The sequence below is a fragment of the Solenopsis invicta genome, chromosome 3 (assembly GCF_016802725.1).
Source record: "Solenopsis invicta isolate M01_SB chromosome 3, UNIL_Sinv_3.0, whole genome shotgun sequence".
NCBI lineage: Eukaryota > Metazoa > Arthropoda > Insecta > Hymenoptera > Formicidae > Solenopsis > Solenopsis invicta.
Window position 1 is genome coordinate 1,305,109 of NC_052666.1, and position 60,948 is coordinate 1,366,056.

At 30.8% G+C, this 60,948-nt stretch overlaps 7 protein-coding genes, 2 long non-coding RNA genes and 1 pseudogene across 13 annotated transcripts; 1 reads left to right on the plus strand and 9 right to left on the minus strand.

The window, feature by feature from the left end:
- Positions 1 to 7,012: 7,012 nt before the first annotated feature.
- On the minus strand, positions 7,013 to 9,274 carry LOC105206936 (annotated as a pseudogene).
- A 1,740-nt stretch (positions 9,275 to 11,014) lies between these two features.
- On the minus strand, positions 11,015 to 12,904 carry LOC105207221. The gene is made up of 3 exons (XR_005574357.1): positions 12,685 to 12,904; positions 12,365 to 12,603; positions 11,015 to 12,209 (listed from the first exon to the last, which is right to left on the minus strand). It is a non-coding gene; the product is annotated as an uncharacterized LOC105207221 (long non-coding RNA).
- Positions 12,905 to 16,540: 3,636 nt separating this feature from the next.
- Positions 16,541 to 18,337, minus strand: LOC113005700. 2 transcript variants are annotated; one of them, XM_039447015.1, is made up of 5 exons: positions 18,286 to 18,337; positions 17,885 to 18,231; positions 17,662 to 17,784; positions 17,260 to 17,583; positions 16,541 to 17,110 (listed from the first exon to the last, which is right to left on the minus strand). In XM_039447015.1, exons 2-5 carry the CDS (start codon positions 18,210 to 18,212, stop codon positions 16,923 to 16,925), a joined length of 963 nt encoding a protein of 320 aa, XP_039302949.1. In that variant the 5' UTR covers positions 18,213 to 18,231; positions 18,286 to 18,337; the 3' UTR covers positions 16,541 to 16,922. The 2 variants fall into 2 exon arrangements, with proteins under 2 accessions (XP_039302949.1, XP_039302950.1); XM_039447016.1 differs by lacking the exon at positions 18,286 to 18,337 and having other exon boundaries at positions 17,885 to 18,015; positions 18,095 to 18,222.
- A 289-nt stretch (positions 18,338 to 18,626) lies between these two features.
- LOC120357175 lies at positions 18,627 to 20,205 on the minus strand. Of its 3 annotated transcripts, XM_039447019.1 has the most exons (3): positions 19,745 to 20,067; positions 18,836 to 19,588; positions 18,627 to 18,753 (listed from the first exon to the last, which is right to left on the minus strand). In XM_039447019.1, exons 2-3 carry the CDS (start codon positions 19,580 to 19,582, stop codon positions 18,745 to 18,747), a joined length of 756 nt encoding a protein of 251 aa, XP_039302953.1. In that variant the 5' UTR covers positions 19,583 to 19,588; positions 19,745 to 20,067; the 3' UTR covers positions 18,627 to 18,744. The 3 variants fall into 3 exon arrangements, with proteins under 3 accessions (XP_039302953.1, XP_039302952.1, XP_039302951.1); XM_039447018.1 differs by having other exon boundaries at positions 18,698 to 19,588; positions 19,750 to 20,205; XM_039447017.1 differs by having other exon boundaries at positions 18,698 to 19,588; positions 19,745 to 20,182.
- On the plus strand, positions 19,265 to 19,662 carry LOC120357176. The gene is made up of 2 exons (XR_005574358.1): positions 19,265 to 19,401; positions 19,507 to 19,662. It is a non-coding gene; the product is annotated as an uncharacterized LOC120357176 (long non-coding RNA).
- Positions 20,206 to 29,623: 9,418 nt separating the features above from the next.
- On the minus strand, positions 29,624 to 33,172 carry LOC120357119. The gene is made up of 5 exons (XM_039446852.1): positions 33,019 to 33,172; positions 31,282 to 31,452; positions 30,767 to 30,823; positions 30,352 to 30,680; positions 29,624 to 30,151 (listed from the first exon to the last, which is right to left on the minus strand). The coding sequence occupies exons 1-5, from the start codon at positions 33,170 to 33,172 to the stop codon at positions 29,912 to 29,914; spliced, it is 951 nt and encodes a 316-aa protein (XP_039302786.1). The 3' UTR covers positions 29,624 to 29,911.
- Positions 33,173 to 37,381: 4,209 nt separating this feature from the next.
- On the minus strand, positions 37,382 to 38,137 carry LOC120357120 (secreted RxLR effector protein 161-like). The gene has a single exon (XM_039446853.1). It carries the CDS (start codon positions 38,135 to 38,137, stop codon positions 37,382 to 37,384), a length of 756 nt encoding a protein of 251 aa, XP_039302787.1.
- A 2,918-nt stretch (positions 38,138 to 41,055) lies between these two features.
- Positions 41,056 to 41,877, minus strand: LOC120357177. Its single transcript, XM_039447020.1, has one exon. The coding sequence runs from the start codon at positions 41,402 to 41,404 to the stop codon at positions 41,075 to 41,077; it is 330 nt and encodes a 109-aa protein (XP_039302954.1). The 5' UTR covers positions 41,405 to 41,877; the 3' UTR covers positions 41,056 to 41,074.
- A 6,126-nt stretch (positions 41,878 to 48,003) lies between these two features.
- On the minus strand, positions 48,004 to 49,572 carry LOC105205472. 2 transcript variants are annotated; one of them, XM_011174838.3, is made up of 4 exons: positions 49,362 to 49,572; positions 49,031 to 49,235; positions 48,768 to 48,942; positions 48,004 to 48,358 (listed from the first exon to the last, which is right to left on the minus strand). In XM_011174838.3, the coding sequence occupies exons 1-4, from the start codon at positions 49,377 to 49,379 to the stop codon at positions 48,127 to 48,129; spliced, it is 630 nt and encodes a 209-aa protein (XP_011173140.3). In that variant the 5' UTR covers positions 49,380 to 49,572; the 3' UTR covers positions 48,004 to 48,126. The 2 variants fall into 2 exon arrangements, with proteins under 2 accessions (XP_011173140.3, XP_039302955.1); XM_039447021.1 differs by having other exon boundaries at positions 48,222 to 48,358; positions 48,751 to 48,942.
- A 5,077-nt stretch (positions 49,573 to 54,649) lies between these two features.
- LOC120357179 (zinc finger MYM-type protein 1-like) lies at positions 54,650 to 56,346 on the minus strand. Its single transcript, XM_039447025.1, has 2 exons — positions 56,032 to 56,346; positions 54,650 to 55,679 (listed from the first exon to the last, which is right to left on the minus strand). Exons 1-2 carry the CDS (start codon positions 56,175 to 56,177, stop codon positions 55,289 to 55,291), a joined length of 537 nt encoding a protein of 178 aa, XP_039302959.1. The 5' UTR covers positions 56,178 to 56,346; the 3' UTR covers positions 54,650 to 55,288.
- Positions 56,347 to 60,948: the final 4,602 nt, after the last annotated feature.

Sequence of the window (60,948 nt, forward strand, 5' to 3'; positions counted from 1 at the left end):
TAAATGTTTATAAAAGATTAAAATAAATATTATAAATATTTAGTAAATATTTTATAAATATTTTGTGCTATCTGGGTAGAGAATCCCGCTAGTAGTACCGACGTCATTATCAAAACGACTATATCCGAATCGATATAACTTCGTCATTTTAGTATTTAACTAATCAAATCTCTGCCTTTACGAACATTTTTCAATGAATTTAGGAAAGTTTAGATATTTTCATTAGAGCTATAATAAATGAGGTAATGTTTTACATTAGAATTGATAATAGAGGTACCCTGCTAAAAAAGTCCAGTTAAAATCATTAAAAATTTGATCCTATTTGATTTAATAATATTAAATCATGTTTTTGAACCTGCATTTTCCATTAAAACATAATTAATTTTAAATGTGTTGTATTAGAACTAATTCCGTTGAACTAGAATTTATGTGATATTATAAGCAAATTTCTAACATTTTGAATCAGATTTAAATGAAATATGTAGAATTTATCTTATATATTTTAATAAGTCTGTATAGATTCCAATTATGTTCAAACATAAAATAGTAAATATAATTTAATTAATTTCTATCGTTTTCAATCGCGTTTTTAATTATGTTGAATATAATTTAATGAGAATATTTCTGCTAAAAATTCAATTAAAACCATTAAAAAATCAATCCTATTTGATTTAATAAGATTGAATGACGTTTCTGAATCTGCATTTTCCATTAAAACATTATTACTCTTAAATGTATTGTATTCCGTTGAATTAGAATTCATGCTGATATTATAAGCAAGTTTCTAACGTTTTGAATCAGATTTAATTAAAATATTTATATTTTGTCTTACATGTTTTAATATGTCTGTATTTGGTTTCAATTAAGTTCAATCATAAAATAGTAATTATAATTTAAATAGTTCCTTCCGTTTTTAATCATGTTGAATAGGATTTTAAAATATATAATTGGAAATTGTCACTATCAACAAATGTAAATCTAATAGTTTGAATAGGATTTAATAAGAATAGCTTCATTCAATTTCAATAAAATCTCATAATTTAAGCTAGATTTTTTATCATAAATTTCATTAAAAATGTTTTTATTTTTATGGTTTTAATGTTTTAAATCATGTTCAATCAGTTTTTAAAATTTTTTATTGGATATTATTGCGATGGAACAAATATTATTTTCTAAGTTTAAATCTAGTAAAATTAATTGTCAAATTACAATTATAAGAAAAAAGTAACGCTGTTATCAGTTCATTACCAAAAAAATAATTGCAATGTAAAGTAACTTTATTATAATTAAATAACGCGTTACTTCATAATTTAAACATTATCATAACCATAAATAATTTTAATTTAATATAATATGATTGAATATAGGCACAAACGTATTAAATTAGATTTAAACTCATTGTTAGAAAATAAAATATTCGTTCCTTTCGTGACAATTTTCAATTATATATTTTAAAATCATATTTAACATGATTAAAAACGAAAAGAACTATTTAAATTATAATTACTATTTTATGATTGAACTTAATTGAAACCAATACAGACATTAAAACATATAAAACAAAATATAAATATTTCCATTACATCAGATTCAAAACGTTAGAAGCTTGCTAATAATATCAGCATAAATTCTAACTCAACGGAATAAAAAACGTTTACGAATAATTCTGTTTGAATGGAAAATGCAGATTCAAAAACGTGATTTAGCTTATTAAATCAAATAAAATTGAATTTCTAAGAGTTTTAATTGGACATTTTTAGCAGGGAATTATCTTTTATATTTTAAACCTATTTGTAACATAATTTTCGTATAACTTTGAATTTTTATTTTTAGATTGAAACAAAGATTTATCTCGTTATTCTATTTATATTACTTTAGTATAAAAAAATATAATGAAGTAATATTAACAATAAATAAAAAGTATTAATACAATTTAACGAGTTTATTTTTTTGTAATTCAGTTACTTATAAATAATTTTTGGAACTTTATTATATTTATTCATAAGTTTAAGTTTAAAATTACCGTATTAACATTTTTTAACATAAAAATACAAAAAAGTAATTTTAATTTTATTTATTCATTTTATACAAAATAAAAGTTTATAAAGTATAAAGTATGAAGTATAAAGCCAAGAGATATTGTAATAAATGTTTTACACTTATAAAACATCCTGTAAAAAACAAAGATACTTTTAAGTATTACTATATACTATATTCAATATATAATATATTTAAGAAAATGATGTTCACAAATTTAAATGAACTAATTATAAAATCTATTCAACACTAAGTACTAACAATTAATTACGTTCATTACACCAAAGTTGTCTTAATTTATAAATTTTTGTCTATATTGATCAGCTCCGAAGCCGTTTAAAGAGGTACTTTGCGCATTATGTTAAACTTATGTTATGTTAAACTTCTTGTTATAGAACAAATATGTGAACAATTTTATATTAATACAGTCTGTATTCATAATTGTATGAAAATCATTACGGAAGGTGAAAAATACATAGTATCTTTAAGGAATGTAAAAACCAAATGTATATATGTAGATATGACAGAAAATGCATACATATTTCATTTCCCTAATGATTTTAAAATACAATAAAATACGAATAAAATAAGAAATAAAATATATTACTTAATGAAAAGAGGGAAAGAGAAGAGAAAAAATATGTAATAAATATTTAAATATGCGTTTTAAGTGATTTATCTTATATTCAATGTACATCAATGAGAAAAATTTTAATTGTAATAAAGTATATTAAATATTTGTAAAAAAAGATTGCTAATTTACACTTTATTTAATTTATAACTTTAACACGATACACAATAAAAATAAAATTTTTTTGATTAAATATATATACAATATATATATTTGCTTTAATGTTATATTTTATTAATTTAAATATATTTATTGACTTAAGTTATTAATTTCTTTACAACTTTAAGTAACTACTTCAAGTAACTATTTTTTTAATTACATAGAATTTGTTACATTTAGTGTACACTTTTTTCAATATACATACTTGTAAAAGTTCTAAATAAATGTAAAACAAATATATTTGTAATTAAAATTATAACTTATTCTTATCTCAGTAAATAATGGTTACTTATAAAATATTAAAAAATCTATAAACCAAGTTATTACAAATTCTCAGTATATCTTCTCTAAGTACCCAATACCTATAAAAATATTATGTATTAATATCTACAGGAATTTGTACTACTTATTGTAAATTTTTTATAAATATTAGTTGAGTTTTCAAGTAAATCCCATTAGACACTGTCCATGTACGCACCATTTAAAACATTTAAGATTTTATTTGTAGTAATTCTTAATTATTTCCAATAGACAAATTTCCAATAGAATCTTGAAAAACAACTAGGACTGCCAATCGGAGATTTCCTATAATAATCAATAGAAAATGACTTCTGTTAAAACATTTAAGAATTTATAGATCCGGTTACTATGAATTTCCAATAAATCCCATTAGACACTGTTCCTAATCGCACTATTTAAAACCTATAGGATTTTATTTGTAGTAATTCTTAATTATTTTCAATAGACAAATTTCCAGTGGAATCTTAAAAAACAACTAGGATTGACAATTGGAAATTTCTTATAATAATCAATTAAAAATGATTCTTGTTAAAACCTTTAAGAATTTATAGATCTGGTTACTATGAATTTCTAGTAAATCCCATCAGAAACTGTTTCTGTTCGCACTATTTAAAATCTATAGGATTTTATTTGTAGTAATTCTTAATTATTTCCAATAGACAAATTTCCAATAGAATCTTAAAAAACAACTAGGACTACCAATCGGAGATTTCTTATAATAATCAATCGAAAATGACTCCTGTTAAAACATTTATGAATTTATAGATTCGGTTACTATAAATTTCCAATAAATTCCATTAGACATTGTTTCTGTTCGTACCGTTTGAATAATGTAGGTTTTCCTAGAACAGTTATTTGGAAATCATTATAAATTCTTATTAAATTATATTAACATTATTTTCAATTAAAATTTATTGATTCTTATAGGTTATTATTCGAGAATATATATAAAAACCTAAAGAAATCACATACTATTGAAAACGGTACGAAATGATAAAATCTGATCATAAATTTTGTATTATAATATATTAATCCCAAATGGTTCCTGTTGTTTGATTAAATCTAATAAAATCTAACAGCTTTTTATTTGGTTATTCCAGTTTGATCAAAAATATATCATAAAACCCATAGAATTTTATTGAAACTGGTATGATATTAAATGGATTTAATTGGACTTTTTCAGCAAGGTATACACAACTGTCTGTGATAACAATTCAAGTAACAATTAATCTCATAATAGATATTAATATTACTACGTCAGAGTAAGTACATATGAAGCAATTAATCATTAATAGTAACAAAGTCCAGCTCGCTTTATTTATGAATGTAATCAATGGAAAATTAACAGTCAATAGTGAGTAAATTAAAGTACATTTTTAACGTGTATATATTTCCTTTATTTACAAATATAATTTTTCTGATTATTGTATTAAGTTCGCTAACAATTTCAAACGTTTCGATTTCCATCAAGTCTTCTTCAACTGAAAGACATTGTTATGTCTGATTCTATACAATTTACATAATTATGTCATTTACATAATAATGTTTATCCACTAAAGAAGTTGAAGCTTTCGAAATTGTTAGCGAATTTAATAAAATAATCAGAAGATTTAGTTATATTCATAAATAAAGAAAATATATATATACATTAAAGATATTAATTTGCTCATTATCGACCATTAATTTTTTATTGAAAACAATTCATATATTGCACTTAAATAGTAACTATATATCATAAAAGTGTATATGCATGTAAGTTTTTATAGCTATACAATTAATATTATTTTTAGAAAGCGAGAAAGAAGTCGCCAAGGGAGGGCCACTGCGCAATAAATAGAGGCCCTCATAAGCTACTTAGAAAAGCACCCTGAAGTTGCATCAGGGAAATTCACAACAATGAATGCCCATGACAGCTTAGAAAAACATTGGCAAGACCTGGCAACGCATTTAAATTCATTGGTTCCTCAGGGCAAAGAAAAGAATGTGAAATCTTGGAAGACTGTGACTATATATAAATATTAATATTTTTACATTTTTAATTTAATTTATAATAATATCTAATATTTACATTTGTTGCAGACATGGCGTGATCATAAATCAAAAGTATCAGAAAAAGTACAAAAAATAAGGAAGGGAAGAGTGGCTACTGGAAATAATCCGGTTCAGATTATTCTAACAGAGTTAGATAAAAGAATTTTGGGTATAATCGGCAACGATTATGTCCAAGGCCTGAGAAATGTACCCGATAGTTTTCCGGAAGAGCATAACGTAAATAAGAAGTACAAAAATTTTTTCTTTTATTGTAATGTTTTACTATATATGTCTATCTAAAATGATATATTTTGTCTTAAAATTCCAGAATGCTATTGAGGAATTAACTGCAGGCAATGTAACGTTATTAAATGCTGCTCCAGCTCCTATTGTCATTGCCGAATTGCCACAGGAGACAAATGGTAAATTTCTTTAATATTAGACAAAGGTTATAAATAATGTCATGTAAATAAAGGTAAATAAAAGTTAAAGTTACATAAAAATTTATAAACTTTAGCTTTTACTTTATTTATGTAACTACAATTTATATAATTAAAATGCGCGTACATGGTTGTAAATTTTTCTGAAGCAACTTTTGGATGTCTTTTTATATAATTTAAAGCCTAAAGTTATTAAACTTTTTTGGAGAATTCTTTTTATAAAAAAAAAAACTTATATATATATATATATATATATATATATATATATGTATTGTTATTTTCTAAATTATTCGAGTTTATCTCTTATTTAAATGTTTTAACTTAAATAACTTACCTTGTATATAGATACATGTCATTTATGGCTATGTTTCGACACTACCAGTACTGACAATCTATAATTCATGTTACATATATTATAGATTTTCAGTACTGAAAGTGTATATTGGAACAAGACATATATTTCAACATTTTATCTGTATTCAATGAAATAAGAAAACAATTTTTTTAGCCGAGTTTGATGCAAATGATTTTAATGTAAACATCCCATTTGAGCAAAACTGTCACGAAATACAAGATGCTGCTAATGAAAATGAGATACAAAATGATATTGATGAAAATGAAATTCAATATGAAAATATAACACAAGCTGCCTCAGCCTCAACCTCAACATGTATTCCATTACAAGGTAGCATATTTAGAATTTTTTTATTTAGATTAATTTTAATGATTGTTAGTTTCAACGAAATGATATATGTTACATATTATTAATGTTATTGTATTTTTAGAAAACAGAGGACAAAAAAGAAAACGTACAAGGAGTAAGTATATTGTATTATAATTTTGAATAAAGAATAAGCACTCCTAAGATGAACTGCTACGCGCTTTGTTTACAAGTATTCAGAGATTTGTTGCTAATAGATATGAGCAGCAAAAGGGGGATAATAACCGTCGCCAAATAACAAAAATGATCCGAAATATATAATTAAATCTCTGTTTTAAATTATAGGTGTACGAACAGAACGTTTGAGTGTGCAATTAGCGGATGCAAGAGAAACATTTGAAGATATTGCAAATAAACATGCTAAAGCAATGAAGGTACTTTTTGTAAATTCACATATACGCATTTCAATTTCATTTTATTAGAATAATTTTTTATCTTTACAGACATTGTCAGAAGCAATACAACAAGCAGAAGCTACAAATCAACTTAGTAATGCAATAGATAGGATAGCTAGAAATGAAGAACGACAAACTAAAATACTAGAAATCATTTTTGATTTATTGAATAAAGAGACAACATAAATAATTTTTATCTTTCAACTTCGTTATATATACTTATATATACATATATAGTTTTTAGAAAAATGTAGTTTTTTGTTTTACAATTGCTGTAAAACAAAAAACTACATTTTAATTTTTTTATTCGTAATTCTATTCATTTCTCTCATTATCCCATGCACAATTATAATTAGGAAACCACTCCCGCATAATTTGTTTTTGTATCCGTTGTGCTATTGCTCTAGGTGCTCGACGAGGATTTCCATCTTGTATTTCTGCTTCATCATTGTTTATCTCATCAGGTTCTGCATATTCATTTTGTAAATTTTCTATATCAAATGGTATTCGATAATGTAAACACATGTTATGTAGAACTGCGCATGCATTTACAATCTGCCCTGCTATTTCTGGAGCATACATCAGTACACGTTGGTAAGACAAACATCTCCATGTTTCCTTAAGAACTCCAAAAAATCTCTCCACGATACTTCTTGCTTTGCATAACTTTTCATTATAATGAAATTGTCGACTTTGTTGTGGATAATGTGGCAGTGGTGTTATGAGCCAAGGTTCTAAAGGATATCCTGCATCACCTTCATACATACATACAGAAGACAATATTTAAAAATTATCTTTATACATAAATGCAAAAGACATTTTTTAAAAAAGAACATATATAACGTAAAATTATTAATTAAAATTTTTAATTCTTAAAAAAACCAGTACTCATAACATAGCTCTTAATAAACATTAGTAATTACACAAATTATATAATTATTGCATTAAACGTAATAAGCTAATATAACACGTAAATAATGCGTAGTCTTTATTTTTAATATATCTATATATAAAAATCATTTTACTTTATCAAATGGAAAGATGATTTGCAACTTTAAAATTATAAGTTTAGAAAATTTATTGTCCATAAATATATTATTATATAGTATTATATATTATATATTATGTACGTTATTCATATATATATATATATATATAGTTGTGCACGTGGTTTTGCTGTTTTGTGTGTTTCCGGTAATAATTGAAAAAACGACCCGATGGCAGGAAACGATCTTCTTTTTTAAAATCTCCTTGTGTTGATTTCTTTTATCAGCTGTTCAACATCGGGAGGACACAAAACAGTGAAACTATGGGCACAACAATACACACACGCACACACATTCATGGATATAACATATATAATTTATAATACTATGTAATAAATTATTATATAAATTTTAAAGTTTTTTTATACATTATTAAGATATTTACCAATCAAATAAGTTCTCCTTTCACCATGGTTATAAAAATATTCCATAACATTTCTGATTGGGGAAGAATTCCATATGTAAGCATCATTCCTTGCTCCTGGATATCGTGCGTTAATGTTAAGTATTTTTAAATCTGGATCAACTATCTGTAAAAATTTATATGCAATTATATATATTGATACTATTTGTATTACATAGTGAGAAATAGTTGTTAAGAAAGAACATAACACATTTCGTTTTAAAGAGTTATGAAATAGGCAAAAATCACATATGATTAATCTCATAAGTTCTATTTTTTCTAATATTCATAAAAATAAATATTACAATCTCTTAATAATTTATTATATGTAATATTATATGCTTTTTATTAATGTATTTTACAGTGTATAAAAGTAATTGTAACATAAAATGCAAAAATCTTATTAGTTATAAAACTTACTGCTTGAACATTTAAAGAATGATTTCCGTGATGGTTTACATAAGCTTCCTCATGTATATGTGGTGCAAGTATATTAATGAATGTGCAATCTATTGCACCAATGGCACCAGGAAATGGTTGCGGGGCTAATGCAAACATATTTCTTGGAGTTGTTCTTTCATTTGCCGTCATAGGAAATCTTACCCATTGACGCAACAAATGTACATTTATTAATAATGCAACTTTTCTTATGCAGCGACTGGCACATGGTTGGCTTACAACCAATTCGCATTGATTACCAGCTGGTCTTTGGTAACTACCATTAGCAAAGAAACCAAGTGCTACCAGTACTTAGATCTCTGGAGATAATGCAGTTATTCGCTGTTTTTGTAAGTGTGGTCTCAGAATGTTAACCATATTCATTACCAATTCCTTATTTACTCTAAATTGAGCAATAAACCCATCATTAGGAAGCTCAAATGGGTTTTGAGCATCTCGCAATATTCTTCTGTCTAATCTTCTTTCTATTCTTCTTATTCTTTCTTCAAGAAAAAGTATATTTATTCCTAAATATCCTTCAGCCATTTTACCTTAAAAAAAGAAAAAATCTTTATAATCTTTTACCAAAAACATATGATTTAAGTTAAGCTAATATGATCGGCGGGTCCCGATAGCGCACATCCCGATAGCACACAAATCACTCACAATGGCAGATGCCTAGAGATTTTCCGTAGGTTGGGTTAGATAAGTCAAGATGATTGGTTGGTGGGCTATCGGGATGTGCGCTATCGGAACCCTCCCTAATATGATTAGGTTACATATAAAGCATATAAATAAGAATGTAAACTTATTTATTTGACTATTTTTATAAATATTTAAAATACGTTTTACTTACAATATTTTGCTGTAATGTTATTATATTGTGTTCCTCTTAATGATTACTGCTGAACTTTAATTTACTACACAATACTGTGGTACTCGCAACTGGGGTGCGCACGATTGGACACCGCACGATTGGACACCACCACTCACAGCGGCTGATACCTAGAGTTTTTCCGTTGGTTTGGTTAGATAAGTCAAGATGATTGGTTGGTGTCCAATCGTGCTGTGTCCAAAAGAGTGTCACCCCTCGCAACTCCACTTATTGTTAGAACGTTGCTTATTGGCCGCTACGTCTAGTTGTCGCTATTGCTTATGAGGGGTTCGGTATCCTTCGATATCTTAACGACATAATTCGGCTTTATCGACACTTTTATCAACATTTATCGTTACGCTAAGTTACAGAATACCATTTTTTGTTAAAGGTTGGTTTATGCAGACCGTAACCGTTAGCTTATGCCGGAATCTATAAGAAATTGACCAATCATAATCGATTATTCTTCTATAAGTCGATTATGATTGGTCAATTTTTTACAATATATCAATTTGTGCTAACTTAAAATTTGTAAAATCTACTTTTCTTTATTAGTTGTTTATTAGAGAGTAATAATATAAAAATGTAATATACGCATCATATATGCATACAATTATTTTAATTTTATTTATGTATATTCCGTTCTTATATTATTACTCTCTAATGAACAACTAACAAAGAATAGCAGATTTTACAAATTTTAAGTTAGCACAAATTGATAATGTTCAATAACGCCCTTTTCATGTCAATCCATTTTTCAGTAATTTTTATTTATTCTTGGAGTTGAAGTTTATTTACGATCTGGAAAAGAATAAAAAAAACATTTTCAGATACATTATTGATTTTTAACATATAAATTAATATTGATTAATGTATAATGTAGTTGAATAATTTCAAAGTTATTTTTACTAAGTTTATAATAAACAGGAATTCTATATGATATGCTTGAAATATTATATGCTTTAATATGTACCTAATAATTAATAATTGTTTTATTAATTTTGATTTGTTTCCGATATAACCACAAACTTTAGAATAGATTAATTAATTTTTACAAACAGAAATTTAAACGAAATCCAGTGTTTAGACAAAAAAATTACAATAAATCTAAATTCAAATCATTCTTTTTAACTTTATCTTTGATTTTTTGTGTTATTATTTAAAAAAATAAAGAGACTTTTCAAGCATGCTTCTCGGTCTTCACGCTTTCGTCATCAATCGGATTACATTTGAGACAGCAATCGTCAATCCGATTAGCCTAGGGAAATTTTCTATACCTACGTTGAGTACCATTGTTCAATCCAATCCGAGATCCGATTAGTTATCGTAAACACCCCCAGTGTTCGAGCAACACGACCAGGGCTTCCAATCTCCCGTGTATTTCGATGAAGCCAGCGTTAGTGGCGTCCTCGCTGTACCACCTCAAGTAAAATGGAACTACTTGCTACTAAGCAATATCTGTCGGTAATATTTAGGTATCTGTCAGTAATAGTTAATATTAATAATAATTAGGGAAAAAAGAAAACATTACGAAGGAAATACTGGTAAAAATAAAATTGTCATATTTTATTTTGCATAAATGTAAATACAATATGTGTTATGTATATTTACTTAATCATACATTATAGATTAAACATATCGAAATATAAATAAAGCGATAAATTCAATTAACAATGAAATAAATTAGCAATAAATCAATAAACAATACGCAATAAATCAATTTACAATACAACTTGAACAAGAATTCTAATCGCAGCTAGATCTTTGTGCTTGTTTTATTTGTGTGATTTTATACATTTTCCTGAAATTCAATAAACTGTTCGCCGAATTGTTTTTTAGTCATAACAGAGCCTTACATTGAACCCTGGCTGAGGTGATATTTTTTGCAATAAATTCTTTGCAGTTTTTTTTAGGGGAGGGAAAGAGTTAATATTAATTTCAATTTTAATGATATTAGTAAAATCTTGTTCAATGTAGGGCTGTATTATGACTGAAAAAACAATTCGGCACACAGTTTATTGAATTTGAAGAAAGTATAAAATCACACAAATAATACAAGCACAAAGATCTAGCTGCGATCATAGAAAGCATTCTACTTTTACATATATGTAACATACATAATATGTCTGCTTATCGCAAACTAGGATAAATGAAAAAGATTGTAAATTATGAAAAAGGCACTGTTTTAAAAAAAAGGATTTTAACAAAATCGATTCAATTGTATGCGTAAGAAAAAAGTAGTTAATTTATTAATATTGCAGTAATCCTAGTTTATGCGATAAACACATATGTATTTTACATACATACATACATGTATATATATATGCGAAAATTGAAATAGATAGTTTAAGTAGTTTCTAAAAAATAATATCAGTTAATTTAAAAAACAGGTTTACGAAACGTAAAAACTAATAATCTTAATTTAACAATACAAAAATTTGTAGGTATTTAGTGAATATGTACAAGTACATGTATAAGAGTGTAGAAAAATAAACAGCAGCAATTACCGCCAGTACATCCTTAATCGCATACCCGGTTGCTTGGAATCAGGGCGTTGTATTCCCACTCTGAGATTATGAGGAAAATCAAGTGAAGGATGACAATAATTTTCGTGATGTGTTCTCCCGAAATATTGTAAAATTTTATGTCCATTATAAATGCTATTGTTTCTTCTTGATGCTAGCTCCTTTTCTAATGGTATTAAACATTCTTGCAACTCTTTCTGTTGTCCAATCTGTGAATGATACAATTACTTGAATTTAATGAAAGTTTAATAATTGATTTAGTAAATAATTAACATAATAAAATAAAAATTTAGTAATTGAAGTTATTTATTTCAATATTGTATAAACATGTTTATATAATTGAAAATGTACAAATATAACTTACAACGTAATCCAATTGCTGCTACTCGATTTTCACTCTTTCAACTTCTTGATTCAGCATTAGTATTTTCTCCCCATTTGTTATCACCTGTTATCAACCATTTGTCCCAAGCATCAACTTGTGTCGCTTGATTTACAAGTACTTTATCTTGCTTTTTCAACACCAAGATCCATTTATTAATACATTCCTCAAGCTGACAGAAATTAATAGCCTCTGATTGAATACCAGTCGCGGAATTAACGCTGCAATAAAAAATGTTTTTAGTTATTGGTTTGGTTTTTTTCTTTGAGATTATTTTAGGTAATATAATAAAATTCACTTACCTTATCAATAGGTTGTACGGGTAGGCCTCTAAACTACTTCTTTCTCTTCTTTCCGGACAAAATCTGAACACTGTTGAACACTGCTGAACACTGTTGAATACTTTTGAAATATATTGAAATATAGATCCGCGCACGTTCTGCGTTGCACATGTAACGAAAACAAAGTGAACGAAGTATTCCTGAATGTTCTGGAAACGATGAACCAGTATGTACCATGCGAGATTTATCAACCATTTTACCGACAGATATTGCTTAATAGTTCCATTTGGCCTAGGGTGGTACAGCGAGGACGCCACAAACGCTGTCTACAAAATTTACATAAGAAATTATAGGCCCCAGGGTTTCCAATCTCCCGTGTATTTCGATGAAGCCAGCGTTAGTGGCGTCCTCGCTGTACCACCTCAAGTAAAATGGAACTACTTTCTACTAAGCAATATCTGTCGGTAATATTTAGGTATCTGTCGGTAATAGTTAATATTAATAATAATTAGGGAAAAAAGAAAACATTACGAAGGAAATACTGGTAAAAATAAAATTGTCATATTTTATTCTGCATACATGTAAAATACAATATGTGTTATGTATATTTACTTAATCATACATTATACAGGGTGATTACGAGAAGATTACGAGAAAAACTTTTTTATTAGAGATGTTTTCGAGAAAAATCTGAAAAATTCTCATAATTATGGAATCGCTCTGAAAAGTTATAGTATTCTTTATTTCTTGTTGGAAAAAGATTTAAGAAAATCTGATTTTCATCATTTATATACATCATTTTTATATTATGTAGATATAAAATGTATTTGGTATTTTAATTTACGTTATTATGTACTACGTTTATTTATTAATCAGATTAATAAATAAAAGTAATAATCTAATTGTAAGTAATAAATGCAAAATATAACGGAATATGCACAGTTTCCTTGGAGAAATTTTTATTATAATTTTCTATAACAGTTTTCATAATATGTCATGGCAACAATTTATAAGTAATTGTGTAAACTTGTGTAAAAATTTTTTCAAATTTTCTCACATTTTTCACTAAAACATAAAATATAAAGTTTCATAACATCACGATAAGATCAGAAAACAAACCCATAAAAAAATATAAAAAAATTTTAAGATTTTCTAATATTTTGACACACTTTTCCAAAAAAGACATAACAAAAGAATTAAATCACATAATTTCTCAAAATATTTGCATGTAAAGTTATGTGAAATTCTTCAGATTTTCTAACATTTTCTTAAATCTTTTTCCAACAAGAAATAAAAAAATACCATAACTTTTCAGAACAATTCTATAATTATGAGAATTTTTCATATTTTTCTCAAAAACATCCCTAATAAAAGTTTTTCTCCTAATCTTTGTACGAATTGGAACATTTTTCGGAAATAATCAAAATTACTTGGAAAGTGTACATTTTCTCTTTGAATTTTTCATACGTGTTATTTTTATAAAATACTTTTAACCATTTTAAATTTTATAATATTTTATCTGAAATTATACAACAAAAAATAATAGAAATTTTAGGATACTTCATAGTTAACACATTTAAAAATTTTGAGAAAGGATGTAGACATTCTAAGTATTTATGAAAAGTATTCCAATTTTTATGAAAAAGTCTAAAAAAAGTATAAAATTATACAGACATTTTGAAAAATTATATAAAAGTAATCTGAGAAAAATTTTTTAGCAGGGGTTTATACGTACGTATTATTCGGCACAGCCCGACGCAGCTGTCATCTAACGAGGGCTGAGTATATTACAGTGTTTTGTCGGTATGTTATCCTCTTAGGGTAAAACGCTGTAACAGTCATTAATAATCACCCTCTAGATTAAACATATCGAAATACATACATTATATTATACTATCAACGCAATGCAATACCAAAAAGGTTAACCTCTTCAATAATACCTCTTCAAACTGTTACCACACTGTTACCACACTCTCATTCTTATTTCAAAATACATACAATTTATTAATTCTCTAAATTTTCACCTTTTCACCATCACGGCTGATGGCGAAAAAGTTCACGTGAAAAAGTTCATATTTCCGCTCATGAGTGAGTAGGGTATGGACACTTCCGTATATTAAAGTCAAGCTGTATTTCTGCGCCATCTGGGCGAATAGACAAATTTTTGGAACTAAAAGCTTAGGATTTTTACTCGATCGATCATTTGAGTCTTTTTTAATAAGTTTTGTTCTTTTTCCATACCCTAGGATTGAACTTTTATCACGCTTCAGCTTTTCTCTTTTTCTTTTCATATTAAAGAGAAAAAGAGAAAAGGTAAAACGTGCAAATGTTCAGTCCTAGGATATGGAAAAAGGAACAAGCTTAATAATTTTATATAATAAATATTGTATTTTATATTAATTTATTACATGTAATAAAAATCAACACTTATATATTTTTAATGTATTTTTATTTAATGAAATATTGTTTGTATACACAAAAAGAGAGATAAAAGAGAACGAGTGACACTTTTTTGGACACAGCACGATTGGACACCAACCAATCATCTTGACTTATCTAACCAAACCAACGGAAAAACTCTAGGTATCGGCCGCTGTGTCCAATCGTGCGCACCCCAAAGAGAACCCATACAACACACTCATATTGTATCAACCTCTTAGTAATATTAAATCGCACGATTGCGAATATTGCAGCAACATTACGAAATATTGATACAATATTGATGAGACATTGCAACAATATCTAATGTCCCTTGAATCTGTATAGGAAAATAATAAATATTATTTTTTAAAGTAATACAACAAGATCAAGTATCATATAAGTAACCAAAATATTAAAGATAAATATAATAGATTAGGGTCGTTTATCAAAAATTACCACTGTGAATTAACGGAACTTACAAAAGCAAAAGTTCAAGAGCCGAAACGACACAAAGATACAAAAATAAATAAAATAAAATAGATAAAATCATTGCAATAAAAGAAAATAAAAAGTAAATAAAATAAATAAATAAATAACATAAAAATTCATCTTGTCAAATAAAAGTTAAAATTAAATTAATTAAATAAAAAATATAAATCAAGAATAATAAAAAATTAAAAAAATATATAAAGAAAAAACAAGATGGAAGAATTGTCGAGTCAAGGTTCGAATCAAGAACAGCTTTTGCTTTAACGACTTACTACGAGAAATAGCTCAAATTGACAATATAACTGATTATTTCTTTAATATAAACTATAACGTAAACACATATTTTGATTTTGTATTAAAGTAATGGATTGCTTGTTTTTCTATAATACTGGTTGGTTTTCTGGTATCTTTGCCATTTATTTTTTTATTAATATCACAACACCATTGCGTAATAGTAAAATTTTCTAATATGACTTGTATAAAAGCATCTTCAAAATCATGTTTATGTTGTTCACATTTGAAAAATGAAAAATCTATTTTATTTTTAATAACAGTACTTAATTTTTGACGAACTCCTGTACGAAAACATATTGATGGCATTTTATTTTCATATGTTATACAAGCTTTATGTATGATAGGTTTCATTGTTTCCATCGAAATATTTTCCTTGCAGAAGTGACAATCAGAAGATTGCATGTATAATAATTTATCAATAATATGTGTATAAAATAATTCGGGGTGCGCACGATTGGACACCGCACGATTGGACACCACCACTCACAGCGGCCGATGCCTAGAGTTTTTCCGTTGGTTTGGTTAGATAAGTCAAGATGATTGGTTGGTGTCCAATCGTGCTGTGTCCAAAAGAGTGTCACCCAAATAATTCATTGCTAATCAATTCGTCATCATTTAATAATTCTGACATATTGTCAATTTGAGCTATTTCTTCACATATGTCTGAAATTGCATCTGAGGTGTTTAATGTTTCAATACTATTTTCTACAAAATTTTGTAAGGAAAATAAAACTTCTCCATTAGTGTCTTTTTCACAATTATTGCCTATACTATGCTTGCCTATTAAATTATTTATTAATAACGTTTTAAAAGAAGACTCAAAATTGAAACACGTAGGATTAACATTTCGATGATTATGACTTCTAATCATTCTAAAAAAATTTTCTAATGGATCTTGATTAAAATGACGTGTTTTCAAACTTTTTATTCCGGCTTTGTTTAGCATGGCCCATAATTTTTGAAAGCTTTTAATTGTTGTTATCCAATTATTTAGAGATGGAGTAGATACTGGTTTTCTAGTTTTTTTATCAATAAATTTAATATTTTTTAACTGTTTAATAGCAACATACAGAATGATGTGCACTATTCTTTGTAACAGCAATTCGCAGTGGTGTATTTGATTTAATCTCGTGTGCATTGACAGAATCGAATAATTTGTTGAAAAAATCTAAAATCTTCGCTGTTGCAAATCCTTCTTCCCGTGGAATTTTCAAAGACTGCCCAATGCTTGTATTAATATAACCTTGAAAAAATTATACATTTATGTAGATGTATGTTTTAGTAATTTGTTTTTATATTAATAATTATTAATATTAAATTAGAAATATCTAATAAATTATACTAAATTAATTATATTAATTAGTTTATTATTAAAACAAAATTTTAAATTACCATCTATTCGGCTATTATATGCAATAAATGCAGATAGAGTTGCACTAAAAACTTGGGCTGCCAGTTTCACCTTCATTTTTTTTATCCTATTCTGTTTAATATGTAGATCTGTTAATTTCCTTAATTGGCGATTGAGTGTATTAGTTGTCATATCTAGTTCATAAGCAGTTTCTATTACATTCCAAGTAGCAATTTCTTTCATATTAGACTTATTATCGTTGACCTCGATATCTCTCTGTAGAAAATTATTCCGTATTCCTTTTAACAAATGTGGAGGATCATATAAAATAATAATCTTTTGACCATCCAAAGTAATTGTGTCATCTGTAAATATAATTTTGTGTTTATATTATTATACATGTGTTATATAATAATAATGTTATGTATTACATTTTTACTTACCATATTGTTTTCCAGTTCTTAAACAATTGCTTCTCGTATCATTTAATAATTGTTTTAGTGCAGATACATTTGATGCCCCTTGGTCGCATATTGTGGCAATAATAGTAAATCCTGCTTTCCTAACTTGATTAACAATTTCTTTAATGCATCGGATTAATTGTACATTTTTAGTTGTATTTTTACAAAAATTATACGATACAGGTATTTTCCAACCTGTTTACACCTCTTAACATAAAGACAAGAGCATGATTTGCTATTCCTTGTGTTCTTTTATTCCCCCAATCCTCAAATCCAATTATCTTATCATTTATTTGATCATATTGTAAGTGGGGTTGCAACGACATTTCATCCCACATGAGGATACACAATTTATCAACGTCTTTCATTAATGGTTGTTGTTCAGAAAGATGTGAAAATATTAATTTATTTTTACCTGCGTGTATAGGAACCTTTTGCAATAACCGTCTCAAAGTTCTACTACTAGGTAAAGTAAACATTTGTTGTAGAAGTTTATATCCTGTATGAGATTCTTTATACAATGATAAAGCCATTACTTTTTCATCTAAACTATACCCTAATAGTAAAAAAATATACCCTAATAGACTATAGACCCTAATATACCCTAATAGTATACCCTAATAGAATAAGAAAAATAAAAATATATTAACTCAAAATACTTTAAACATTTATTATTAAACTCAAAATTATTGTAATAATATAAAAATTATAATAAATGTAATAATCATAACTTATATATGCATATACATATCATATAATCATATTAATACAATAGTATAAAAAATAATTATTATTTTATACTTATAATAATACATAATTGTATAATGTATGTAATAATAATACATAAAACTTATAATAATACACAATTGTATAATGTATATAATAATGATACAAAAAACTTACAATAATACACAATTGTATAATGTATATAATAATGATGTATATAATAATAATATATATATATAATAATTTCTAATATTATTTATAAGGATTATATAATGTATATGATGTATATAATTTTTGATTATTATAAATTTTCTGTTTTCCATGATTATGAATCAATTCCTATGTTTTCTAAAAATAATGAAGCATGTTCATCATTGCATATACTCTTTAATGCTAATTTAATTTTTGTACAAAATTTTGAAAAATTTACCTTGGGCTTTTTTCTTATGTTTTTAATTTGCATATCTATAAATGTTTTTTGTATATTACTTAGTGCAGAATATTTTTTCCAAAAATTAAGAGTAGTAAATTTAGTAGCATACTTCAGCCGTTGTTTGTAACTTATCAGATTCTTACGCAAGGCATTATTTTGTTTCGTAAGCATTCTACATTTATCGTACATTTCTTTCGCTGTTGGATTCAAGGACTTCTTTCTAGTTATATTGCCAAGTATAGGTCTATGAATACGGCTTGTAGAACTTTTAGACATTGTTACGCTTAGATCAAACGGTTGTGTTGTTTGTTGTTCCTCATCAATATTTACATGGTTTTCCAAAGTGATATTTTCTTCTTGGACTTGACTTGTACTAGGTACATTCATACTAGGAGAAATATCAGCTTCAACTGTTTCAATTATTTCAGAATTTTCTTGGATTTGATTAAGTTGAGAAACTTGATCACTTTTATCTGTTCTAATTATTAAATTTTGATTTGGAATGGCATTATGCTTTAATCGTCTACGATGCAAACTAAAAATGTACGAGTTTTCATTAAAATGTAAGTGGCAAATTCTACATTTTTTAATTTCTTCTGCTGGCAGATTTGATATCCATGGTATTGATATTGCATCTAGCCATTTTTTTAAGAGGAGATTCTTTTTAGGAAAATAATGTCCAGGAGCTCTAGCAGGAGATGAGCAATGTGGAATTATACATTTCCATCTCACTTTATTGGCCATTTTATTCTAAAGTTAAATTGTTCAATAAAATAAAATTAATATTATAATGCAAATGTTTTATATTCAAGGAAAAGATTAAATTAAAAAAGATTAAATTATATGATATTATTAAATTGTTGTTCATATTTAATATTAACATAGATAATTTATATGTGTACATACTTAACCTAAAAATATTTAAATGTTTTAAATATTAATCCCCGATTGTTGTATCACCGGAACGATCACACCTACAAATTCGATGGGAGGAATACAAATCACAGGACGATATTACTCGTCCCAGCAGGCTGATTGTCTTGGAGCAAATATTTTAAAGAAAAAATATGACTGATTTTACCACTCCAAACGGACTTTACCACTTGACTGCACTTAACGACATAACATGACATGACCGATCGGGTAGAAATCCTGAACTTTTAGTTTCAAAAATCTGTCTATTCACCCAGATGGCACAGAGGCTGTGTTCCGTTTTTACTGGCAGTACTGAAAATTTATAGTTCACGTCACATATATTATACATTTTCAGTACTGGCAGTTAATATCGGAATACAGCCATAGGCTGCGGTCAATTTAGTACTTCTGAACGCTCTGAATGCTACGCTCTAAACGCTACGCTATGATCGGTCCACTAGTGTTACCAATATTACAATCACTACACAAGTGGACCAGTTTGTAGCAGTTGTAGCACTCGAATCAACTAGCCGCGGTTTATCCAAATTTAATAATGGAATCAGTTCCAATTTTAGTAAATGTTTATAATACATTCAACGATATAATATCTTATATATATGATGATAAGAAAGAAGAAATAGAATTTTGCTTAATGAGTTCTGAATCGAAGAAAACAAAGAACGCCTAAAATTGAAGGTTATGTAGAACGTATTATCCCATCTCTCACTGCTATGGAATTCAAGAGTCATTTCAGGTAAAGTCATAATTTTAATTTATTTTTTCTTGCGTAGCAGAAACAAAGAAAGTTAATGATAATAATTCCTTTTTATTGTCAATTGATATATCATGTTTAAACACGTATGAACACAAATACGGCCCCAAACAAATTATTGATTAAGCCAACAGCGGTTTGAGCGCGAATCGAAATGCGGCTCAAGTCGTAATTTCCCGCCAAATATTAAAACGCTCCAGCTAACCCATCTCCCGAGGTGAGGCAGTTAGGCCCGGTTTCACAATTCACGGTTAGCTCGAGTTAACCGAAGTTTAACTCGCTGAACTCAGTTTAGCGCATTTGTGGCGTTCCACAACCACCTTAAACCTTCGTTAAGGTTCACTTGCTTCGGTTAAAGATGAACCCCCGATTTTGGGCGTTTAATCAATTTAACCGAGGTTTACAACCCTGGCACCAATGAAATTGCTGTGAAAGTTTCGCACATCTCGTAATCATATTTACTTTTGAGTAAATATGATATATCATATATCATTTTTTGCTTTCAATAATTTCAACTAATGTAATTTTTTCATCTCTTGAAAAATTCGGTAGCCGCTTTTTATTCATATTATCCTTCACGGACAATTCTTTTTTACAGGATATCACAATTATTTTATTATTAGGTGTTGGAATTAATTCGTAGCGTTTTTTTAGAGAGAAACAACGATTTATTCTAAGTTTAAATATAAAAATACATTACTAAAAATATTTTCCATCGCTTGCCACAACTTTTTCCCATCTTTCGGGTAAGAGACGGATACCCCGTCGAAAAAACGCTTCGTCCTTAGAGGCGATCCATGAATCAATCCAAGTTTTGCGTTCTTCATAAGAAGTAAATTTCTCCGCGGACAAATCATGGGCCATCGACCGGAACAAGTGATAATCCGAAGGAGCAATATCTGGAGAATACAGCGGGTGGGTTAGGACTTTCCATTTCAGTGTTTGCAGGTACGTTTGCACTGGCTTTGAAATACTTAAAAAGTCTACATCTTTTCTTAGAACTTTTCATACATGTGAATTCTGAAATATTCTGAAATTTCTCAATTCACAATTAAAAAAAAATACTTTTTTAACTTTTTAGATTTTATAACGTTTTATAAAAAATTATACACATGTTCTGAAAAATAATACAAAAAAAATTTGAGAACAATTTCACCAGGGGCTTATATGTACGTGTAACTCGGTCCTGTGCCAAAGCATCTGCCATCTAAGGAGCGTTTAGTGAACTACAAGTGTAAGTCGGTAAGTCAACTCCTACGGTAAAACGTGGGGACAATCATTTGCATAGAGCGTAGTTCTACTCAAAATTACAAAATTGTTAATATCAAAATCGAACATAACTATGAAGTGTTAGAAAGAAAATATTATCAATAAAAACTGTATAGAGAATTGTTGTACTTCTATAGATTACTTCGCATATCGGTAGATATCACTTCGAATTTAATGTTGTGTTTAATCATTTTATGCGTATTATAGAATATTTTATGCGTAACTAAGGAGCGCGGCACATCGTCTCAGGACCGTGCGTAAAACAAAAGTTATAAGATCATGAATCATAAAACCGTCTAATTATTTAATGTCTTATAATTCTACAAAAGTTATTGAAATTCTTTTTTTTTATTTTAATAATTACATTTAAGTAATATTTTATTATTACATAATTAAATAATTATTATTATACTATTATTACGTATATTATAATGTATGTGTACTGCAAATTAAAATTTGAGCAATTTATTTATTATTTAAAATTCAAAGTTTTTAAAGTACCTTTTCAATGATATTGATTTATGTAATTGAAAAAGTACTTTAAAAACTTTGAATTTTAAATAATAAATAAATTGCACAAATTTTAATTTTACACATACGTTATAATATACCTAATAATAGTATAATAATAATTATTTATTTATGTAATAATAAAATATTACTTAAATGTAATTATTAAAATATCAAAAAAAATTTCAATAACTTTTGTAGAATTATAAAACATTAAATAATTAAACTGTTTTATGACTCATGATCTTATATCTTTTTTATTACGCACGGTCCTGAGACGATGTGTCGCGCTTCTTATTTACACCGTCCGACAGCATCGTTGCTAAGGTGCGAACGATGGGAGGGGAGCAATAGGCGTGCGTCGAAAAATCCGGCCGAAAGTTGCAAGTAGCTGACAGCACTGCTAGAGTATAATGTGACGCCACGTAAAACGATAATCGTTGATTAATCGATTGCACATAAAATGTGCGTAAACTGTACAACGTTTCCCTAGCGTTGTATGCAAGTTTCGCAAACATCGCAAAAATGTTGGAAATAGTACGACGTTGTATATGTAAGGTATAATTGAATCGGGACATTTCTGGTTGCTTAGATATTACCGAACGCAATTTATACGACGAAACGCAAAACGTTGCGTTACATAAACGTCGTTGCAACATATATGCTATTATTGTACACTGTCGTATGTGATTCAGCGTATATATAGCGTATATATACACATCTTATAAGAATAAATCGATAAAACGGTGTCGCTGATACCGTTTATCGATTTGTCACGCAAGACGGTCAAAATAATTTTACGAGTTTAGGCGTGTATGCAGTTATCACAACCTTTATTATCGCGGATCGGATGTTATTATTGTCTAACCGACATACAGGGTGTTTATTAATGGTTGTATACACCTTTTAAGTCATAAGAGGTGACTTACGACTTCACTCCATATAAATTACATGGAGTCAGTAGTCATAATTAAGGCGCACTCTTCTGATAAAAGGTGTATATGTTACTGTAAAAGCCCGAACTACGGTAAATCCTAAGATTTTCCAGTAAAACCTAAGATTTACCAACTCTTAATGGTAAAAGTCCGAACAGTTCTGTGATCATCGTTTATTTCAAACTTTTACCACCATTCACTTGGTAAATCTTAGGATTTCCGTACCTTAAAGGCACGGTAAATGTTGAAAAAGATATGTCATAACATGTTCGGCGCAAATTTTACTTGTGTTATTTTTTATTATTCAAGAAGTATTTTAAAGGTGTTTTTAAATGACTAGTTACTAAAAATTAATAAATAAAAATACCAAATGAAAATAATTTAAAATAGGTAGGGATATAACTGATTAGTAATATAAATGATTAATAATTACTCTCATATGATACATAAAAATGTGTAAGGTTTTGACTGATAGTTAATTGAAATAAATGCTATACAAATATATATTTGTATAGCACAATTTATTATACATTTAATTTTTAATTAAAATCTTTAAAATACTTTTAATATAAATAATCATCTAAATAATTTATATTTCATTTATTTTAATCTCTATATCTGTGTCGCGCTTTCCTGCTTCACAAAAGTCACATTTATTTTCAGTTTATTTTAGTCTAGAAATACACGTGTACAAGAGTTTTTGGCTCAACGAATGTCATCGACCAAGCACTATACTCATATACACCGTATTGATATAGCCCCGTGTAACTTTTTCCTATTCCCGAAGCTAAAATTACCATTTCGAGGAAGGCGTTTTGAGTCAATTGAGACCATAAAAAAAAAAATTCGCTAAAGAAGCTGAAGCTCAATCAACCAACGAACGAGGATTGGGTCAAGCGGTGGTGTGTTGCACTCGATGGAGCTTACTTTAAAGGCGACAAAATAAATTTTGATAGATAAATTAATTTTTCTGTGTTTCAATTAATAATTCCGAATATTTTTTTACACAGAGTATACATTCATATCATGTTTATGGTATCAAGAGTGATAATTTTGAAAGTATTGGACGAAAACAGTTAGATAAATCAACTACCTTCTCCTCCCCCCCCCCCCCTCGCCATTCTTTATTGTGAAAGCGCGTATGAAGAATGCGCATAAAGTAACGCACCCGCGTTGAAGCCGCACGTTCACACGGTGTGTTATTTCGGTGTGCAGTGACAACCCTTAGAGGCACGAGCGCAATAATCAATTTGAATATTGTGAAGTACTCGTAAGTACTTTAAATTCAAAGTAATTTTTTATTTAACTAGCAAAAATTACACTTTTGTGATAACATTTTTAAGTATAAATTTATTTGGGTTTTAATATTTAATATATAAATATTGTTTAGAATTAAAAATTTTTTCATTCGAGAAAGTTATATTACTTTTACTGCTTTTACTTTATACGCGAATATTCTGCTTTGGCTTTTTATTGCTATTACTTTATACTTCAAAAATTATAATATTGCAATGTTTACGCAATATTAATGTCATATTCCTGATATATTGCAGGCATATTGTTAATTTATGTTTCTGCAATGTCTCCGTAGTATTACAACATTGCAACATTGCTGGAATATTGCTGCAATTTTCTGTGCTGTACGTAGTGATCTAGTTATTAGGATTGTAAAATTTAAAAATTATTAATCGACGTTAAGAACCGTTGTGACGAACGTAATAGATTTATTTTATATTTTGTAAATACAACTACGCCTAAGTTTAATCGCGTATTCCATATCGTAATATCATATATCTTTATTGTAAAATAAACACAAAAGTCTTCCATAATATAGCTTGTATTACTACTTTTTCGTTACCGATCATTGACGAATCAAATATTGTGTAATGCAGATTTCATGATCCCATATAGACAAAAAGACATCTTAAAGACTTCTTAAAGATGTCTTGCATGTCTTGTAAGATATCTTAATAATTGTCGTAAAGACATCTCTTAGAAGTCTTTTAGAAGTCTTACGCAACAGTTTTAGACATCTTTTCGATATCTTGGAAATATCTTTAAGACTTCTTTACGATATCTTAAAAACATCTTGAAGATATCTTTAAGATATCTTAAAGATATCTTTCAGACATTTTAACGATATCTTAAAGACATCTTGAAGATATCTTTAAGACATCTTTAAGACATCTTTAAGATATCTTTATGATATTTTAAAGATGTCTTGAAGATATCTTTTAGATCTCTTTAAGATATCTTTAAAAGACGCCTTGAAGATATTTTGTAGGGCTGGGTGTATTTCAAATACACAGTTCAAAATATTAGTATAGTATTTGAATTACAATACAAAATACTGGCAATATTGATTTAAAATACAAAATATAAGTTGTACTTTGTATTTCAAATCAAAAGATTTCCAATATTTTGTATTTTATAATTTAAATATTAAGATTGTCAATATTTTGTATTTTGTACTTGAAGTACTTTTTGCCCAGCTTTGATAATGCAGTAATTAAATCTTAAAAAGTTAATCAACCATTATAAGTAGTCAATTATTCTCCTCGCATTCGATTGTAATCATCCCATGGTCTACCGGCTTATTTAAACTTTACTACACCAATTTATAATAGAACCTAAACCTATATATTAAATTATATATATTTAACTATTTTAGTGGTAACGCATAAAATATTTTAATAAATTGTTAAAAAATGTTACATACAATAAAAATAATATATTATAACAGCTGTAAGTAGATTTTAGGATATTGTTTTAGCGTAAAAAAATTATTAACACAGCATTGTTGAAATCTTTTGCTAACTGAAACAAATATTGTTCTAATGTAAGAGGAACATTAATGTTGTGTACGAATATATTATTTAGGGTGTGAAATAACAAGAAAATATAAAAGATTAAACATTTTACATTTTATAAACATTTTTACATACATTATACATTTTTTTAACATTTATAAACATTTTATAATACTGTGTTCTATATAAAAGTTAGATATTTCAATCAAGTATTCTCATATATATTATAACGAATTTTATATATTAATACAATAAAATTCAACAATGTTGCATTAATGTAACAGTAAATCAACAAGTAAAACCTGTAAGAAGCCTTTAACTTTTTGCTGAAAAAAAAAATCACAATTCAAAGCTCAGAGCGAAAGGTTAAAGGCTGTCACTATACATCTATCACAGATTAGAGCTTAATCTTATATTAAGATTCTACTGAGATTTATTAAATCAAAATTAAAAATAAATGAGGAATTTTATTTTCAAATTGATGATTATTACAAACAAATATCTCTTATGTGACTTCAAGATTGACCTTGTTACATTAGTTCCTTTAGATTATATGCATTTGGCGTTACTAAGTTTCATAATTATAAAACAGCTGGTTAAAAATACAGTTCCTCATTAGTTTTTAATAGCAAATTTAATTTTGAAAGTCAACTTATTTTAAAATTGTATTTCATAATTATTTTATACAACTTTGGTATGAATTTAAACTTTTTATAAACAAGGTTACTTAAATGATACTAATTACTTGAAAAACGTTATAAAAGTGTTATGCAATTAATTATGTCACTTTATAAATCATTTCTGTATAATATTAAATACAACACACTCCTATTTTGTAAATTTTGAGTGATACTCGTATGTCTCCAATAGAGCCAGTACTTACTGAAGAAATCTGAGACTCCTATTTCTTCATTCGTCCAATTACAGTAATCTCCATCTTTTAATTTATTAATTATCTCTCCAATAATTCAAAATACGGTGTAAGTAAATAAGATTCCAAGTGCTTCACTATCTGAATCGTCAACATATCAAAATGCTGATTTGTCAATTGAGACATTTTAAAAATCATCTTAGATGTTGGGCAACTAAACATCATATCGCGCAATCTGCTGTTAGCGATTTATTAAAAATAATAAAATCAGACTTAAATAATCATTCATTGCCTTCAGATGCACGTACCATTTTAAAAACAGAAGACATTAGTAATAAAATCATTAACCCTTAAATACACCGATCCTGTAAAACACATTTTTGGGTCTGGGAGACTTTTTCAACTTTGAGAAGCTATAACTTTGATTACAATCAATATTTTTCAACAATTTTTTTTTTAAACAAAAGTTCAAAATCTCAGGAGTGTGACTACATAATCGGCATTGCCAAAAAATAATTTATTGTGAAGTTATAAAAGAAAAATCATTAAGCAAAAATGAGAAATTGGTCAAAAATCCACTTTTCCTTCAAAAAATCACATCTTTGGAACAAAAAACGTTTAAGGACTTTCAAATACAGCGTTTTAAAGCTAAAGAGTCACACTTTCAAAATAAAATTTAGCAAAGTTATTCCTTTTAAAAAGTATAATTATGTAACATGGAGAATATGAGGTATTTTTGGGCATCTAAAAATCCACTTTTTAAAAATAAAATCATATCTTTGCAACAAAAAACTTTGAAGAACTTTACAATACGGCGTATAAAGCTAAAGATTCATACTTTCAAAAACAAATTATATTATTGTCATTTCTATTAAAAAATGTACTTATGTAACAAGGCGAATATGAGGTATTTTTGATTAAATCGTGTCTAAAATTGAAAATTGATGTGTCTCATGATATACTTCGGAAAAACTCCTTTTTCTATAGCATTTTATAGTATTCCAACTTTAAACAGAGTATATGCGAGTAACATCCGCAAACTGACCTGTTTGAACGTATTTTGTCTAGCTTTTTTATGTAAAATACTCACAAAAAAAGTTTTACTTACGCACTATATGGGTCGCATTTACTCTAACAAAACTTTGCTGTCGTGACGTTCGAATTCTAGTTGACCAAAAAAGTTGATCAACCATATCAATCAAAAGAGGAGATTTCAAAATTTTTTTACGTCTTGGTGCGAACCTCCTATTTCATTCCGTCTTTACATAGCAAGCGTTCAAAACTTCATATAGGGTCTCTCAGACCCACTTACGTGTTTAAGGGTTAATTTAGATCCCGGGAAATATTATCACTTTGAATTAAAATCACAGTTATCATTGAAATTGAAGCAAAATAATTTTAAAGGTGACGATGTTAATATGTCGATTAATGTTGATGGACTTTCTCTTACAAAAAGTAGTAATAGTCAGTTTTGGCCTATCTTGATAAAAATAGACGAACTTGAAAAAGTAAAACCATTTCCAATAGGTATATATCACGGAGAAAGTAAGCCAAATAATTCTAATACGTTTTTTATTAAGATTTATCAAAGAAATGAAAATTTTACAAAAAGAAGGTTTAGTCAAAGAAATACCAGTGCAAGATGATTAGATTAAATATAAATGCAATATCAGTAAGCATGATAAGTTCACGTGCAAATATTCAAAAAAATGTACAAAGAAATAAGAGACATATTTTCTGAAAAAAAAGAGAATTCTGAGATTCCTCTTTTTTCATTTGTTCAATTAAAGCAATCTTCATCTTTTAATTTATTAATTACCTCTCTAACCATTCAAAATATGGTGGAAGTAGATGGGATTTCAAGTGCTTCACTATCTGAAGCGTCAACTTATCAAAATTCTGATTTGCCAATTGAGACATTTAAAAATCACCTTGGATTGCTAATATGTCGATTAATGTTGATGGACTTCCTCTTACAAAAAGTAGCAATAGTCAATTTTGGTCTATTTTGATAAAAATAAACAAACTCGAAAAAGTAGAACCATTTCCAATAAATATTATATCACAGAGAAAGTAAGCCAAGCCCATCATTCTAACACGTTTCTATTAAAATTTATCGAAGAAATTAAAAATTTACAAATAAACATTTAAATTTTAATAACAGAATTGTAAAAGTGAGCATTAATAAAATTCTGGGCAATGCGCCTGTAAAAAATGTGACTGGATGTCAGCGCAGTTAAAAGCAAAATAAGTAAAAAAAAAAAAAAAAAAAAATACCGCGAAACGCGACCGCGCCTCCTGATACAAAAAAGAAAGACATATGAAAAGCTCTTCCTTGAATGTTTCATCAGGAAGGACAATTTTTGTTAGCAGTATCGTTGAGATCATTGGTGAGCCTGTCTTCAATGTCTCGCTGACTTTTTTTAAAGTTTTCTTTGCCTACGAACATTGGAAAATCGGAACCATTCCATCACTGTAAATTCGAAATCCCTTTCGATGATTCGAGGAAATGTTGTTCTAAAAGCTTCTAAAATAAGAAAAATATAACACATGAACAAAAAACATTCTATTTACTAGTTTCATTAATACAAAATAGCAATATGTTTATATTTGCGTGATTTTTTCTTTTTATTCTAATTGACATTTTAATATATAGAAAAATTAAATGTCACGTATGTAAGTACGCAAACGTATATTGTGCATTGTACACCTCCGCTAATTGATTCTGTCTCTCGGAAAATTTTCCAAACTGACAAGTCGCAATCTTTCTACATATTTACAGTTCATGATTAACGTAACGACCAATAAGCTGTAGTCGTTATATTAATCATGAACTGCGAGTATGTAGAAAGATGGTGACTTCTCAGTTTGGAAAATTTTCTGAGGAACAGATTCAATTACCGTGGGTGTACATACACATACAATCGAGTCATAAATGCCTTTCCGATGCATATTCATGCGCATGCATTCGTATAGGATACGTTACATACATTATATGGAAAGATAAGGCAAAAGAATCACACCGGGAAGGCAATAATGACTGCTAGTGCACAAATCATAAACGGATTTACTTTTAATACTCATTATAATTTGCGTATCCCCAACTTTGAAGTTGTTTTTTTGCCTTGTCCATGAGCACATTGATGCTAAGTTATCCGTGAATATTGCGCTTAAAGTTCTTCGAAGAAAGTCTTTTTCGTTCTTTCCTCCTATTAATAATACTTTATTAACCTGTGAACAAAAGTATTTGTTATACTTATCTATTAATATAATTACAATTTTTAATAAAAATTAATAAAAGTATTTTCACAAATTTAATAGAATTTTGATATGTCTAATATAAAAGTACATATCTTTATCAAGAAAATAATATGTTGACAATTAGTATATATTTCCTAAATAACAGATACTTGTTAAATAAATGTACTTACAACTTGCATTGAAGCCTCATCATCATTTTTCAATATATCCTCTAATTGAAGCAAGTCTTCAATTGTGGTTAATGGAAGGAATTTTCCAATTTTATTGTCCTTTATGGTTATGTCTTCCTTATGGTATTGTTCATTATTGATTTTAGTCAGGATTATATTTACAGTCTCCTGAAACTGTTCCTGTTTATTTCCCAAAGTTTGCAGTTGTAATTGAATATCTGTCATCGTTCTCCTAAATTCAATTACAAATTTAGAGAAATTATCGTCATCGTCTACTTGTTCAATTACTGTTGGCGCTGTAGTAATATTGTCTGCTAAGATATCTTTCTCTATAATATAAAATTTATAAATGTTACATATTTTTACATTAAATGAAATTAACATTGTTTTCATATTAAAATAATTTTTGTATTACCATTGTTCTGTTCTGCATCACCTGCTTCAAAATTGTTATTATTGGATTCCAATGGTTCTAAAAATAAAAAACATTTTATACAATTAAATATATAATCAAAATTGTTTGAAAATTTTGTAGAAAATAAATTAAACATAACATCAGATTTTATTTGAATATCAGGATATATATTAGGATTAGGTAAGTTAATCCCAAGTTCATGGCCAGATCAGCAAAGATAGCAAAAAAATAATTATTATTAATAGAACCGGAGCAATTAAAAAATATTAATTACATAAAAAGCACGTTGCAAAAATCAATTTTGCAAGTAATTCTTATAAAGAAATTATTAAAAATATATTGTAGAGGAAAACTGATTGCGGCAATCATTTCTACAGGAAAAATTACTAAAAAAGCATGTAACTTTTTCAAATCATTCTTATTTTAAGCTAAAAAAATAATTATAGTTTATTTTTTTCCATGTAAATGTATAATGCACTTGTAATCGAATTACAGTTTATCTGTGGTTTTAGTACTTGTGGTAGTATTCTTCTTCTGGTGAGAGACCAATTTTGGAGGACCAACAAATTCAACAAAATCATTTTGCTTGTTGTGTTTTACTTTTCGTTTTCCCGCTTGTCGCTCATTTTCCGATTCTGACGAGGCAATAGCGTGTTTTTCAGCGTCTAAAGCTAATTCATAAGTGGCTAAAAAAAAAAGATAATCACTGCGATTTCAATAATCAACAAATTTGAATTTATACAAAAGCTATAAAAAAGTCATATGAACATAAGTACTGTATTCTAACACTATCGGTACTATAAAACTGTAGAATACGAATTTCAATAATCTTTGCACATATTCGTTTATTTTTAAATGTCATGTAGAAATAATTTTTATTATTAGGAGTACAAATTGAAAACCGCCGTTTTTTGTCAAAATTTGAGGATTGATTGTTGAAAAATGGTTACATACTTATTCTTGAAAGTATTGTCCATCGCTGGCTACTACTTTCTCCCACCTTTCGGGCAGCATACGAATCCCGCGTCGAAAAAACTGCTCGTCTTTTGCGGCGATCCACGAATTGACCCAGTTTTTGGCCTCTTCGTAATAATGGAAGTGCTGCTCAGCCAGGCGATGCGCCATTGATCGGAACAAGTGGTAATCTGAAGGGGCGATGTCAGGAGAATACGGCGGATGAGGTAAGACGTCCCATTTCAATGTTTCCAGATAGGTTTTAACGACCTGAGCAACATGTGGCCGAGCGTTGTCGTGCAGCAACATCACTTTTTCGTGTCTTTGCTCGTATTGTGGCCGTTTTTTCTGCAATGCTCGGCTCAAACGCATTAGTTATGTTCGGTAGCGAGCTCCTGTGATGGTTTCACCCGGTTGCAACAGCTCATAATAAATCACGCCGAGCTGGTCCCACCAAATACACAGCATGAGCTTTGAGCCATGGATGTTTGGCTTGGCCGTCGATGTTGATGCATGGCCGCGGTAGCCCCACGATTTTTTTCGCTTTGGATTATCATAATGGATCCACTTTTCATCGCCGGTTACAATACGATGCAGAAAACCCTTCCGTTTTTGCCGTTGGAGCAGCTGTTCGCACACGAAAAAACGCCGTTCGACGTCTCTCGGCTTTAATTCGTATGACACCCAGTGTCCATGCTTTTGGATCATTCCCATGATTTTCAAACGATGTGAAATAACTTGTTGAGTCACGCTCAATGAATCTGCAAGCTCCTGTTGCGTTTGAGATGAATCTTCATTCAGTAATGTTTCCAATTGTGCGTCTTCAAACTTTTTCACCTGTCCGGGACGCTCCTTGTCTTCTACGCCGAAATCACCACTTTTGAAGCGTTGGAACCATTCTCGACACGTTCTTTCACTAATGGAAGCCTCACCATAAGTTTTTACAATCATTCGACGCGCCTCACCCGCAGATTTTTTCGAATTGAAGGCAAAAAGCAAAACTTCCCGCAAATGACGCTTATTGGGCACAAATTTCGACATTTTCGATCACAAAAAAATATATAACGCTGATAAAAATTCACAACTGCAATGATAAGGAATTGTTGCCAGATGCCCAACCTTACATTTAAAATTTTTGATCTAACGTTTGGCGCCAGCATTTACCGCTGGCGCCATCTACTGGAAAACGGCGGTTTTCAATTTGTACTCCTAATATAAACAATGCACAAATTAAATTAAACAAAATAGGCAATAAATTATTTTAAACTTTCTTTATCAACATTCTAACATTAATTTACCATGCTTACTAATAACACTGCATTTACATTTAATCCAATTATTTTGTACTGCCATTCCTTTGACTATGGCCGTTCTGATATTTTTCATTCCCTGAGGCCAAAAACAATAATTTGGTTCTTCTAACCAGAATATAGGAACTACTGAGAACTCCATGTATTCAAATTGAACGAGCGCAAACTAAAATGATAAAAAAGACATTGCTTTTGAGTTTCTAATATAAAAAATACAAAATTAAGTTAAAAAATAAATTAAAAACATGTTTATAAAATCGAGCTAAGAAAACAGCATTAAATTTCTGTATTCTTTTTAACATTTGTTAATTAATTCTTTTATGTAACAAAATTCTTATAATTAATAAAATTTTGATTAGCAAAAAGATCGAATAAAATTTTTTTACAGTCACTAAGATGTTTGTTCTCTGTTTGTCTACACTAACAAGACAGTATGAAATTATTTATCTCTCATCTTACAAATCAATTTTATGTAATATTGATAAAATACAGTCTCCTATTTTGTAAGCTTTACGTGAAATATGCTCGATAGGAACAATATTTTCTTCATTCGTTGCTTAAGAAATACCACACCAAAATATGGTACTATCCATAGGATTTTCAAAATACGGTGTTAACTTTAATTTTATGTATTTAATACAAAATCCGTTATCCGCTCGAAAAATATTAATTACCTTTATAACTTCATTATTTTTTAAGAGAAAATTGCAATTGGGTTCTTTAGCCTCAATTTTGAAATTTCTATAATTAATTGATGAAAAACATTCCACATGTTTATTATTAATAAAAATAAAACCATTTTCTTTAAAAGATAATTTTTCTTGTATTTTATATGAAGCATACTTATCACTCTCTTGAACTCTCTTTACAAATTGTGATAACGGTTTATTGGACGTTTTCAACATCATCTTAATTTTATGCATATAATTTTCAAATGGAAAACAACTAAATTTATCCAATCAACCAAATTTTTTAACGTCTGAAGTTAAGTGAATGAGATTATGAACATTATGATTAACGTATTCATTTCCATATAAATTGCCGAACTCATTTGCAAAGTATATTAATAATTCATGAGCATAATCAATATTCTTCTATCAAATCATCACATATCAAAATTCGAATTGCGCAATGTAAAGAAATGGAGAAAGTACTGTTTTTTTAAGAATGGTTTCATAAGCCATGGACCATAATAAAGTAAAAAGGTTCTTAGTTCAACAGCTTTCCATCTTTCATATTCCGTTATTTGTCTCGGTTTTCTTGAAAACTCATAAGGAGTTGATTCGTATATTAGTTTCAATTTTTCGTTAATCATATAAATATCCTCTTTAAATAGATGAACTTGTTGATTATCTTTAATCCAAAATCCTATTAAACGTTTCATATTTCCTAGTAACACCAAATGCATGTAATCTAAAGGAACTGATGTAACAAGATCAATTTTCAAATCACATAAAAGAGATGTTTGTTTGTGATAATCTTCATCAGTTTGAGAATAAAATTCGTCATTAGTTCTTAATTTTAAATTTAATTCTGGAAAAGTCATTCTGTTATGTAGAAACTCTCCTTCAGCATAACATTTTGTACAACTTTGGCATGAATTGAAATTTTTTATACATAATATGAAGGATTTTGCAGGAGTATCGCAAAGAATTTTACTAATGGTCACTTTTATAATTCTATCATTGAAATGTAAACCTTCTTTTTGTAAAATTTTCATTTCTTCAATAAATCTTAATAGGAACGTATGAGAATTATTTGGCTTACTTTCTCCGTGATATATACCTATTGGAAATGGTTCTACTTTTTCAAGTTCGTCTATTTTTATCAAGATAGGCCAAAACTGATTATTGCTACTTTTTGTAAGAGGAAGTCCATCAACATTAATCGATATATTAACTTCATTACTTTCAAAATTATTCTGCTTTAATTTCAATGACAACTGTGATTTTAATCCAAAGTGATAATATTTTCCGGGATCTAAATTAATGATTTTATTACTAATGTCTTCTGTTTTCAAAATAGTACGTGCATCTGAAGGCAATGAATGAATATTTAAGTCTGATTTTATTATTTTTAATAAATCGCTAACAGCAGATTGCGCGATATGATGTTCAATCGCCCAACATCTAAGATGATTTTTAAATGTCTCAATTGACAAATCAGCATTTTGATATGTTGTCGATTCAGATAGTAAAACACTTGGAATCTCATTTACTTCCACCGTATTTTGAATTATTGGAGAGGTAAATGATAAATGAAGATGGACATTGCTCTATTTGAACGAATGAAGAAGGAGGAGTCTCAGAATTCTCTTTTTTCGGCAAATATGTCTCTTACTTTTTTGTGCATTTTTTCGAATATTTGCATGTACAAGTCTTTTTAAATATCTTTCGTTATGAGATTTTTTGTAGAACTAAAAATTATATATAAAAATTATACATCAATATATTTTAGTTATATGTATATAGTTTCATTCATATAGTATATAGTACAAGCATTTATATGCATATACAGGGTGTCAGGTAACGATCGCCCGTGATTTCGTGGATTGATAGATCAAGTAAAACTGAGCAGAAAAGTCCTTTACCATTTTTTAATATTTGCCATAGTTAACGAAATAAAAATTAATAAAGTCTGCGAATAAGCGCGTATCACCGCGCGCAAGGACCGCCCGCCGGTCGCCGAGACGTAGGCAGCCGCGGCTGTAGGCGCGGCGCTGTGCGGTGAGGAAGGAAAAGCAGTAGCTGTTTTTCCCTCCTCACTGCACAGCGCCGCGCCTACAGCCGCGGCTGCCTACGTCTCGGCGACCGGCGGGCGGTCCTTGCGCGCGGTGATACGCGCTTATTCGCAGACTTTATTAATTTTTATTTCGTTAACTATGGCAAATATTAAAAAATGGTAAAGGACTTTTCTGCTCAGTTTTACTTGATCTATCAATCCACAAAACCACGGGCGATCGTTACCTGACACCCTGTATACAGGGTGTCCCGTAATGCTTCATAAATATTTCAGGGATTGAAAGAGGATGAAATTTTAAACTAAAAGTTCCTTTGCCCATTTTGGCTCAGATCATTATTTACCGACTTATTAACGGTTAAAGTTGATCAATCAGATTGCGCTCAGCCGAAGCGCCCAGAAGCGTAGCGTGCCGTGGGGCTCCTCGCGCTTACTGTAAACATTCTCCCGATTAAAATGTTATTCTAATTCTTCATATTAATAAATAAATAAATCAATAAATAAATCAATACATCAATAAATAGGTAGGTGAATAATTAAATAAATAGGTAAATGAGTAAAAATAAATTGCAATTGAAAATTTATCTAATTTTTGAATATTTTTGATTCTTTTTATTATTTATTTATTCGTTTGCTTAATTCAATTATTTAATCCATTTGTTCATTAAGTTATTTAATTTCCATGGCTAACCTCGTAGCGATGGGGAAAAATTAACTACAAGATGTTTGTCATGGGTATAAAAGAAGATTATTGGAAAAAAACATTAATAAAATTAATTGTATAATAAATAGTTTGTTAAACATATTCTTCGAAAAAATGTTTTGTTTTCATGTATCACGCATGATTATTTTGTTTTATTGTTATTGAAACCGATAAAGCTATCCGTTTTTATTTAAAATTAGATTTATAAAAAACTGTTTAATTTGTTTGAAGAGAAACTGTTTAACAAATTGCTTGTAAACAATTTATTTTAATTATTTTTTGTTAACATCTTAATATTGACGTGTAACATACAATTCTACCTTTTTTTTTACAATTCGATCACGTTATAAACATACAATTAAAATTAAAATTTACGAATACGTAATTAATTAAATTCTCAATTGTCACTTTCATCTTTTCGTTACATAGTAAACAATTTTTTGTAAAATTTAACATACATATTTTATTATGTACCAAACAGTAGATTTGAAATGTAAATTCTACATTAATAAAAGGCACGTGTCGACATTATTAATGTTAATTTTACTGAAGAAATGTGTTTCCACAATTTGTTTCCAAATTATGTCATTGCTATATTTATTTTATGTTAATTTTTTATATAATATGTTGAAAAGTCTATTTGTTTATTGAAAATACAGTCGAAAAAGGCTTTTATATAGTTAGTACAAGTTACATAGACAGACATAAAAGATTATCACAGAGACAACACGACGCTTTACTATAGAGGCGTACAGAGAGTAAGAGCGGATCGCGTGAGGGAGTTTTGGCGCGCAATCGAGGCACGAAAAAGTCAAGCGTTCAGAAAGTCTTGTACTTGCAACCTCTCCGCGTTGCCAACTACACACATTCAACGTCTTGAACACGTATAGTTCCAACACACCCCCCTGTTCATGACGTCATCTTCAAAATTTCCAGATACTCTGAAATCTTCGCCCATGTTAAGCCCTTCGATAACAAGTCTGCTACCTGCTTATTTGATGGTACGTAGGTAACATCCACGTTCCCTGCTTCCTGCTCTTGTCTAATCCGATGAAAACGTATTTCAATATGTTTAGTCCTTTTATGGAATTCAAGGTTCTTCGACATAGCTATTGCCGCTTGATTATCTACCCTCAATTCAGTCTTTCCTGCTTGCTTCAGACCAAAAGATTCCAACAGTGACCGTAACCATAGGAGTTCCTTTAGAGCTTCCGAAATGGACATGTACTCCGCCTCTGTTGACGAAAGTGCTGTAACTCGTTGGAGATTTGATGACCAGGATATTGGTGCGTCGTGTAGCATAAACACATATCCAGATGTTGACCTTCTTGACACTAGATCTCCTGCATAGTCGGAATCACAGTATCCAACTAATTTATCTTCTGACTTTCCTTTGTAGCACAAAGAAAAACCAATTGTTCCCTTGAGATATTTCATCACATGTTTAATTGCTCTCCAGTGTACTTCCGACGGATTATTCGAGAATCTTGCAAGGGTATTCACAGCGTAAGATATGTCTGGTCTCGATATCAACGCAATATAGTTTAGGCTGCCCACTGCTTCTCGATAAGGGAATCTCTTTCCAATGATATCCTCTTCATTCTTCTGTTCCATTAATTTGACAGAACTATCCATCGGTGACGTTACTGGTTTACAATCTTGCATCCCAAACCGACATAAAGTTCGAGATATCTATCCTTGCTGATTGACATAAATAGTCTTCATTTCTCGATCACGTTTGATCTTCATACCAACATAGCATGATGGCTCGTGACAAGTAATTTCAAATTTTCTTCTAAGCGACGAAATAAAATCCTTCAGCAATTTATTGCTTTTGCAAACTATGAGTCCATCATCAACGTATAAACATAAAATCATCCAGTTATCTGTATTAGCGTCCTTAGTGAAAATACATGGATCCGCATCGGACTGTATCAGGCCATATTCCATTACAAAATCGTTGAAAAAGATATTCCAATTCCTAGATGCTTGTTTGAGTCCGTAGATACCCTTCTGCAGGAGACAAACATGATGAGTTCCATCATCGTACCCTTCTGGTTGTTGCATATATATCCTTTCTTTAAGTGGACCATTAAGAAAAGCCGTCTTTATATCAAACTGCGTCATTTCCATATCGTATTTAGCAGCTATTACCATAACAGTTCTCACTGATTCATATCTAACTACAGGTGAGAATGTTTCAAAATAGTCTACTCCTTTAGTTTGATTGAAACCTCGAGCCACAAGTCTCGCTTTATATCGTTCAATTGTTTCATCTGCTTTTAACTTGGATTTAAAAACCCATCTGCACGAGACTGTAGGTCGATCCTTTGGCAATTCTTCTAGCTTCCACACTTGATTTTTGGTTAATGACATCATTTCTTCATCCATTGCTTTCTTCCAAAGGTGTGCATCTTCTCTAGAAATTGCATCTTCATATGATGTTGGATCCATCGACACTTTCATTGCAGCTATGCATGCTAATTTATTTGATCCGCTTCTTAGTTCTCTATCGGTTGAGGGAACTGGCTTCTGAAAATTCTTTGAGCCAACTGGCCGTCCTCTTTTTCTCATTTTCAGCAAATCTTCATTTATGTCATCTAACTTCTTCATAATCGTCACTTGAACTTACTTCCTCCTTATATGAATTATCTATCGTTTCTTCAGAATCATCCTTCTCTTCTTTTTCGCCATTTCCTGAACTTGAGGATTCAATAGCCGGTTCTTCAAAGTCTTCTACTTGCTTGTCGGACGATAAGGGAAATAATACTTGATTATTTTCATCTGATGAATCTTGAATTATAACATCAGAAACTCTTTCCACAACTTTCTTTGTTGGATCAAAAACTCGATAGATTTTATCAGTTAATCGATCATATCCAACAAACACAGTTTTTATTGACTTTGGATCCATTTTTCGTCTCATTGTGTCAGGAACACGTACAAAAGCTTTTGCACCAAAAATTCGAAGATGAGAGATGTTTGGTTTCTTACCATACCATTCATAATATGGTGTTGTATTCATGATTCCTCGATTTGGAATTCGATTTCTAAGATAAGCTGCCGTACCACTAGCTTCCGTCCAAAGGAGGTGACGATCCGTTCTTGACAAATCCGTATTAAACAGCAAAGATCGAGCAGTATCACACAAGGTCCTATTTTCTCGTTCTGCCATTCCATTACATTGTTTAACATTAGGTGGTGATAATTCGTGAATAATGTTTCTTAACTTTAGAACTTCTTTTACATTTTCATTTACATATTTCGTTCCATTGTCTGTTCTTAAAGAAATTGCTTTTCTTCCTGTTTCTCTTTCTGCATCAATGAAAAACTGCTTCAGTATGTTTGATACTTCATCTTTCGTTTTCAAAAAGAAAACTCTCCGATAGCCAGATGCTTCATCCTTCATTGTTAGAAAGTATTTGCATTTATTCCACGACATTATCCCTATATGGCAGACATCCGAATGAAAACGCTCACCAGGCAAACAATCTCGTTTTTCTTTAGTAGGATGTTGATTAATTGTTTGCTTACCAAAATGACATGAGTCGCAATCATCTCGCTTTGTGAAAATTACCTCAAGACCATCTGTCAAATTATTTTTGCACATTGCTCGTATCGTTTTATCACTTACGTGTCCTAGTCGTTGATTCCATAATCCTATTGACTGTGCTGCTTTTGCATGAAAAGATGGTGGTTTGACTCGAATGTAGGGAACGTATTGATTTCCAATCCTTTTTCCTCCTAGAATTGTTTCTCGTCCATCTTTTAATTGCATGAGCCCATTTCCGTGATAAAAACTATATCCTTTTGTCATTTCCATAAATGTTGTCGAAAATAACGATTCACTGCTCATATCTTCTGCATAGTATACGTTTTCCCATATTCGTTTAATCCATTTCTTACCATCAATCGACTTTTCAATAGTGATATTACCTATATTGAGTTGCTTGTAGAGTTTTACCATTTGCGACACTTAATATTAATGGTGTATCCAATTTACGCAGCGACGAAAACCATTCTATGTTTCTTGTTAAGTGTATACTTGCTCCTGAGTCTGCAATAATTTTATTATCATCGTTTACCTTGAAGACTGATGACGCTGAAAGACCAACTTCATTCTGTTGACTCTTTGTCTCCTTTTTCTCTTCAGACGATTCCTGTTTTTCCACTTTTGACCAGCAGTCCTTCTTCATGTGACCGATCTTACCACATTTATGGCATTTACCTGGGAACCTCTTGTTCATTGTCTTCTTCGATTGACTGTTCGTTGATTTTGGTCGGATTTTGAATGCTTCATGTGACGTATCATCTGAACGTTCAGTAATGCTTCTCTCTGCATTTGTAAGTTTCTCTAGAAAAGATTCCAAAGATGTATCTTCTGACAAAAGTGACCAGCTCGTGACAAAATTATCAAATTCTTTTGGCAGACATCCAAGAATTTTTGCCATTAACAATTTTTCATTAAAATTTCTACCAAAGTCTTCTGACTCTAACGCTTCGATTCGACGAATGATTACTTTAAGCCCGGCTACGAATGTACCGTACTGTCTGACTTCCATGAGTAGACGAAGAATTCACGTAACAATTCTAACAAAACATTTAATGTTTTGGCTCATAGACGGCTTTAATTCTCTTCAAAATATTTTCTGAAGATTCGCAATCACATACCTGGTCGAAGGTCGTATCATCTAACGTTGACCGAATAATCGAACGCGCTTTACTGTCTTTGGCTTTCCAATCCTCTATTTCTTTTTTATTTTTAACAACGCCTGCTTCACTTACTTCTTGTGGTTGATTTACATTACCATTGGCGATTTCCCATATCCGATGACTTTCGAGAGCATCTCGAATCTCAATCTTCCAACGGCTGTACGTTGTCTTCGAAAGTTTTGTCACTCGAATGTCTCGACTAAAAATTTCATCAGCCATCGTTTCTTTCTGTGATTCTTATCGCTAGAGAACCGATATCTTCTTAGCAATACACAACTTTCTGTCTGTTATCTCTCCTAACCTCGAAATAACCACCTATCGACTCGACGTGCACTAAGTCTCATAATCTGTTGAAAAGTCTATTTGTTTATTGAAAATACAGTCGAAAAAGGCTTTTATATAGTTAGTACAAGTTACATAGACAGACATAAAAGATTATCACAGAGACAACACGACGCTTTACTATAGAGGCGTACAGAGAGTAAGAGCGGATCGCGTGAGGGAGTTTTGGCGTGCAATCGAGGCACGAAAAAGTCAAGCGTTCAGAAAGTCTTGTACTTGCAACCTCTCCGCGTTGTTAACTACACACATTCAACGTCTTGAACACGTATAGTTCCAACATAATATTTGTGTTACTTTTTAACATATGTATGTATCGTGAATTCAATTAACAAAAAAAAATTAGGTTAATTGTTTGCTACATAATAAAATATGTATGTTAAATCTTACAAAACATTGTTTACTATGTAACGAAAAGATGAAAGTGACAATTGAGAATTTAATTAATTACGTATTCGTAAATTTTAATTGTACGTTTAATTTTAATTGTACGTTTATAACGTGATCGAATTGTAAAAAAAAAGGTAGAATTCTATGTTACACGTCAATATTAAGATGCTAACAAAAAATAATCAAAATAAATTGTTTACAAGCAATTTGTTAAACAGTTTCTCTTCAAACAAATTAAACAGTTTTTTATAAATCTAATTTTAAATAAAAACGGATAGCTTTATCGGTTTCTATAACAATAAAACAAAATAATCATGCGTGATACATGAAAACAAAACATTTTTTTGAAGAATATGTTTAACAAACTATTTATTATACAATTTATTTTGTTAATGCTTTTTTTCCAATAATCTTCTTTTATAACCATGACAAACATCTTGTAGTTAATTTTTCCCCATTGCTACGAGGTTAGCTATGGAAATTAAGTAACTCAATGAACAAATGGATTAAATAATTGAATTAAGCAAACGAATAAATAAATAAATAATAAAAAAAATCAAAAATATTCAAAAATTAGATAAATTTTCAATTGCAACTTATTTTTACTCATTTACCTATTTATTTAATTATTCACTTACCTATTTATTGATTTATTGATTTATTTATTGATTTATTTATTTATTAATATGAAGAATTAGAATAACATTTTAATCGGGAGAATGTTTACAGTAAGCGCGAGGAGCCCCACGGCACGCTACGCTTCTGGGCGCTTCGGCTGAGCGCAATCTGATTGATCAACTTTAACCGTTAATAAGTCGGTAAATAATGATCTGAGCCAAAATGGGCAAAGAAACTTTTAGTTCAAAATTTCATCCTCTTTCAATCCTTGAAATATTTATGAAGCATTACGGGACACCCTGTATATATATATATTCTTTTTTTACATATATTTACATATATTTACACACATATGTGTATGTATGTACTATATGTATGTAAAACTTAAAGTAACTCCGTCATCGCAGGTCTCAAGCCTTAATGAGAAAGAATGAAGAGTTTAAGTAACATCAAACTGTTAAAACCATGGTTGGAAAGTAACTCGTTACTTGTAACGAAGTTACAGTTAGAGTTATCTTTTTTTGATAACTGTAACTTAACTTAGTTACATTATTTGTGTAACTAGTAACTGAATTAATAGTTATTTTTATAGTAAGAACAATTCATATAGCTTTTATGTGTACATATACATAAATAATTAATATATGCAATCTATTTTACACAATTAAAGATATTTTACGTAGGTGCTCTTCAGCAAACAACAAATAGACACAAGAATAATTTTATCTTTGATCCTCACTGAATTTCAAGCAACAGCATGTTTAAATTTTACACCATGTTCCAATATAAATAAAATAATTGACTAATCTTAGTAATGTAAAAATCATGTACTTAAATTTTCAGTGCTTTAAAATATTACAAGAAAAAACAGAAAAGTAACTTAAACGTAACTTTAAGTTATTTTTTGAATAACTGTAACAAGTCATTTTTTAAAGTCAGTAACGTGTAACGATAACTAGTTATTTTTTGGAAGACTGAAACTGTAACTGTAATTAGATATTTTTACAAAGTAACTTTCCCAACCCTGGTTAAAACATATAATTACGTACAAGCTTTTAGAGAGACAGGGAGAGAAAGAGATAGAGATCAGTAATCTCTTTAAAAAAGTATCAAGCAGTACCTAAAATTTAATACATGAACTTTGTATATAAATTAAAAAATCTTACCTTATGTAATGAATGCTGTTCGTTTTCCATTTTTTCAATGAAAACGTTTCTTCAACTTTTAAATTAATAGATCTTTCTATTTAGAGAGCTCTGGCAAATATTCTCCACTTATTTCTGTAAAAGAAAAAAATAGATAGGATGCATTAATATTATAAAATCATATATGTATTTTTTTAAGTACTCTAAAAGATTTTAAGGGATGATTTCTCATACTAACTCCAAACAGAAGCTTCATATGATCATACGTCGCAAACGTCTTATTAGTTGTAAAGGTGCAGAGTATCAAAGTTGTAGGAAAAAGTTTATTTTTTATAAACATTTCAAAAATCACTTGAGTAATTTTGATGAAATTTTGTATATATTAAAACATGGAAATAGCAAAGAGATTCGGAATTTTTATAAAAAATAAAATTTTTTCTTAATCTTTGTCATCCTGTGTCACTGAAATAGTTGTTTTGAACATATGGTCATAGGAAGTTTTCATCCTGATTTAATGTGAGAAATCATATTAAAATGTTTTAAAATACTTAATTTATATATTTAAAAAAATCAAACAATTATGTATTATTTATGGACTTTTTAACATCTGCAAAAGAATCTTTATACTCTCTTTTTGTTTAATTAAATAAAAAAAAATTATTTCTTTAGTAGACAGTCAAAGAATTCATCTCATAATTAAAGAAATACGTTAATAAAGAAAAAAAAAACATAATAAAAACTAGCTCGTTAAATGCGAAGCAATAATTTAGAATAATCAATTAGCGAGCAACAGTAAGATGTTTTATTTGTATAAATTATTCGAAATTAATATAAATTAAATGCAAACATGTTTCAGTTTAAATTGGCTGTGTTCAGTGTTTATGATAAATAAGTGACTGTCATTCTGTAAACATTTTAGAAGATCAAGTATAATATACAGTTTTTCTATATTAACCGCTTGTAAAAATTGATCATGTTAATATTGCATTATATGTAGTTTGCATAAAACCATGAATTTAGAGAAATTGTTATCGAATGTCATTCTTGTAGAAAAACTGTCTATATTATATTTGATCTTGTAAAATGTTTATAAAATGACAGTTAATTATTCATCATAAACACTGAACAGAGCTAATTTAAGCCGAAATAAAGAATAACATTCGATAAAAATTTCTCTGAATTCATGCAGGTTTTATGCGAACTACATGTAATGCAATGTTAACATATATGATCAATTTTTACAAGTGGATGATACTGGGTGCTTTCCAGCTACGCAACACAGGCAACACTGTGTAACACAGTAAATTATTTCATCCTTGTTTAATATTGACAAACCACAAGGATAAAATGATTCACTGTTACACAGTGTCGACTTGTATCATAGTTGGAAAGCACCCATAGTAAATTATTGCAGTCGACTTAGGCTGTTTTCCTTTTAGAAGACACAAATTGACACAAGTTAACACACTCGAACACAGTCTCAGACTCTCCTCCTGAGTAGAGTCAAAAAGTGTCGATTGAGTTTGTAGATGGAAAGCGAAGTGTGTTGCTTTGTGTTAACAGTGTCGACTGTATTCTCTAAAATGAAAATAGCCTTATGCTGCTTTCCATATAAGCTTTCCATATAAGCTTTCCATATAAGCCTAGCTAGGCTTTCAGCCTCGATCATTAAGGCATGGTTAATGAAACAAGTGTCTAATTCATCAATTGGTCAATCGTATTATATGCTGCAAATGCGACTTTTATAGAGCAAAATTACATTTGAGAATAATGCGATTGTATAAATCGATGAATTAAGAACTCATTATTACAAATATGATAACAACATTATAACAATACAAAAATCTTATTATTTAAACATTACATAAAACATAAAATAAAATAATTTTAAACTATTGCAGATACATTGAATTTACTTTAATAAACGTATCATCCCAGATAGCCAAATGATTGCAAATTGTCGGCAACTTGCCACAAATATCGCTCATAAGTTGTCAGCAAAGCAACAAAAGGGGGTATCCTCTTTTCAGTATGTTTTTGTCAGTAACAATTTTCAAAATATAATAATGGCAAGTTTCCAACAATCTATTGGCAATAGACCTTAAACTCAGTTTTCAGCAACTTGCTGGCAACTGGCGCGCAACACGTCAGGAATCCTTAAAATCTAAACAATGGGTAGGAAACAAGTGTTGCTGTCAGGTTGCCCTCAGATTGCAGACAATGCAAGAAACTTGTAGAAAATCCGTCGGCAATCTGGTGACAACGATTTTCAGCAATTTGTGAACAACTGACGTGCAACATATTGTGTTTTTAAATTGCCATCATGTTATAAACAACAGATAAAAAGATTTTTAATCCTTTTCATATCCCTTCTATAAATACCATATACCCTAGTAGCAATTTTCTGCAAGACTGCTGTAAAAATCTTGCAGTAAATTCTTAAAGATTCTGCCAGTCAAATTTTTGCAAGAAATTTATATATATATCTGCTGCATGATTTGTAAAATTCTTTCATCAGAATATTTTAGTATAGTCTTAAAATAGATTAAAAACGGATTAAATTTGAATTAAACATCTCATTTATGTACAAGATTAAATAACACAAATTATTTACATGTAAAAATATAAAATTTTATGTGGAACAGCGTTCCACATACATATCATGTTTAAAAAAAATAAGAGCGAGTATTCGTCTCGAGGTTACAACACAGAGTTCATAAAAATCTCACTGGAGTATGAGTTGAGAAGTTGGCCGCGGTGGCGCCTAGATATAACACCTGTGGCCGCATTCGACTCACGAGAAGATCTTCCGTGGCGTGGCCACCTAGCGGTGGCAGCAGATTTTTCTGCTGCTGATTAAGCAGAATCTGTACAATATCTGTACAAGATCTGCGCGCTATTTCTGTTGTAAGAAACTTACAGAAATCTGCAGATCATATTTGTGCAATATTTGCACAAGATCTGCGCGCTACTTCTGTTAAAAGAATCTTATGTCATTCTGCTGAAAAACTTTGCTAGACTACTTACAGACTGTAGTTGCGGGAAGAATCTGCTTCAAGATAGCTCAATATCTGTACCAAGTTTCTGCAAGCAGTTCATATACAAGTACAGTGCACGAATATTGAAGCAGTCTGCTAGCAATCTGCCAGCATGGCTCTTTTGGGAATAATCTTCTGCACATCTGACTCAATTCTACTGCAAATAACTGCACGCAGATTCTGTCCTGCAGAAAATACCAGAAAATGCTACTAGGGTAGATCTTTGTTACAAAATCTGTGTCATATCAAGACTTATGTTCAACAGATAAAGCAGATCGGTGAGCGCTTAGTGAGTTAAGAGCAAAACTATGTTCCAAAACTCATACAAAAAAAGTGTTGCAACCTTTTAGCTCATGACTGTACATACGCACACCGACGGAATCGGTATCCCTCCGCGCGCGACACGCGGCTTCTACACATATACGCGAAGCGCCCACATACATACGTACTAGTCTTCTCCTTTCATGCTATTAGTGTGGTTGCTAAAAGTCGAAAATGCATTGCTGACACTGGGCCATTTTGAATTTTCACTAGTTTTATGAAACACACAACGACAAATGATGTACATTCATAATAAGAGTAAAAAAGTAGGTTAGGCGATGCATGCGCAAGTATGGCTGAATGCACACAGGACGCGTCACGCGTTACGCGTGTCAAAATGCAATGAATAAATTTTTCTAGGGTTCACATTGGACGCATTAAGATACAGTAAACGCATGCGCAAACGTGTGCAGATAACCCAAATTAACTTACAATCTAATCTGCAAAATTAATATACATACAGAAATTGAATTGTGTCAAATTTTTAATATCTCATTTCGTGAAGCAGAGAAACGCCTTTTTTCAAATTGGTAATTTTTAAGAATAGGCTTACTACCTCCAATTTTATTACAATTGTTTTGCATTATAATTACAATATAATAATTTTCTATTTAATTTTGTAACTAAAATGAATGAAATGAGGCGTCAAAAGAAAATATTATTGCTTCTTTTATTATATATAAGAAAAAGAAGAGAGAAAAGAAATTTAAGTGTATTATCTAAAAGAAGGTTTTGGGTACATCCTATTCTTAAATTAAAACAGCAACAAGGAGATTGGCATAATTTAATAAATGAAATGAGATTACAAGGAGACGAAACATTTTTTAATTATATGAGAATGACATGGAACACATTTGACACGTTATTAGCAAAAGTAGGACCAAGCATAATGAAAATGGAAACAGGTTGGAGAATTCCTATTCCAGCAGCAGCTAGATTAGCAATGACAATACGGTATGAATACATATACAATTTATAAAATTTTTTAATTTGACAATGATAAACTTACAAACATTTGTAAACATTAAATTAACAATATTATATATTTTTTAGTTACTTAGCAAGTGGAGATGGGCTTAACTCGATTGCATTAAACTATCGAATTGGTAGAAGTACAATAACAATAATAAGAGAGACTTGTGAGGCCACTCAACAAACACAAACTTCGTTTTGTTTGTACTTGCTGAGCGATGTTTATTTTTTTTCTTATATATGTATTATTATTAGAGGTACCAGCGAGACTAGATTCATTTGAAAGTGATAACTGTGTATCACTTTCAGACTGAAAATCTGGATTTATGTTTTCCAGATTACTTATAGTTCTGAAATAAATTTTTAAATAAGTCAAAATTGGAAAAGAGAAAGAGAAGTTTATTTCACTATATAAATTGTATGAAAAGAAATCATCAATTCATATGTATATCAATTATATAAAAGATAACATAATGAAAATGTTTTAATCAAACATTCAGCAAGATAAACGTAATTATGTTGTCCTTTGTATTGTATACATAATATATAATACAAAAAATTAACATAATACTATATCTGTTATGTCTACCTAGCTGAAAATGTCCGATTAAAACATTTTTGATAGAGAGAAAGAGAAAGAGAAAGAGAGAGAGAATATATGTGTGTGTAACAAGTTCAATAAAATATTTTTTTATGTCACACACACACGCGCGCGTGCACACGCACACACACACCAACTTACTTATTAATTGTACATACTTTCTATAATTCACTGTTGGAATTAGAAAACGTAAGGTGTTATATAATGGCCAATTGCTCTTTTTTTTCATAGCTCCACTGCCACTTGGTATATAAGTTGTTACGGAAGAATGTTCCCTGACAAAGCGATCCCTTAAACTTTTCCATTTTATTTGGCTACTTCTAGCAGGTGTTCCTAATATACAGAATTTGTTATAAAACATGATTAATTAAAAAAATATATTTTAATAGGTACACATATTAATTACAAATAATAAATTTACCTAAGCAAGTATCAACTTCACACCATAATGTTTTCAAATGTGCTGGACCTCTAAAGTTGTAAGGCAATTTGGAATTCCATAAGCCTTCCCTTACAAAGACTTCTGCAATTAACCTTTCGTTATAATCATCGTAAACATTGTTATCTCCTATGTTACATTCGTGTTCTTCTCCAATGTTTACTATAGTATTACAATCACTGCACATCTACAAACAAAAATTAAATAATAGAATTAAAAACTTATAATGAAAAAGAATGTTATTAAATTATTTTTATAATTACGTAACCCAAAGTAGCATAACCTAAAAATAGTAATAATTTATTTTATTTACTATTTCAGTATTAGCCATTTTACACGAGATAACATTCGACACTCTCGTCGCAAAAGGATTACAAATAACAAATAACAAAACGATAACAATGATTCCAATAATTTTTTGACGTCTATTGCAGTAAATAATTCAAATACAGACTATACAGAGCATGAAGGATACCGTGATACCGATTTCTCGAAATTACCGATTGCAACACGATTGCAATTTGTAATCTAAATAAATTCACTGTGATCGGTGTGATCCGTGATCCTTCGTAAAATTTTTTGTCTTTTACATCTATTTTCAAAAATTATTAGAAATCGCTACTTCCGTTTTTATATCGCGTGACAAAAGTTGGATTGATTTCAACTTTTGACGTGCGACAGAAGTTATGTATTTATTATTTCCGGAAAAATTAAACGCTGATTGGTCAACGCGTGGCTCACGCGTTATTTCCTAGCATTGACGCGTCCTGTGTGCATTCAGCCTATGCTTCGCTTCAGTTGGTCGCTTAGGCTGAAATCACACGATGCGTAATAGAACTGCGGGATAGAGAATGCGTCATTGAAGCGACCAATCAGCGCTATTCCGCTCTTTTCTATTACGCGAGTTTTGTCCGCTATGTTCACATGGTGCGTCAAAGAGATGCAAAGACACATCCAGGATAAATATAATTTAGAAATTATTATTCTTTTGTTAATAATTTGCTTATTAAAATAAAATATAATTTCTTAAATTGTAAAAACAATTATCACTGTTATAGTATTTAATATTTTGTAATAAATACTTATAAATTTAAAATGATTTTTTGACTGCTTTCACGCATTTGTGGTCATTTTTCCGCATCATGTGAACAGTGCACACTGAAATCATGCGTAATGCGTATTGCGTCATTACTTCAAAACTTTATCTTGACAGCTGTACTCGCACATTTTTATTTAATTATTAGTTTGTATCCACAAGTTTGTAATTAATTTTTATTATGGATAAAAAGTTAAAAATGGTGACTGAATCTATTACACATTTATTGCAAATAGACTTGAAAACTTAATAATGTGTACTTACATTAGAATCTGTTTTATTCGTCTCAACATATTCTTTATTCGTCTCTGTCATATCCATTATTTAATTAATTTAACAATAATCTAACCTTGAAATACGACGGTTTAGAACGTAATAGAACGCTATGACCGCTATGACGCACATCAACGCACACTCTATTCCGCTCTTTTCTATCACGCAAGCTCAAAGAGCGGAATAGCGCTGATTGGTCGCTTCAATGACGTATTCTCTATCCCGCAGCTCTATTACGCATCGTGTGATTTCAGCTTTAGGTACTGGCGTTTACGTGCACTTCTCTCACTCAATAATAATGCACATCATTGTCAACTAAATGCTGAAAACTTTTCAGCAATTATTATTATAGTAGAGTTGCTATTCGGTTGCCGACATGTTGCTCACAACTTATGAATAAAAGTAATACTCGCATGTTTCTGTTAACTTTATATTACCATTCGGTTGCCGACACGTTGCTCACAACTCATGAATGATAATCGTTGTTCACATATTGCTATCAGATTGCTATAAACATTGGTTGCAACAATTGTTCTACCGTTGTTTGACAATAAAACTCAGCATATTAATACTGAATTAACAAAAACATTTTTGTTTCATTAAATTATAGGCAACATAATGGATGTTTACGATAACTAATCGGATCTCGGATTGGATTGAACAATTACGAAGGATCTCGAATCAATGTCGACTTCCGTCTTCTGTCGCGCACGCTCCTCGCGACATCTTCCCAATCCTGCTCGATCCGTGATCGTCGCACGCGTGTCGCGAGCCTATTCGCGGAGCCTTAGGCGTGCACGCTACTAGAAGTGTAGTTCTTGAGCGCGCACATTAAACTGATGTACACACATACATAACACCTTCTCTTGTAAAGAAAATTCTTACTTGCTGTATTCTGCTGTACATTCAGAAAAGAAATCTGGACGCTTCTTATATCTAACCGAACGCCGCTGAGCTTCCAATTCAGATCTCGCATCAACGCGTATATTACTCTGTGAGGAAACTGGCGCAGCATTTTGAGGCCCGTCCGGAAGATTCTCCGTATTTGAAAATGGGGAATTGCTTGGGCATTCCGGTTCCCGAAACTCTTCAATGTCCCAGTAGTAGTGATCGTTCTCCGTACAACTCGTTGGAGTATTATCACCTATTTTACGCATTTGATTAGCGTGTCTTTCCCAAGAGCGACCATCATCCAGACGAATTGAATAGTGTAGTTTTCCTTTTCTGGCCGATACTATGCCGAACTTCCATTTTACGCTCCCGGAATAATTACGACACGCAACTCTCTCCCCGCACGAGAATGTTTTCACATTTTCTGTAGTGTCATCATATAGTTTTGAGTTATTATGTACCGGTATCATTAAATCTAATCTAGTGGATATTTTTCGATTGAGAAACATCTCCGCAGGAGTTTTGTTAGCATGTGGCATTGATCTATACTGTAATAGTAATTTACTTAGTGCAAAATTAACATTTGTAGCATCGCAATTCATTCGCTTTAGCGCTTGTTTACATGTTTGAACAAAACGTTCTACCTGACCGTTTGTTGCGGGATTGAAAGGTGAAATACGTTTATGCTCAATATCATTCATAAAAATTGTTGAAATTCCGAAGAAGTGAAGCTTCTACCATTATCAGTTACTACCACTTGTGGTATCCTGTATGCAGCAAAGATTTCCTGGCATTTTGTAATTGTAGTTTTTGCTGTGATATCTCTTACAATATGTACTTCGGGCCATTTCGAGAATGCATCAATCATAAGCAAGAACATTTTTCCCAAGAATGACCCCGCAAAATCAATATGTACGCGTTGCATTGGCGCTGATGGCGCTTCCCATAAATGTACTTCCATTTTCGGAAGATTGTTTTTGTGACTATTGCAGTTTGCGCAGTTACGTACTAATTTCTCTATATCATTGTCAATGGTTGGCCACTAGCAATGGCTTCGAGCCAAATTTTTCATTTTGACAATCCCGAAGTGTCCTGAATGCAATTCTTTTAATATTTCCGCTTGTAGTATTTTTGGAACATAAACGCGTGAACCTCGCATAATTACATTATTCACTGGACTAAATTCATTTTGCTCAATATTGAAACGCTTTGTTTTATGTATGATTTTACCAGTCTGTAATGCTTCTAATAATTTGCTTACGTCTTTGTCTTTTTGAGTTTCATAAGCAAGTTTACTCGCAGTTACCGGCAAGGTTTCAATTATTTCTAATTGATAAGCATCTAACACGTCCGCTACGGTTTGTGGCGCATCCACAGGGAGTCTGGATAAACAATCCGCATTCGCATGTTTCTCAGATTTCCTCATAGACATAGGATCTATAGACCGAGCATTCGAGGAGTGGGGGTAAAGTTCTCGCGTGAAAAACTAGAAAGAGATAGCCTGCTTTGGACCACTATTTTGTCTTTGTCTAATGATGCGCGTGGGGGTAGAGTAAAGGTAACGAAACTCTCGGTAAGGTTAGGGAAAAAGAAAAGGGAAATGTAAGTGAATGTGAAAAAAGAATGAAGGGGAATTGAAAAGCATTGGAAAAAGTGCCAAAATATAAAATTATATATAATGTAAAATTGTGTATTAAAATTTAAACAATAAAGTATTGAATAAACATTTAAAGCACCTGGCATAATAGTAATAAAAAAATTAACTCTGCTGATCTTTATATATATCTATATATATAATATATGTTATTGATTTTTAAATAAAATGAGTTTTGTGAATTTAGGTCTTATTTGTCTAATTTTGTTATTCTTAGAAGCAGCATAATAATGTATACAAAGAGTGAAAAACTTTTCTAAGAGAATACAAATCAATTGATTTCTATGATCCATCAATGGAGCTTGATTAAAAGCATGTTTCTTTTCAGTAAATAAATCATTTATTCTTAGTTTTATTAATGTTAAATTTATCAGTTTCTTTATTACGTTGGTAGACGTCAAAATATAAAAAAAAAAAACAAGTGAAGATTTCCCACGCGCGTCATTAGACAAAGACAGAATAGTGGTCCAAAGCTTGCTATCTCTTTTTAATTTTTCACGTCCCCACTCCTCGAATGATCGGTCTATAGATCCTATGTCTATGGATTTCCTATACTCAATTTTATAATTAAATCCTTGTAGGAATGCTGCATGCGCATTGCTGAGTATATAGGCAAACTCTGAAAGGGCGAGAAGATTTGTATCAACGGTCTATGATCCGTTATTAGCGTGAAGTTATTTCCGTATAGAAATTGAACGAATTTTTTTACACCAAAAATGATTGCAAAAGCCTCTTTGTCTATCTGCGAGTACTTTGACTGAACACTTGTAAATGTTTGTGAAGCAAATTGAATGACCCTTTCGGATCCGTCAGGACATCGGTGCGACAGCACCGCTCCGACTCCGTACGAATTTGCATCGGTCGCAAATACCAAAGGTAATTTTGGGTTAAAATGAACCAGAACTTGATTGCTAGTAAAAGCCGCTTTAACCTTATTAAAAGCAGTCTCACAATCACGAAACCATACGAAGGGTACTCTTTTTTGCAGCAGCTTGTTTAATGGATGTAAAATAGAACTTAGATTCTGAATAAATCTACCGTAGTAGTTGATCATGCCTGTAAAGGTTTTGATTTCCGACACATTTTTAGGCCGTGGCATTTTCTGTATAGCTTCTATTTTTTGATTATCCTTATGTATGCCAACTCTGTCAACCACGTATCCGCAATAATCGATTTTATCTAAAAAGAACTTAGACTTATCTAGATTTATACAAACATTGAATTTATGTAATCTACTTAGTAATTCCTCGAGTCGTGTTAAATGTTCTGCATCTGTACTACCTGTAATCACGATATCATCAAAGAAAATCGCAATACCCGGTATTCCTTGCAAAATTTTTTTAATTTCGCGTTGCCATATAGTAGGCCCCGGGGCGATTCCGTACATCATACGATTTACTTTATAGAGTACCTTGCATGTACTAATAGTTAGCAACTCCCGATCCTCGGGTGCTATCTCTAACCAGGGGCGGCGACTTACGAATCTGCCAGGTGTGGAGTAGCGGGGGGAGGGGGAACATTGAACACATACTTTAAAATATACAATATTGACAGATAACAGTATTTTTCAAAAATTTTTATCACTCGTAAATTGTTTAATACTATCTTTTATTAAACATATGCTTAAAAATACACAGTTATTAATATTGTTTTTTAGAAACTTTTTATCATATTCTTTATCATTAAATTATTGCATATTATTGCACGTAATATCATAGCATTACAACGCTATTTCAAAGCAAACGTGGCACTGCGAATTTTATTTCTGTGAATGAATTCATTCATCAGTGAATCTATATTTAAACTCTTTGCTACGTCAGAGTGTACATGTAACACTGCTGTGGAATTGAGTAGGATTGGCAGCATTGTGGACCGTAGATACGTTTTCAATCTCCTTAATGCTGAAAATGATCTTTCCACAGTACATGATGTCGCTGGAATTGTGAGCAGAAGTTTTATTACTTTTGTGTATTCTGAAATAAGTTCTCTCACAGTCGGATCTTGTTGCAGAATTGCAACCACATCATTTAAAATCGAGATCTTTATGTTTCTTGCTGCCACGATGTCAAAAAATTACTCTGTGTAATCTTAATTTATCAGTATTAAAATCAGTCTTATAGACTGAAACGATGCGTTCAATGTCACTTTCATCCTGGCAAATGGCAATATTTTCGATCAGATTTAAAAGATTCATGGTCCTTGAAGAGAATCTCTCATTTAAAGATACGATGACTTGATCGTATACTTCAAAGTAGATTTTTTTATAATGATCCTTCGGTGTATGAAACACGTGCCCGCTAACTGCACCTTCATTTTCTAATCGCCTTCAGATCTTGCGAATTCGAGGTAATTTCGGCTCTTTTAATCCCAGATTATTGGCATTAGTGGTCGCTTCATTCCACACGGTTTCGAAACTCTTTTCTCTAGTTTGGACAAAAACTTTCATGACGGCCTGCACTTTACCATGCGCTTCATGGACGTTTAGATTCGATTTTTGTAAACTCGCATTCAAAATTTCGATTCTGTCAAAAATAGCAATCATGAAATTCAACATAAAATAAAATTCGAAACTTTCTAGCTGTTTCGAATCCAATAGCCTTTGCATAAATGCCGCAGTCAAGTGTTGAGTCATTTGTAATTCCTCGAAAAAGCTCTGAGCAGCCTCATAATTCGATCGTTTCTCAAGAGTCTTTAAAGATTTTACTCGCACATACCACCTGATAAATTGAAAATATAATAGATATTAAATAAATTATCCATTACCCGTAAATACATAAATTATTTTGTATTAATGTTAATAACTTATTTAAAATTAAATAATTGTTATTTATAAATAGTGAAATATATTATGTAATTAAAAAAAACTAAAATTAAGATACAATAACTAATATTCGTTTATACATATATAATACTATTATATGCTAATATATATATATATATACAATATCGTACACAATGTGAATATATATATATATATATATATACACAATATCGTACACAATGTGAATATGTATACTATACTCTCTAATAAGGATTAAAGTGTATGTTATTTAAATTGAATATTTGTACCTGGTAGGACAAAATTGCATTAATGCAGGACTGTCTTCTGATTGAAGATTTTTAAATTGTGCAAGCCGCTTAGGGGACTCGCGAATGAAGTTTATCATCTCCTTTACACTACCGATAAAATTTTTTGCAATAGGTACTCGCTCCATCCCATCTTAGACTACTAGATTTAAAGTATGGGCATTGCAATGTACATATACTGCTCGAGGCTCTACTTCCTTAATACAAGCTTGCAGTTCTGTGATTCGTCCACTGACATTCGCTGCCCCATCGTAGCACTGTCCTCTTAAGTTATGGATGTCCAAATCGTACCGTGCCAAAACATCTTTCACTATTTGAAAGAGTGTTTCGGCTGTCGTGCTGTTCGTTTTAAAGAAGCCCGTAAATATTTCTTCGACTATTAAGTCATCGTCCACAATTCTTATCGAGAAGGATACTTGTTCCGATCGTGAAATATCCGAAGTTTCATCAATAATAATTGCAAAAAATTTAACTTTTTTTAATTTTGTTGAGTTGCTTTTTGATTACTTTATTTACCATTAAATGAAGTATTTTGTTCACGCTATCATGAATCCATTTGTATGTTTTTTGATTGAACCATCTATTTAATATTGCGACATCTTCAGCTCGCAGTTCCAATAGCTTTAATAAATTTGATGACTCGTCCGTTTTTCACCGGAAAGCTAAACCTTGCCGCGCTAAATAGCTGATTGTGGAAAATATTTTCCGTAGAGCTTTTCGAGCATCTGCCATTTCCTTTTGCTTTGCAGTAGACAAATAGTGGACAACTGTTTTCTTCTTCAGATTCGATAAAGCAGTTATAGCAACAAGATGAAATTCACTTCTTTCGTAAATTTTAAAACGAGTTGTTGCGTTTTTCCAGCAACGGAGTCCCTTTTTTACAAACGCTTCTTTCGTACTTACAGCATGAGAAGTTGAAGGCAGTGGTAATTGTAGAGTTGAAGCTTCCATACATATGCTACAAACTGCTTTTTGGTCTGCATTTAATTTTAGCCACGGAAATCCTTTTTTCCATCGATCATAAGCCTTTGGTGGTACAATATTACTATTACCTGTATCGCGAAACATTCATAGACATTACATTTATTTGATTAAATTATTGTTTCTTTAAATAGACACTTTAAAAGTACAATAAATGAGAAATATATATTACAATAATGTTGAATCAAATCTCCTTTATCTAATTTTGTATAGTTTTCTTGGTTTTCTTTGTTATCACTTTTGTCAGAATCTAGCATCAGCGATTTCGGCTGGGGCATACCGGTTGCACATTTCAAGTGTAGGTGCAGCTTTTGTGTTTGGTCAAATAATGCAGTCTCTCAGTGGTGCCGCCGGTGCCGCGTGTTCGTCTGGGCTCGATACACCTCACAAATGTATATTGGCTGTACACAAAGTGGGCCTGAGAAAATAGTCTGGGCCAGTTTGTGTGCCACCGATAAGGTGTGGCACACCGATGTGCCCCAGCCGAAATCGCTATTAAATTTTTTCAACTGTCGATTGTATTACAATTGACCTTCCGGGACAACATGTTTTGTCCTAGAGTTGTACACTCCATTACTGTTTTTGCGTCATGGTCGTATCATCCCTGTAATTCTGGGAACGGAAAACAATATTAGAATTAAGAAGGAGAAGACACGAATTGATCGAGTGGTTACCTATGTGATTTATTCGTGAGCACATATATATATGAACGTATATATGTATATATATATATATATATATATATATATATATATATATATATATATATATATATACACTACTCAAAAGAAAATAGGGAACACTTTCCAGACACCAAAAATTAGGCTATTTTCAAATGACTGTAACTCGGTGAAAAATCATCGTAGATAAAAAATAAAAAAAGCATTTTGAAGCTTGAAGATCCAACTTTAACGCTCTATCAGCAGATTTTCAAAATTCTTTTAACTTCCTTGTCTTATTCAGTAAAAAAGCACACCCTGTTTTGTTCCTAAAAATTTCGTATTTTTGACACTTTGCAGCTCGACCAACAAATTTTTTTCGAATAACTCAAGTAAAGCTTCATAAACTACAACATTTTGCCTACAAAATGCTTTTTTTAAAATTTCTCTACGATTTTTTTTGACCGAGTTACGCTACTTTGAAACTAAACCTGCATTTTTTACAAATGATATCCGTACTCCGTGAAAAATCATCGTAGACAAAAAATCAAAAAACCATTTTAAAGCTCGAAGTTCCAGCTTTAACAAGCTGTTAATGGTTTTCAAAAATTTTCTCAATTTCTTAGTACTATGCCCCAAAAAAGATACACTGTTTTTTCCTTAAAATAACGTATTTTTAACAGCCTGTAGCTCAATAAAAAAATTTTTCTCGACAAATCCAATGCAAGTGTCATAAAGTATGACATTTTCTCTACAAAATGCTTTTTTTAAAGTTTTCTCTACGATTTTTTTTGACCGAGTTACAAGACTTTGAAGATATACATTTTTTACAGTACATTTTTCCGAAAAATGACGTCTACCGCCGACATTAGCATTACCCAATGTGCACCACGTGGAGGTTGTCGGTCGGATTTTTGCACATCGTGTGTGTGTGTGTGAGTGTGTGTGTGTGTGTGTGTGTATGTATCACAGCAGAGATAAGGACCCCGCAGTTCGTCACTTCTGCAGTATTTAATGACTCCAAACCCTCTCTGCTGTGTGTGTATGCGCTCGCGCGCCTAAGAGTTCAATAGTGTGTATTTCCTCCTCTCTGATCAATTACTGCTTGCAAGCGTTCTCGCATATTTATACATCTTGCAATACGATCTTGCGGAATGTTGTGCCAAATTTCCGTTAAAATTTCTCCCAATTCTTCTAAATTTCGCGGCTGTTCCTCGCGACGCCTTAATCGTCGTTCCATTTCATCCCAAATGTGCTCGATTGGATTTAAGTCCGGGCTATTGGCGGGATGATTTAACAGTCTAATTGCGTGTCGTTGAAAAAAATGTCGCGTTATATTCGCCGTATGAGGTCGAGCGTTGTTCTGCATAAAAATAAAGTTCCGACAGGTTCGATTTAATAGCAAAACGTGTGGTCGTAGAATATCGTTGATATAACGAACACCCGTCATTGCCGGAGGTGGCAGGATCACTAGATCAGTTCGTCTTGTAAGTGATATACACCCCCACACCATCACGGAACCGTCGTTGTAGGATCGTATTGGCATAACGCAACGTCGATCATAGCGTTCATTTCGTCGATGCCAAGTACGTATACGAGCATCATTGCCATAAAGGCAAAAACATGATTCGTCGGAGAAATATACATTTCTCCAATCCTGTGAACTGTAAACATATAGTCGTCTTAGTCTAAAAAAATCTCTTTTTAGACAAAGATGACCATATGTAAACATTGCATGCTCAATACAATAAAATTTTGTTTAGTACGCCGGCGATTCTCGCAGTGTGATAAGCGACACGGAATTTTCAAAATGCCGCGTAGACATTTATCGGCCGTAGAAGTTGCACGCATAATTGCGCTTTTGCAACAAGGTTTTAGTATGCGTTATGTGGCGCAAGATATTGGTGCATCTGTGTCCGTAGTGAGTAGAGCTTGGTTACGATATCAAGACACGGGAAATTACACGAGACGTGAAGGTAGTGGTCGTTCTCGATTAACGACAAATAGACAAGATCGAGCCATTGTTCGTTATGCATTAGAAAGACGAATAATTACCGCAAGAAACATTCGTAATGACATTCATTTGCGCCATGTGTGCGAACAAACAATTCGCAACCGTTTGAGAGAAGCCGGTCTTCGTTCTCGTGTTCGTGCACAAGTACCAAGACTCACACTCGTACATCGCCAAGTACGTTATCAATTTGCGCGCGATCACATAAATTGGACCGCTAGGGATTGGAGAAATGTATATTTCTCCGACGAATCATGTTTTTGCCTTTATGGCAATGATGCTCGTATACGTACTTGGCATCGACGAAATGAACGCTATGATCGACGTTGCGTTATGCCAATACGATCCTACAACGGCGGTTCCGTGATGGTGTGGGGGTGTTTATCACTTACAAGACGAAGTGATCTAGTGATCCTGCCACCTCCGGCAATGACGGGTGTTCGTTATATCAACGATATTCTACGACCACACGTTTTGCTATTAAATCGAACCTGTCGGAACTTTATTTTTATGCAGGACAACGCTCGACCTCATACGGCGAATATAACGCGACGTTTTTTTCAACGACACGCAATTAGACTGTTAAATCATCCCGCCAATAGCCCGGACTTAAATCCAATCGAGCACATTTGGGATGAAATGGAACGACGATTAAGGCGTCGCGAGGAACAGCCGCGAAATTTAGAAGAATTGGGAGAAATTTTAACGGAAATTTGGCACAACATTCCGCAAGATCGTATTGCAAGATGTATAAATATGCGAGAACGCTTGCAAGCAGTAATTGATCAGAGAGGAGGAAATACACACTATTGAACTCTCAGGCGCGCGAGCGCATACACACACAGCAGAGAGGGTTTGGAGTCATTAAATACTGCAGAAGTGACGAACTGCGGGGTCCTTATCTCTGCTGTGATACATACATACACACACACACACACACACACACACACACACACACACACACACACACACACACACACACACACACACACACACACACGATGTGCAAAAATCCGACCGACAACCTCCACGTGGTGCACATTGGGTAATGCTAATGTCGGCGGTAGACGTCATTTTTCGGAAAAATGTACTGTAAAAAATATATATCTTCAAAGTCTTGTAACTCGGTTAAAAAAAATCGTAGAGAAAACTTTAAAAAAAGCATTTTGTAGAGAAAATGTCATACTTTATGGCACTTGCATTGGATTTGTCGAGAAAAATTTTTTTATTGAGCTACAGGCTATTAAA

Coding starts and splice junctions, on each gene's coding strand:
- LOC113005700 (XM_039447015.1), bottom strand. CDS start 18,212: ATGGCTTTATCATTGTATAAAGAATCTCATACAGGATATAAACTTCTA. Junction 17,785..17,884: donor TCTTGTCTTTATGTTAAGAG/GTGTAAACAGGT, acceptor TTGTTAATCAAG/TTAGGAAAGCAGGATTTACT. Junction 17,111..17,259: donor ATATAATAGCCGAATAGATG/GTAATTTAAAAT, acceptor AATTTTTTCAAG/GTTATATTAATACAAGCATT.
- LOC120357175 (XM_039447018.1), bottom strand. CDS start 19,582: ATGGCCAATAAAGTGAGATGGAAATGTATAATTCCACATTGCTCATCT.
- LOC120357119 (XM_039446852.1), bottom strand. CDS start 33,172: ATGGAGTTCTCAGTAGTTCCTATATTCTGGTTAGAAGAACCAAATTAT. Junction 31,453..33,018: donor CAGTGTTATTAGTAAGCATG/GTAAATTAATGT, acceptor TTTTTTTTTTAG/CCACTTATGAATTAGCTTTA. Junction 30,681..30,766: donor TGATGCAGAACAGAACAATG/GTAATACAAAAA, acceptor TTTATATTATAG/AGAAAGATATCTTAGCAGAC.
- LOC120357120 (XM_039446853.1), bottom strand. CDS start 38,137: ATGCAAGATTGTAAACCAGTAACGTCACCGATGGATAGTTCTGTCAAA.
- LOC120357177 (XM_039447020.1), bottom strand. CDS start 41,404: ATGGCTGATGAAATTTTTAGTCGAGACATTCGAGTGACAAAACTTTCG.
- LOC105205472 (XM_011174838.3), bottom strand. Junction 48,943..49,030: donor TGAAGTTGATACTTGCTTAG/GTAAATTTATTA, acceptor TCTGTATATTAG/GAACACCTGCTAGAAGTAGC. Junction 48,359..48,767: donor CCAACAGTGAATTATAGAAA/GTATGTACAATT, acceptor AATTTATTTCAG/AACTATAAGTAATCTGGAAA.
- LOC120357179 (XM_039447025.1), bottom strand. CDS start 56,177: ATGGAGCGAGTACCTATTGCAAAAAATTTTATCGGTAGTGTAAAGGAG. Junction 55,680..56,031: donor ATGCAATTTTGTCCTACCAG/GTACAAATATTC, acceptor TCAATTTATCAG/GTGGTATGTGCGAGTAAAAT.